Source organism: Marmota marmota, unplaced genomic scaffold (assembly GCF_001458135.2).
Source record: "Marmota marmota marmota unplaced genomic scaffold, marMar, whole genome shotgun sequence".
NCBI lineage: Eukaryota > Metazoa > Chordata > Mammalia > Rodentia > Sciuridae > Marmota > Marmota marmota.
This window is the reverse complement of record NW_026000020.1, coordinates 1518708-1582676: the sequence shown is the minus strand read 5'-3', so window position 1 is coordinate 1582676 and position 63969 is coordinate 1518708. Positions and strand designations below refer to the sequence as shown.

Genomic DNA, 63969 nt, shown 5'->3' with positions numbered 1-63969 from the left:
TCTCCCCCTCTCTCTCTCTCTCTCTCTCTCTCTCTCTCTCTCTCTCTCTCTCTTTCCCTCCCTCCCTCTCTGCCTACCTCTCTCTCTTCCCTCTCTTTCCCTGCCTCTCATTCTCATCCTTCCCCCTCCTCCTCTTCCACCCCTTCCCCAAGTGGTGAGAGCCTCAGGCCACATGAAGAGGCCAGCAATTCCAGCCAGCAGCCCAGGAAAAAGTCTCAGCAATCAGCTGCTAATGATCACTAGGTGAGTGAGTGGCCCTCCCATGACACCAACCTATACTTCAAACTCCCTCAGGAACTGGATGGAGCCAAGACAAGCCTTCCCTGGTTAGCCTCCTCAAATTGCAGATTCTTGGGTAAAATATGTGCTGCTGTTGTTTGAGGCCACCAAGTCCTAGGGAGGTTTGTTATGTAACAACAGATGACCAAAACATCAGCCCTAACAAAGAATAGCACTATATTTAATAAAAATAAATGTTTGATGTCCCAAATAGCTTTTTCCTACAACAGATGGGTATAATATTTATTTAAATATGCCCATCTGTATTTAAATTTTAAAATATAGACATTACAATGAAAAGTGTGCTTTTCTAAATTTATAAAATATTTATTTAAACATGCCCATCTGTATTAAAATTTTAAAATATAGACATTACAATGAAAAGTGTGCTTTTCTAAATTTACAGGCATTTGCCTTAGACACTTAAGATATTTATTGTGCAGCTTATAGTCAAAAAAATCACAGAATCTCAGAATTGAAAATTATATTACAGTTTACGGGAGGCAGCCCTTATTGCACAATGTAGAAACTGAAAGTCAGCACTCTGTTTATCTTGCATAACCTAGAAAATAAAGATATATATATATATATTCCTGTTCTGCCACCCTCTAAATAACTTCTCCATTTAGGATGAATTATACTAAATTTGGTAAGAAAATATCATTTCCTTCCTTATATAAGAAAGCACTTCTGCTTAGGAAGCTAACTATGTCTCCAAAGAGATTAAAATTCCAGCTTGCTTGGTGCCTGATAAGATCCTAAGTGCCTCTCAGAAGCAAGGGAGGTTGGTAAAGGCTACAGCGGTCACTGGGTCTGGGCTCCAAACCCAGCTCTGCCACCTACAGTCTGTGTGACTTGGATTGCATACAATTCACTTGATCCTTTCTCAACTTCCTCATCTGTAAAATGAGGACAGTAACGTAGTATGAGTTAGGCCTCATAAGATAATTATGAGAAATAAATGAAATACTATACATAAAAACATTTGAAACATAGGTGATATTAAAAAAAGAAAGAAAGAAAAGAAAGAAAGCTGGAAGCAAGTTTTCCAACTATGCCTTTCACTACAACAGGTGCCTGAGAATTCCATTCATGAGTCTTTCTTACTGTGAAGCCACAGTTAACCACCTTTTTCAACTCCCTTAGTAAGCTTTTCAAAAAGTCTGGTAACCCTCATCATGAGTCATCAAAAAGGGCTTTATCCTCATGAAGATTAGAAAGCACTGAAGTGGTTTAAGCAGATAAAAGCATACTCAGAAGTTGCCTGTGATGGTGATAACTTTGAATATAGAGTGAGACAGAGACCCGGCCAGTTGACTGGAAGAGAAGTCTGTTGGAAGATTGCCCATATTTGTGGCAAAGAACGTCAGTGGCCCCAACTTCAGTAATGAGAGTGGAAAATGAATAATAATAATAAAGCTAGCATTTGTTGGCAATCTACATGTAAAGAATGATTGCAGGAAGAGGACTTCGTTAAGCAGACAAGAGTAGCAAAAGAAAATGGTATTGTCACAGGAGTAAAGAAGAAAGTACTTAAGGGAAATATGAACAATATAGAATTGTTTGGGATCAATAAAGAGAGGCCTGAAATAGTTACTACTTACACTGATGACCACTGAAAAGCCATCTCAGCATATATAGATGTAGATATATAGATATAGGTATAGATATAGATATTTATACCTATCTGATTAGTGTGCCTTTCAACTCAAAGAATCTTAGTTTCATGTTGTAAAAGACCTGACTCCAGCCAGACTAGCAGGGCACAGCTCGCACTCAGCTTCCACTGGAGAATGGACTCAGCCCTGCAAGGCTGTCTTCTCAGGATGCTGAGTCTAGTCCAATCTATTCCCTTACCTGTGACCCCAAGCAAGCCACTCTAGCTTTTCTGTTTCCACAACCTCATCCACCAAATGAGGGATTGACTGGACAATCTTCATCCAAATCTCAGATTGTGGATCCTAAATTGCAAAGCTCAGGAAAGTTAGGGAGTCCGAAGTAAACTGGGAAAATATCGTGGATGGGAAGGAGCATTTCTCAGGCTCTCTGAGGGTCAATAAGGGCCAGGATGGAGAGCTGTAGGAGTTGCTTCACCTCCTGGGAGATTTTCTGAATGTTGACTATATATTGGAGGCATCTTGAGAGTGGACCTCACTAGTTCTAGACCTTGGGAAGCTGGTCCCTCCATGAACATTAAGTACTTGTACATGTTAGTACTAAACCATGGCCTCCCACATTCAAAGGAGGAGGATACCAGAGTGTCTGCACAAGAGACGGTAAAGACTTCCATACACCTGCTGACATCCTAGCTCTACATGACTAGAAAGCCATACCATTTGGGGACACTTTGCTGTGGCATCCTGTACATGTAATAACCACTTCTGCATGTAGCTACTAAATACCAGCCAGAGGCTGACAATCACTAGGAGCTATTAAAGAAATGTTTGATCTGGATTCCAAATCTGCTGCTATCTCCCATTTCTTTATATCAACACAGCAATGCCCGATGAGTGAAGTACACACTAGAGATCTTGAATGGACCACTGGAATCATTAAACATCACCTTTTAAATAAGAATGGCAATGAGCCCTACTTCTGTGGGTTATTCACACTCCCCACACTCTTGACCTCACTGTTCAGTGTGCAAGTCTCCCTGAGTTGAAAGGCTGTCCCCTAATGGGGAAGCACTCTAACCACCCATTAGTAGTGGTCAGAGCTATAGCTATAATCAGCACAACTGTGCTGAAAATAGCAAGGTTCATTGAATCAACACGACATTTATGTCTGCATCTCCTACCCACATTCCAAATCCATTAAAAATAATTTAAAACGTATTGGAAGTTTTGTTACAGCTCCTGTGTGGTTTGGGGATGGCAACCGGAAACATGTTTAGTTGAACTGAGCCCCTGTTCAAGGGTTCTCTGCCAAATCCTGGAAACAAATCAGTAAGGCAGCAAGAGTAAACCACAAAGTCATCACAGCTGATTAGGCAGGAGGAGCTACCGGCCAGGCACTCACTGAGAAGTCTGGAAATGCTTCACAGGAAGTTGGGCTTGAAGGAAAATAGGCTGTTGATGGGTGGAGAAAGAACATTCTACAGTAATCAGATTGAAGAGATGGGCAAGCAATGTGCACCTCAACACTTCCAGTGTGCAAGTACCAGTCTGCAGACATTTATCCAAATTCAGGGACACTGAAACTGAAAGACAAGCCTGAAGTATGGACAGTCCAACCAACACAGACCTTGTTCCACTTCATAGGAGTAATTTCACTAAATTCTCCATCTTCCAGGCCAACTGGAATCCAGAATACAGACAAAACAGTGATTGACAGGCTTCAGACATTTTTTTTTTTTTCAAATACAAAAGCTATGCTGGGTGTGGTGGCACATTCCTGCAATCCCAGTGGTTCTGGAGGCTGAGGCAGAAGAATTGCAAGTTCAAGGCCAGCCTCAGCATCTAACTGAAGCCATAAGCAACTCAAAGAAACCCTAAGCAACTTACAGAAATCCTGTCTCAAAATAAAAAACAATTTTTAAAAAGGGGCTGGGAGACCAAAGGCCAAATGTTCTCTCTGATAAGTGGATGCTGATCCATAATGGGGAGGGAGGGGGCATGGAGAAAATGGAGGAACTTTGATTGAGCAAAGGGGAGGAAGGGTGGGGAGGGCACATGGGGGCAGGAAAGATAGTGGAATGAGATGGACATTACTACCCTATGTACATGTAAGACTGTACATAGGGTGTGATGCTACATCTTGTACAACCCGAGAAATGAAAAGTTGTGCAACAATTGTGTACAATGAATCAAAATGTATTCTGCTGTCATATATACCGAATTAAAATAAATAAGTTTTTAAAGGGGTGGGGGCTGGAAGTGTGGTTCAGTGGTTAAGCACCCCTGGGTTCAATGTCTAGTATCAAAAATAAAAAAGGATAGATAGAAAGAAAGAAAGAAAGAAAGGCTGTGTTCCAGAAGAGAAGTCAGCATATAAAGAGAAACACAAAAATCGCTCTTCCTGGTTCTAAAAGAGATCTTTAATTTTATTCATTCATTCATTCATTCATTCATTCATTCATTCAACTAGGGATGGAACCCAGGGCCCATGCACCTGCTAGACGAGAACTCTACCCCAGCCAAAGGAATCTTTGATTCTTGCCCCACTGAAGCTATGATTTACCCACTGAAGCTACTTCTTAAGAGAGAACTTTCATTCCTTCACAATGTTAACCGTCTACAAAGCTGGTAGCAGTCATAATCTGACACAGCTGACAACAGGGCTAGGTGTGTGGCTCAGGGGTAGAGGGTTTGCCTAGCATAGGAAGCCCTGGGTTCCACGGCAGCACACCAAGACAAACAAAAATGACAATAATGCAGACCTCTAGGACCTGCCAGGCTTCACCAAGCAATACTGACTCTATAGTTCTGCTGTGGAAACATGGAAGCAGCATAGTCTAACCTACCCCTGAGCGAGGGTGTCTCATCACAGCAGGAATTTAAGGCAAGCTGGTAAGCTGGGAAAGTAAATAGGGTGAGGCAAAACTCTGCCAATGTTGAACACAGAAGAAGATGCAGTGATGAGCTCAGAAGCAGCCATAATGACATTGCCCTGCACACTGAGCTACAGAGAAAGATAATGAATAAATGGATGATAGGGAGGTAGACAGACAAACAGATAGAAATAATGCATGTACTTAAATATTTGCATATACTTTTATATATAATGCATAGACCTACGTATTTCATTTTGCAATCTATTTTATATATTCCAAATATATATTATTTAGAGTGGAAGGCTTTTTTGTTTTGTTTTGTTTTGTACCAGGGGTTTAACCTAGGGGCGTTTAACTACTAAGCCACATCCCCTGCCTTTTTTTTATTTTTATTTTGAGACAGGATAGGTCCTCAGTGAGTTGCTGAGGCTGGCTTTGAACTTGCAATCCTCCTGCCTCAGCTTCCTGAGCTGCTCAGATTATAGGCTTGAGCCATCACACACGGTCTGAAGTGGAGGGCTTCTTTACATCTTTGTATTCTATCCAAAATTGTCTTCAGTGGGCATGTATTTGTTAAATAGAAAAAATAACAGAATCAACAGACTTAAAAACAAGAGAAGTTCCATACTATATGGAAATCCAGTATATATAATATAGAAATCCAGTATATATAGTAAGAAAGGTTATTTTTCTCTCACACAAAAAGATATTTCCTTGTACAAAATAATTAACATAAAAGTATCAATCTCTGTTCATGGATTCATTGGACAGATATCTTTGAGAACCTCGTAAGTGGACAAGCCATTCTTACAGGTCTGAAGACAGCCCGGGGAGTCAGACGCAGTTATCGGCCCCAGTGAGCTCACAGCTGGGTGACCACGAAACACAGATGGTGACAGTTACAGTGGAGACAACAGAGATGAAGGGCCTGAATTCTACAAGGGGTGAAGTACAGTGGAGATCCCCACAAGAGGTGGGACTTGAGATGTGGCTTCAGAGGTTAGGTGAGAAGTAAGCAGTTATGGTGACAAGTGGAGAGTTAGACAGAGGGAGATGTCAAGACAAAGCTCACGGAGAGCTGGGAGTTCTGAAATGCTGGCTGGAGTTAGAATGAAGGGCAGCCGTGGGCAGGACTGTCAGAACAGATAAGGAGTAGCCTTGACCGCAGACTTGGACTCCTCCTCCTTCTCTCCACCTACAGACCTTGGAGATGCTGCCTAAGTAAAGAGGTCATCCCTGTTCCCCCAACTTAACAGAGCTCCCCTGTCAGACTCTCAGGACACCTACTGTTTGTCACTTTGAATACTTATTATAAAAGGCAGTGATAGGAGCATTGCTGTATGCTTGATTTGTTTGTTTGTTTGTTTTTCTTCATCTCTGAAGATTGTGAACTGCATGAGAATGGAGGTTTGCCTTTTTTGCTCACCCACTATCACTCTGCAACCAGGAAAGAGCTGTTAAATGATAACAGTAGGTACTGCCAGTTAACTTCAATATGGCTCCCATCTTTATCAGTTTAGAGACTGACAGTAATGAGCTGGTCTCCTAGGACTAATTATCATTTCTCTTAGGGAAGAAATATTAAAAAGCTTTTCAAATAAAATACTGAAAATATGAATTTCTCACAAAGGCCGTTTCTAATAAAAGAATTATTTCAACACTTAACTTCAGACTGTGCAATTAAGAAACAGTAATACTTGAGCTTTTTTTTTTTTTTTTAATTTGAGAAGTCTACTCAGACCCTTCTTTCTGTGCACAGTTTTTTTCTTTGATAATTAAAGCTGTCATTTTTCTTTTCATCATTAGAAGAGCATTCCGGGTAGCAAATTAAATTTCCTTTGAAGCATAAAATTATTAATATAGTCTCTTCAGTTTAATAACATCAAGTATATAATATTCACCCCAAATTAGTTCTCAAAATAAACAAATAAAACAATAAACCAAATTCACTTACATTCACCAAGAAATAGACTTTAAAAAATCAGGACGCCCTATGAGACAAAAAGGAGATTTAGAGGCTGGAATGGTAATTGAGTGGACCAGGATGTTCAGCAGTATGAGGATATACTCTTTATTTATTTTCTTCTGTGTGGCAGAGCTTAAGAGATATATATTAAGTGTCAGAGCCTATTCTTATTTTGTCAAATGAGTCCTGGTTCCCAAGCCTTGCATCTACTGAGAAATTGGAATTCAAGTCAACACATATTTTCAAGCATGACGCATTGGTCTAAGCACTAGATATACAATAATAAATAAGATACGGTTCATCTTTAAAGTATTTTTCAAGTTTTTTGGAAATATCCTGCAGATTGACCTAAGACAATAAGAAGCAACTGATAACTGATACCTAAAAGCCAAGGACCGTGTGGTTCTCCCAACTATACAATAATTCTCCCCCGCCCTTTTTTTTTTTTTTTTGGTCTCCAAAATAAAAGATGAGAGAGCGGTAAGAGCTGTGTACATGCATAAGATTGCCATGGATGTCAAAGTATCACATTGTAACTGACACAGAAATGGTCCATCTTTCAATTCCATAAAGTAGGTTGTTCAAATTTTAGTAATGTTTGCCTTTGAGACCAATATATACTTTTCCCTCGAACTTATTTATTTATCCATCTATTTAACAAAATTTTATAATGAAACTGCCCTGAGCTGGATGCTGTGATGTGCAGGAGGATCCAGCACATTAGGGAGTCCCAGGTAGCTGCAGAGGCACCAGGCACTCTTCTAAGCTTAACAAGGCTCTCTGGTCTCATGATCACAGCTCCTCTGGGGCTTGAACTACTGTGACCTTAAAGAAAGGGAAGCCACACTATGGAATCAGAATCAAACATGTGCTCTTGTACGCAGTGACAGTGCAGAGCCTGAAGTTGCGTTTGCATCAAGCTCTCGGGAACCCAGGTCTGAATTCTTCACGCTTCACCAGGTCATGCATGTGCAGGCACAAACTGGGAGGGTATGACTGGTGTCAGGTCAGTTCAGAAAGCAGAGATCCCAATCTGATAGCAGAGAGAACAGACAGGGCCCCTGGGGCTGCTCGGGAAAGTTGGGGGATGGAATAGAGATGGAAGGTCCCAGTTTACACAGAAAGCTGGCATTTTGAAAATATGTGGTTGAGACCAGGAATACCTGGATAGAAGTCAGTCATGTCCAGAGAGATAATATGCAAGTGAAATTTGGGGGTTGGAGTAGGAATGTTATTTATATACAAGAATTCCTACCAGCTACATAACTGAGCTCTGGAAAGTGAAATTTGCTCATGTAAAAGCACTTTATGAATTACCTAGCACCACTCTGATTCACACATCACTGTTATTAGTTCATGCATAAATTTTAATCCCCACAGCAGGTAGATGCTCAAATCGTAAGAACCTGTGAAACCAGTCTAGAAAGCTACTTCTGACCAATGTCCAGGAAAAAGAAAAGAGAAGGGAAAAGCAGAACATTTGCACACCTTTTAAAGCAAAAAGCAACAGCACGAATGTTTCCTCTATGCTTTACGGAGTCTGAAAGCTTCAGACTCAAACTTACCCCAGTCTCTGAGCCCCCTAGGCTGACCCTGTCTATACCATGTTTTCCTGATGTATAAATCACCCTAGCAATTGTTTTTAGAAACTGGATTATGCTGTTAGTTAGGAGCCACTATGAGGAAGCTTGCAAGGTCTCTGGAAGTCCCAGTGGTGATTTATACTTTGCTGGATCCAGAAGTGCTATTTGGATCACTCAGTCATGTCACAAATGCTTTGAGATCTGAAAGGTCTGCAGACCTCTGCAATCACTGAAGATTAGGGACTCCTCTGAGGCCATGAATCCATCAGCCCTTGGTGCAAATCAGAAAAAGGAGATTTCTCATCTATTTTACATTCATTTACCCTGTTAATTCCAACTGTGGTGCCTGAAGCTAACTTAGCAACCAGGCAAGCGTGACAGCTGTCCCAAGCTGACTCTGCTTTGTCACTGCTTGTTTTTCCTCCCCACTTGCTTTATTTTCAGAACCTGCTAAGTTTAATCCCAGCAGTGCTAATTAGAGGTGGCAGCAACAGAAATCCTCTGCAAGGCCTTCTAGAAATCCACCAGCACTTCAGCAAGGATAGCCACGCTCTTATTATTTCTTGTCATTTCCCCCGGCCTTCTGTAAAAAGCTAAAATCTGGTATTTTGAGAGCTGAAAGGCACTTCAAGAACTACGTGCTAAAATGTAAAAAGAAATTTTAAGCATATATGAATTCAAATGAGAAATCTGTGCCAATGTGCCAAGCACATCTTTTTCTCGTCCTCATTTGGGGATTTCTGTGCATACTTAAAAATAAAATTAAGTGAGATAAGCTGTTTTTAAAATGTTATGTCTTCCTGGCATTGAATAATTATTTTCTGCCTCTCTGTTGAAGTTCCAGCTTGCAGCCCCATACAAGGAAATATAAACCCTGCAATATCTGATCTCTACTAGGAAAATTAGGGAAGTGAAAGTTATTTCCAAAGTATGGCATTGTGTGATGTCTATGTGCTGAGCACATGGTTATTAGATGTGTTGGAGGAACAATGGGTGACAGATGGGCCAGGCTAACTAGCAGGACAGTGTGCAGGCTGAGGACCCGAGACCATGAGGATTGTGCAATGTTCATGTGGCACGTCCCTCTCTGTCCTGCATCCCCACTGATGCTATCTGAGGTTGGATCCGGGATCCCACAGATGGAAAGTACCTGGAGTCAATAGCACATACTTGTCCTACTGGAGAATAGCAGCTACTTGCTCTTTTGAGAGAGACACTAGCCTGGCTGTAGCTACAGCTCACCAGTAAGCCTGCTGGATACCCACATTTTTGGCATATTCTGGATCCATAAAGGGTGACAGAGCTGTCAGCCTAGAAAAGGGGTGATCATTGCCTTTGCCTCTCCATCCCTTTTAATCTATGGCTTGTTTGTGCCATCATATATTTTATTTAAGCTGCCTTTAATGCATCTTGCCAATTACTAATTTACCATCTACATCTCGTGCATTATGAATTCTGATTATGATTCACAAGCCAGTTGCTCACCCATTTCTAAACCTAATGTGCCCTTTGAGATTCACCTCCATCTCATGAACTACTACTAGCTCACTCACTGTCTGTACCCAATATTTCTTATGTATTTCACCTTTTCCTCTTGTTGTCTTGTTCTCTAAAACAACATTGAATATGTTCTATTGAGCAAAGTCACCTCACAGTAAGACTCTAAATTCATTTGGAAGCTCTCCTATTTGAACTCTGCCTAAACCATTACCTGAAATCTAATGAACTAAGGTCTAAGCCATAGAACGTTAGATAATGATGGCAATCAAATAATAACAGGGAAAAGGCCCATCTCCCCTTCTGAGTGGAGAAAAGCAGACTAGCTTTAAGCAACTAGGCAAAAAAAGTATATTTATGCATGGCAACAAAGGAACATAAGAATTCTTTAAATTGTGTAATAGTCATGAAAGGATGGGTGATGTTCCATTTTATAAACTTGTCTTAATGTTCTAATTTTTTAAAGTAAACATAAGTAGGAACTCATTCACCACCTAGTTAAGCACTTTCAACTTTCCACACAAAGACTTTCTTTGAAAGAGAATCTTTGTGTTTAGGCTTAACTCTGTATTTTTAATATCAGTCTTTCCTCTGGGGGTGATGACATCACTGGCCTTTGGCAGGGAAAAAAAAAATGAGTATGTGACCCCGGTCGTCTTAGTAAAATATGTGTCAGTGGCCTGAAAAACCTAAATTTTAAATATAGGTGTGTTATGTCATCTGACATGTCCCCTAAGTGACCGTCCTAGAGAAACACCAGTACACTGTGAGTAATAGTACAGATGGAAGGAGGAAAGAAAGAAGTAATGCATTTTTCTGGAAGGTACTATTAGGACATTATACCTCAGAAAAGCTTCTGGACTTTAAAAATGCATATTCTCATCAAATGCTCCTATACCCTCTGGGTGTTTTCAAATAGTGAAACCCCTGCCCCTGGTGCCAGCAGCCCTAGAGGTCAGCAGTGCCTCCAGGTGGACTTCCCCCTGCTGTTTGCTAAATGAGTTATCAAAAGTGCTAGTTCTGGGCCCTGGAAGGCTGGAGTTCCCCCGCTGTGGGCTACAATGGGGCCTTTTCCCTTTTCCTGTCAAACTCACCAATCAGCAATCAGATTAAACCCCTCTCCTGTAGTTGTAAGCAGTGGACAACAACCTAACATGCTTTCCCTCATTTGTTGTTGTTGTTTGTTTGCTTGTTTGTTTGTTACAATGAACAGAATTCTATTAAGCAGCCTTCAGTTAGAGGCAATTTATCCTCAAAACTGATCATATTTCTGTTTTTTTAATTTGTTTTAATTAGTTACACATGGCAGTACAATGACCTTGACATATCTAACATTTGAATCAGTTGGGATATAATATCTCATTTTTCTGAGTATACAGGTTGCAGAATCACATTGGTCATGCAGTCACCTATATACACACAGTAATAATAATGTCTGTTTCATTCTACTATCCTTCCTATCTCCCCAACCCCTCCCCTCAAAATACATGCATGAAGATGTGAGGAAAAAAAAAAAAAGAATAGCGTTACCCTAGATTAGGTAGAGAGAAGTGATGAGCTGATCATATTTCTGATGAGCAAAGAGAAAACTCGATGGATCCTTTTCAACTTTTCATGATTTTAGCATGCCACTTGTTCATCCTGCCACCCCACCCCACCCCTTACTTTGCTGGGCTAACCTGAACTCAGATCCCTGTTCTCAGGTATGCAATGACGAAACAGACATGGTTTTCAGATGCCAGGAACCCTCACTCCTCAGGCAGGAGACCCATGAAGGAAGGCGTTTACAAGAGTTGGGAGTTCACAATTCCACTCTTTCCTAAAGTAATGCTAATTTTGATACAAGGACTGGGTACAGCTGTGAACGCTCCTGGTCTTAAAGTTCAGAGTCATTCCCTGTGCTAGTTTTTAGTCTTAGCTCTCTAAGTACAGATAGTAAGAAATCCTTCCTACATGGTTACACGGAGCATGGTTACACTTCTCTGAAAAACATTTGCAATTTGAATCTCTTCATGATGCTGTATCAAGGGCTGCTCAGGTGACCCCAGCCCTATTCAGTGGAACTAGAATCACAGGCTCCACAAAGTTTTACCTCCTGTGGGCTCCACAGGAGACCACAGCTGAGTGCCTAATTGGCTGTACTGACACCACACCCCATGTGGGCTGGCTCTACAACTTGGAGAACAATTGAGAGTAACAAGGTTCTAATTCCAAATGAGCCCAATAATTGGTTCCAAGTAACCATTGTTTTTCTAAGTCTATGATTGGCAGTTTATTCTGGCGTCAAGTTGTGCGTTCATTAGGATTCTAGTTGTCTTCAATCGAAAAGAATGTATAAGGAAGATACCTTGCAGTTTACAGGACTGAACTACTGGCTTCAGAAAAATCAGGAACCAAGAGTTTGAAAGACATTCAAGGTCATGGCCCCAGATTCTTCAGTCCTAGCTGTTAGCACAAAAGGACCAGACTGGATGCAAACTTTATGGATCAGTTCAGCACAGCTTTTACTGGGAACAGAGCAACACCTTTGATGTTCCCATTAGCCACTTTTCTCAGGGGAAAATGAGACACTGGCCAAAGTGGGAAGGTTAGGCTTATATAGTTTACACTGAGGGGTGACTCAATTAATGAGCATGTCAATTTGGGCTGTCTTTATTCTGCCAGATAGAGGGTGTGGGGTCAATTTAGGATGGGATCAATGATTTGGTCTCTTCCCAGAAACTGTCATTTCAGACTTGAAGGATATCTCCTCCCTGGGGCCACATTATTTTGAGGTTTGTCATTTTCCATATCCAACACTAGCAACCTGTCCTTCCAAGCTTCTTTTCAAGTCTCAGATTCCAGGGACAGAATGTCTAAAAGGAGATGTAGAAATGTGCTTTTAGACTCTGGAGAATATTTGTGGAAGTGGATTTTGAGAGTACTCAACCAAATAAGATAAAACATGATTTTAGATTCCACCCAGTGAATGTTATGGCTGCATGCACTGAACAGGGTGTTTCTTCTAGAGCACCCTTAGCTAGCTGCAGATCCAAGAGTTGCTGAAGGTCAACACAGACCTGGCCTAAAAGCTGGCCCCAGGGGCAAATGGCATCAAAAGTTCATGCATTCCTTGCTAAAATGGAAAAAAGGAAATCAAAGACCTGGGGGGGCAGGAGTGCTGGGCTGGACTTGACTGGTCTGTTCTACCCACACACACCCACACTCTGGCTCCATAGAGCAGTGCTCTCTTCTAGTCTGTAAGGAAGAGAGACGGGTGAGGGACGTGCCAGATCTGTGCAGGCTGTTCTCAGGGGACTGCAATGTTTGGAGGAGGGTCAGCAATTGAATGGGCTTTAGAATCCTGATGAAGACAAGAGGATGCAGGGTGGTAGCAGTCACCACCAGGGCAAGTAGGTGGGGCTGTCTAATAGTGAATGGTGTCTCCTATCCCCCAGCCCCAACCCTAACTTGACCTCAGAGGCATGCACTGCCCTAGGGGCAGCCTGCAGGACACTGCACAGCACCTGCAGGACCTGGTTGTGAGGACCCTGAGAGCAGGAAGTGGCAGGTTCTGAATGTACCTTAGATACTTGTGTACTAGAGGAGTGATAATAAATATGACAAAAGGAGAGGTGCCTGCCGGTTCAGTGTCTGATGGTCCAGAGTTTGGGAGTCTACTAGATTTTTTCCTCCAAAGGAAGAGCAAGTTACTGTACCTTGTTCTCTTCCAATCATTAAGAAGAAGACCCCAAAACTTCAGAGTTATCTCTTTGGATTTTGAAGGCAATATTACTATATTTGAATATATATAATGAATTAAATCACTTTTTGGGTATCTCCCCCAAATTCCCCTGGTTTGAGCAATAGTATAAATTCTGTTGTTCAACCCTTTTGTACTAGGCAGAATTTTCCAGTTCCTCAAATTTAAGTTAAAATAGCTCATTTCAGGGGCTGGGGTTGTGGCTTAGTGGTAGAGCGCTTGCCCAGCATGTGTGAGGCACTGGGTTCAATTCTCAGCACCACGTAAAAATACATAAATTAAATAAAGGTATGTGTCCATCTACAACCAAAATAAAATGTAAAAAACAATAGCTCATTTCAAAGCCTGTGAAATTTCAAAGCCCTCCCCCAGATTTCTGTCACAATTCAAGGCTGTGCATTCCAAGGTCTCCTCTGATTCTGGAATCTTCCATCAGAGTGGTGTCATTGAGTTGCAATACCAAAATGCACACGTAATACAATAAGGAGGGACAGAACTTCTGGTAACAGGCTTCAATATCAGCAAGACCATGGACATATTCATTACCTTCCTTTCCCAAAACCCATTCCAATTGTATTTGCTGTCCTGGCTGGTGAAACTTATCCATCTCTGGGGTGTCCTGACCCTTCATTCCCTAAAAGTAGGCATACTTAGTGGTTCCACTTAAATGACATTAGTATAGTTCCTTATTAACTTTGAGGGCAAAAATTAAAAGGCACAGTAAAAATCCTTGAGTTCCAGAAACGCTCATCCATGCCTGCACTGTGTCATGGCAGAGACAGCTCTGCCTTGGTAATCGTGACCAACCACCCTGGCCAGCATGGAAAACTCTTTAAAATTGTTCACCCAGTGACACATAGGTGACACACAGGTGACACATAGGTGGCAATCTTGACTTCCTTCCAGTGGCACCATTGCCATGTCCTTTATAGTAAGCATTTTTCCATTGAAAATAACAACCTACCATTGAAGACCAAAATTATAAACATAGGAAGCCAAAAATATGCAAGCATATTATTAGGTACAGCCAAGAGAGGCTCCACTTCCATAGCTACCATTGGTTCCAGGATGCTTGGACTTGGGCTATGGAGAAACAACACTATCTATGGACTACTGACTAAGAGTACATAGTACATCCTGGGGTACTGTGTCCAGTAGCCATCACTCCAAACTCTCAAGATGTTGGATCCCAATTGGTGCCATAACTGAGTCTTCAGTAGTCTATTTTGCCATTTTAAAAGGTCAATATTATATGAATGATGAGTTTTCCTTTTGAATATCAGTGAATCCTCTGAGCCTTGCAAGAAAGAGAGTGTGAATTAATTGACCAATTAATTAATTAATTGGTCAGAATTAATGCTTTGTGGCACAGCACTACCATGAATAAGGCATTCAGTGAGTTGCCTCTTGGCGTAACAGGAGCACCATATCCAGCATTCATGTCCTTTGCAGTAAGCATGAATCACTCCATAATGGAAACGTGAAAACCTACCCTCATGACCTCTAAGTGGCTTACTGGTTTCACCCCAGGGTAAAGCACTGTATCAAGGGTCACGAGTGCTGCACATTGGCCAGTAGCATCTTGTGGTAGATGTCAGCCTTACTGGAGGATTGCTCATGCTGTTGTAATCATGCATTTCAGTCTTTGGTCCACTTTGTCCTCCATTGCTTACTGGAAAACCATGAGGGTGGCTGAAGAAAGAAACCAATTGATACTAACAGGGCACATCATTTGTCTACTTGATTAGAAGGAACCTCCTGAAAAGTGGGAACTCTCTTGTGCAAAATTACAAGGACCACAAATATTCTCACATTCCAGGCTCATGACAGACCTACCCACGCATTCTCCACCCCAGATCTTTTCAGCCCTTGTTCTCTGGTTTTGTTCTTTTCAAATCTTTGTCTGTCTTGTCAAAGAATAACTCATGATCCATGGATGAGTGTGAATTTCTCCTCAGGCCATATTTCCTTCTGGGAAAATAGACACTTTTACCACTTGAAACTCAGCTTAGTGAGAGAAATCATCTCTGCTCTCCTCTGATGCTGTACCTGAAGTAAAGATATAACTGCATGGTAGACTAGTTCTCACTGGAACGAACTATCTACAGCCCCATTTGTAAACCATGTTCAAAGTTTTATTCCTTGATCAGACTAATCACAGAGAAATCCCCATTGAGACTGTCGGGATTAGGAATAAGATGGTACATGGGGGGTGAGTATACTGGGAGTGTGAGCCACATGTTCAGCTTATTTATCCCTATGGGACCCACTTGCAACCAATCCCATATCCATACCACCTCCAAATTATGATGCATACAGTTGTATACCCAACTTGATGGCTTTATGGTTCAGATATTGAGGCAGGAGATAGATAGGCAGATAGAAACAGGAACCTTGGAGAATGGGATCCCACCCCTCCAGATTAAAACCCTAGGCTAAAACTTGTTTTGTTGTTATGTTTTGGTCTTCCTGACTGGAAGGCCCCACTCATGCTTGGATGCCCATACATTCTGTTGTTGCCCCAGCTTCCTTGACTACCCCAACATTAGTCAAACCCATAGGGTTGTTTAGAACCCAAGAAATCCTTTTGTTTTAAGGAACAAGTACAGGACAAAGTCAGGTTAACACATTAGACCATTCCATTATAGGAATAAGAAATTTAAAATGTACACTTTCAATTGAGTCAGAAAAAGAAAACAATCAAGAGAGACCTTCCAATGTAAAGTTAGTTCCCCATCATAAAAGTATAAAAATCCCTAGAAAAAAGCCACCAATGATACCCTCTTTGGGATTTCCCCCCTGTGTTAGGAGAGCTTTCCTTGCTAGCTTCTAATAAATCCGCTACTGAATTCTCACCCCCTGTCATCTGCATACTTCATTCTTCAGGGGTGTGAGACAAGGACGCTCCAGAGCTCACACAGCCCTGTGTTACAATAATATCCAATCCACGGTAGGAGGTTTAGGGTAAACGTCAAATGATGCCCCAAAGTCACTCTTGGTCAGCAAAGAGGAGATACTGTCAAAAGAAATTCGTTACATTTCAAAGGAAGGTATGACTTTCTTCAAAATCCCGTCACTACCATCACATAACCTCATACAGCACCATCATGATGCGATCAGCGTGGATGAGCATGATATTCTGCAGGGTAGTGAGAGAACCAAGTCACCACACCTCCAGATTAAAGAGGACAGCTGTTAGTGTTCCCCAGTTATTGGAATGCAAGAATAAGAAGGAAGTGAGAGAAGAAGAGAAGGAAGAGGAGCGAAGAAGACAGGAAGGAAGGAAGAGGAGGAAGAGATAGTTTCCAATCAATAACTGTGTTGAGAGCCACAGCTGAAGGGGCCCCAGCAAACTTCCAGCTGCCAGCTGATGATTGGCTCACAGTGGCCCCAGCAAACTTCTAGCTGCCAACTGATTGGCTCCTCTGCAGTGATGCTCATTGGGCTGTTTCCCCGCCCTTTCAGACTGCCAGCTGATGATTGGCTCACAGCGGCCCCAGCAAACTTCTAGCTGCCAACTGATTGGCTCCTCTGCAGTGATGCTCATTGGGCTGTTTCCCTGCCCTTTCAGACCAGGAGCTGCTCATTGGGGGACTTTTTTTGGCTCCGCCCACGCGACCCAGCCAATCAGCCTCAAGAGCAGGAGGAGTGGGGGAGGTGGAGAGGCTTGTGGGAAGCCAGTGGTGGCAGTTGGGCTCTGAAGGTTTTTCCTGAGGAGCTGTGTGGTTTGGCGTGTGTGGTTCTAAACATAAAGTTCGTTTCTTTTGACAAGTGGCTCCTGAATTGTGCCCAGCCAGACTGTGGCATTTGGTGGCCCTTACGGGGAAGGAAACCGCAACCTTGGCGTTATCAGCGTTATCAGCACCAAGCTCTGAAGCCATGCTGATTTTTTTTTTTCAGATAAAATAAGCACACTGGCTCAGATGCTCCTGAAGTAGGATTAGGCTTCTGATAATTCACTATCATTTTCCAAGATCCATGTATCCTCTGCCCAGACAAAACTGCCATGGTCAATGGGCTTGTAAGAGAAATCACTGCCCCTGAACCTCCCAAGACATCAAATCTTTTTTGATGTATGTGCCCCTCCCAGCAATTTTTTTTGGTCTACAGTTTGGGTGGGGATGGGGCATGTCAGTGACTTGTCCTAGACCCTTACCACTATGCTAGCCTCCATTGTCTCGGTCAGTATGCTAGTGTGGGGATTCTACTCCCAGCTGGGTTGCCTATTCCATCTCTATACTCAGGAAATAAAGGAGGGGTGAAAGGCACATTGGAAATTCTCTTTACTGCAGGACCCTCCTAAGAAACCTTGTTCTGACCAGTGGGCCTCAATCCTACTTCAGAGGAAGCCACTGAGTCATGTGACTAATTTACATGTGTAAATCAGCATGGCCCCTAGTGTGGTATGCAATAATTAATCCAGAAATTGTCTGCTACTCCCTTGAATCTCAATATGCAGGGAACACTAAAGCTGTCTTCTTTAATGTAGAGGTATGGTGACTTGGTTCTCTCTTGGTCAATGGGCTATCCCACAGAATATCATGTGGTCACCACCACACTGATAACATGATGATGGTGCTGTATGAGGTCGCATGGTGGTAGTGACAGGGTTTTGAACAAAGCCATACATACCTTCCTTTGGAGTGTAATCGTTGTCTTTTGAGAATATCACTTGGTTTGCTGATGAAGCCAGATTTAAAATTAGGTAGTCAGTGTAGTTAGGTACATCGGGTCTAATATCGAGTGAAATCTAAATCCCGAAACACAGGACAACTCATGGAATGTTAATGAAGTCCCGAGAAAAGCCCTAGGCCCAAAGTCCATCCCAAAGAAATGTTAATGAACAGCCCCAGCAGATTTGAAGATAGCCCATCCCAAAGAAATGTTAATGAAGTCCTTCCTGCCCAGATTACTTCTTTGACCCACCTGTGTCCCACCCCTGGGCCTTCCAACCTACATTCCATCACTGAAAGAACTATAAAAAGGGGAGACAACTGCACTTCCACGGATTCCACCTCTTGGGTCCCCTTCTTCCTCCGGAAGAAGTCTTTTTCTGCTGTCCTTTAATAAACTTCTAATTTTCCACTCTGACCTTGCCTCGGCGTGCTTCTCTGGTGTTATTCTTCAACATTGGGGAAGCACTGGTCAACAGCAGTAACACTGATAGAGGCTGACCACTGGGCAATTCCATCAGCCATTTAACCTGAACTTCCCATAATGGATTGTATATTATCTTAACTATAAAGCCATCAAGTTGGGTGTACAATGAGTACTAATGTAAGGGTCCCGCTCGAAGAAAGAGACCACCAAGTGACCACTCATGCAATTGGCAGAAGGGGGATTTATTGAACCAGCATGCTGGGGCTCCGTGCCCAATCAAGAAGGGAAAGCAGCCAGAGCCCCGAGCAGGGGCTGAGCACTGCTTAAGTACACTTCTTGGGGAGGGCGGAGGGCTTTGTATACATCAGAACAAATCATCATTAGGCACGGGAAAATTGAACAACAACTCCTAAACATGATTGGTTCATTCATTGGCGGGAACAGGTCAGGCTGGAGTGACAGGTCATTCCCAAGGAGGGGGTTACATTCAAACTGATTGGTCCAGGCCCTGCAATGCCTACGTGCGACCACACAGAGCCCTTATTAAACAACTGATAGTCAGGGGAAATATTTACTGGGCAGTTCCAAGCATTGTCTCAACAGCTACAGAAATTTCAGGTTTTGCAGGTAGCATAGAAACCTAACAATACCTAATCCTTTACATTTTAACTCAGACCTTGCAGCTTAGAAACTTTACAACACCCGGTCTTTTACCCTTTAACTTTTACGCTTTAACTTCAATTTCTTTTACCCTTACACTCCACCATCATTTGGAGGGTATGGGTATGGCACTGGCCCAAGTTGTAGGAATAAATAAGTTGAAGATATGGTGTTCTGATTCTGTTGACTCCACTCCAGCATTCAGCTCTTCCAGAAATTTCTGTGTATTTCTCTTCCATGTGGAAAATGACTAAAGATTTCTTTTTGAAAAGATAGAGGAAAGATCTACAATTTGGACTTGTCTTCTTACCAGGGGACCTTCTTCAAAGGTACTTGGATTTCCTTCGTTCACTTAAGGATCTTAGGTCTGTGAACTGTGAACAATTCAGGCCTGTCCTTATTAGTAATACAAGTCAGATTTTGGAAAAACTCTGAGTGTGCATTTTTAAGGCCTAAGACTCAAGATTTTAGATCTGGCACTTGAGCTTAGCATGCAGAGGGATTGTCTGTAATAAGTCTGTCATAATGAAGTGTGTTTGCAGTGCTTAGAGTTAACTTAGAATTGTTTGCTTTTAATTGATTATGTTTATTAAAGTGCCCAGCATTAAGAGTCGTAATTTCCTTGATCAAGAACCTATACAGTGAAATTGTATTGAGTGATTTGAGTAAATAAAACATTGAAAAGGGCAGAAGCGCCATAGACATTCTTTATTTCTCCCCCTTGACTGCAAAAGTTGCACTTTTGCCCATCGCAACACCAACCTGATAAATTCCTTTTTATCATTATATTTCTTGTTGATTTCTGTTCCTCTAGAGAACCCTGACTACTATACCTTCACAGCTCTTCCTCTCCTAGATTCTTCATAAGAGCACACAAGAACAGTATTCTTACACATTTAAAACTACATTTCTATTAACCTTAAAGATTTCAGAAAATTTGAATGTTTTGCATAGACAGCCTTGAAAAATGAAATGGACAGAAACCATCACCTAGAACTATATAAGAGGAAGCTCTAAAATAAATAGCCTCAAAATGCTGTACCCCAGGATGCTATCAACCAGAATCAGAACAACCTCCATTCTGAATGTCAGCCTGCATTTGAATCATCCCAGGAACCTCCAGCCTTGGACTTGGTTTAAGGTGGACAAGTAATGCTCTCAGAGCCTGCTGGAGATGCAAATTCCCCATAAAGAATGGTTTCTTGAAGACATGAATTGATGTGAACATATTTTATATACAGAGATATGAAAAATCATTCTATATGTGTAATAAGAATTGTGATGCATTCTGTTGTCATGTATTTTAAAAAAAATAAAACCAATAAAAAAAAAAGAATGACTCCCAATAGGAAAAAAAAAAAAAAAAAAAAAAGAATGGTTTCTTTATCCTGGGTCTCAAATTATTTCTAAAAATAAGTTTGAAAATTCAATTAATTATATACAAATGTAAGACACAAAGACACAGAAACCATGAGTAAGAACCAGAAAAGGAGGTGAGTATGATGGTATAAGCCTGTAACCCAGCAACAGAGGAGGCTGAGGCAGAAGGATTGCAAGTTCAAGTCCAGCCTCAGTACTTAGTAAGACCATGTCTCAAATAATGAAAAATAAAAAGGATTAGGGATGTAGCTCAATGGCAGAGTGTCCCTGGGTTCAATTCCCAGTACTGGAAGAAGAAGGAGAAGGAGGAGAAGAAGAAAGGAAAGGAGAAAGGGAAGCAAAACAGAGAAAGAGAGGAGGGGGACACAGAGGAGTGAAGGAAAGAGATCAGAAGGAAGTAAGCGAGAGAGGAAGGAAGTGCTACTTAGAATGCAAACAGGGTCACTTCTAAGGAGAGAGCCTTGGTTTGGAGGACGCTGGGGAAATTTTGAGCAGAATTAGGAAAAGACTGTACAACTAAGGAGATGGGGCTAAATAGACAATCTTTCCAGTTTGGAGTTGGGCCAGTCACATTCACACAGTGTGACAGAAATGATCACAATTATGGCAAGAAGAGTGAAAAACAGAAGGATGAAATTTAACTGAAACATGTTCCCTCAGATTTTCTCCATTTGGAAGGGGAATGGCATGCTGGAAAGCAAATAGGTTTTACCAGAACAGAAAAAAAAAAAAATTGTGAAATCAAAAAGCCTTATCAGTTGTACCTAATAATATTATTAATGTGTGGAGGGGAAAGGCTGCTTAACACTACAAATTCTACAAGACTAACCTTAGCTGGTGTGATAAGTAATGTACCCAAGGGTTGGGGCTTTTTTGTTTGGTTGGGTTTTTTTTTTGTTTTTGTTTTTTGGGGGGCGTGGGGGAGGTTGTTTGTTTTTCTGTCCAGTCCTCGTCTCTTCTCTGCACTCCTGTACAGCAAAGGACAATTTATCAATCACTCTGCATTCTCATCACCAAACCGTGCTGCAGGCAACACAACCAGTTTTCCTTTGATGATAAAGCATGAATGACAGAAACTTCCTTGTTCCTGCCCTCTCCCATCCTTCTTCCTCCCACTGAGGGTCCTGACACTGATGTCTCCTGCCCCCTGTTGAGCCCACAAAGCCAAGGAAAGGAGAGGACATCTCCTGCCCTGCATCCTCAGGTCCTGTCCAGCTCCTGAGAGGATCTAAAAGTGTGGCTTCACTTTCTCAAACTCTTTCCCACTCCCTCCAGATCTAGTCCACTGAATTCTTTAGAAATTTGTTCAAATATGGTTTTTTGCATGGTAGTCAGGAGCACCCCTCATTTTTTCTCCCTTTACTCATTCCTACATGTTCTTCAACGCCAAAGCAATTATCACAGATAATTATTACAGACTCTGATTGTTTTTTAAAAATATTTGTTCCTCTTTCTGAGCTCCCCAGGGTACCAATTAACAACCATACTCTTTTAATCTTTGTAAACAAAATTTATATGAGTTAAGCCTAAACCTAGTATCTATTGGCATATACCTCTTCCTAATGAGACTGTACCTGAGTGGTATAGTGCCTGCCTTGCACGTGTGAAGCACTGGGTTTGATCCTTAGCACCACAAAAAAAATAAAATAAAAAAACTGCAAGGGGAAAAGTCTACACTGCCCATCTGCCCATCAAGAAGCAGAAACAAGCAAGCAAGTGTTGGGAGTCCGCTTCTTGAAGATGGGGGACAGGCTGAAGAGCTACCCTGGTGTCCCTGAATGTGGAAGGTGGAATTAACATGTTTCTTTTAATATGTTGGAGCACCAATAATAAGAGTGTGCTCCAGGCCTGCAGCTGCCGGGTCTCCTGGAAACATGTTAGACATACAGACCCCTGGTCCCACCCAGACCCTCTGGTGTGTACCCACCATCATGTTTTCACAACAGACACAGATGCCTCCTGCCCTGCAGGCACTATACCACTCAGCTACAGGGGACCTGATGCAGCTAATATTTGAGAACCATTGTTAGAGAATTTAAATATAAAGGAAGTTGGAGCAGGGATGTCCTCTTCCCATTTCTGATGTTTCCCATCGTGTGGAGGGGACTCCACAACCAGGGTGACCAACTTGCCCCAATTTGCCTCAGACAGAGCTGAATGTTCTGTATCCTGAGAACTTTCTCTGTAGTGGTTGGAAAATAGTTTGTGCCCCCAAAATCATGCCGGAGCTTAGTCCCCAAAGACTTATTAATGTTATTAAGAGGGTACAAAGTTAATCTAACAATGGTGTTTAGAGGTGGGGTCTTTGGAAAGTGATAAGGTTTAGTTAAGGCCATCAGAGTGGAGACCCCATGACTGAATCTTGTGGTCTTATGAGGAGAGGGACAGAGACCAGACACACAGGCATAGACACATGCCTTCCCTATCTTGCCTTGTGATGCCATGTGCCATAGCAGGATGCCACCAGCTGCAAAGCCATCACCAGAACTGATCTGGAGCCAACATCATGCCTTCAAACCTTCAAAATGGTGTACTAAATAAACATTTTTTTTTCTTTCTAGTTACCTAACTCAAGTATTTTGTTATAGTATTAAAAAGCTGACTAATATACCCTATTTCCTGGGCAAGCCAGGAGATTGGTCACGCAATCTACACGGGCAAAACTCTAATCCTACCTCCAGGTTCTCTTTCAATTCCTTCCTGAGATTTATCCATTTAGGGATTGGAAAAATAGATCGTGTGCAATACCATATCCCCCTTTAACTTCTGAGAGTCACTAGCCCCTTGTCTCTCTGATCCTTTCCCACCTCAGTGATTTAGGGAAGTACCCACCTAGGGAGACCTGAGATGTCCTTAGGACTGGCGGGTAGAGGACCATTAGGAATCCTGTGGTTATGCACGTTCTCTAACCTTGGCCTTGGCTGTAGTGAATGCCTTGTTTTGGTTTCTATCTGCTGGATCCTTTGTTTCATCGATTTTTTTAATTGAGGAAAACAGATTTAATTTTGAGGGGTCCCATCTAATCCTGTCAAAACTCAGAAGAACTTTAACAAGTATTGAATATGTAAGCTTTCTTAAAAAATAAGGAGTGTGAATGGGAAGGCAAGGAAGACCTATAATTAAATGAGAGTAGCATATAATGGGGGGAGGGGGAGAATATTTTGGAGTCAAAATGTTCTGAGCCCATGCTGAAGTTGGTATATGCCATTCTGAAGTGATTTAATTGTCTAACTGGGGACATAGTCTAAAACCATATCCTAGCAGGTGGTAGTGTGTTTTCATGAGTGTAATGTCCCTGCTTAGCATCTGGATGGTCATCATAAGTGACAGTCGCCATTTTAAGAAAAATTTCACTTTCCCACCCAAGGGTATTTCTGAGAAAGGTACACCTTTCCCTCCAACCCCACCCTTAACCATAACATTAGGACCCACCCAGCTCTAATCTCCATAAAAGTCATGGAACCCAAGCCTGGGCTGCCTCTCTCTATGGAGAGATGTGCCTTTAGTTGTCAGCTCTGACAAATCAACTTTCTTGTGTATCTCTGCCTGGTCTCTGACTTTAATTTCTCATCTCCTGCCTATATCTCCCAGTTCCTCACTTTCCTTTCAACGAGGGAGGGAATATCCCTGCTGTCAAACATTCTGATGAGTTGACTGTGAATCAGAACAGAATGATACAGAAAGTATGCTTTAGCCTAAGAGGGGAGGCAGGGGAGGATCTTCCTGTCTAGGTGTCTGGAAGGAGTTACATCTTGGACACCTGGGTATGGCATTCAAAGCATGGTCTCTGCTACAAGGTGGAGTTCACCCTGCTGTTGGCACCAGGCTGGCAGTGAGTCTGGGAAGCTCCTCGTCAGGCCACATCTACCAGGAAGGTACTCTCTGTGATTTGATTCTCATATATGATACTTGAACTTTCAATGGTCCTGACAGACATTGCCTGGTTTTCTGTGTTATGGGGAATTAAGGAAACACCTGACTCAGCAGTCAAAGGGCAGGACTTGCTCCTTCTCCTGAGGCAGTAGATCTGGCAATGTTGGTCAGCAGGCAGAATACCCGGAAGTTACTCAGCAGTGACCACTGGCAGTAGCATGGCTGCCCACAAGGCAATCAAAGAGATGGACATCATGATGGATACTATTCAGAAATACCTTGGAAAACCTTTGAGAAAGATTCTTCCAGGAATTAAATTACAATGCTAAAGTCATATCAATATATGATGACTATTAAAAATACAATGATTTGTAGTCATCCTGAGGAGTCCTATATGGAATGAATGGATGGATGATGGATGGAGGGTGGGAGGAAGTAAAAGATGAATTAATTATTTTACCTTCTCAACTTTTTGAGAAAATGATGTTACTTCTGGTATTATTTATTATTCTTCTAATAAATCAATACATTGGTTGACATGTAACTATCTGACAAGAAATGCATGGGTTGGTTAATTAAAGAAAAAGAACTCTCCTCCCATGCTCAAAACCTACTACTCTTTCATCTAATGAGAACTTGGACTCCTAAATGGTATTATTGTTGTAGTTCTTGCTCCTACAATTGGATCTTCTCATCTTATACCCTATCTACCATGCAATTCACTGACAGAATGCTTTATAATTCCTAAATAAAGTCCTGTCAAAGTTGCCATAATTAATCTTCTTTTATTTTCTCTGACAGGGAGAAAATGTTTATATGTATAAATATAAATAAATAAATATATATATATATATATATATATATATATATATATATATATATATATAAAATTTTCACTTCCTAAAGAAACCCAAGTCAAGGAAACCCTGTAGCTCAAATGTACCTACTACTATGTAGGTACTATGTACCTACTACACATAAGACACTGCTCCAGGATGCGTGTGAAACAGGATGAAGAGAATCTCAGTCATACAGCCCAGAGATTTGAGAAACTCAGGGTATGATAAAATGTTACAACCTCCTTAAAAGAGATGGAAACAAAACATATTGTTATTTAAAAAAAATAGTCATAGGCATTTTGAATGCCTAGTTACGTATAAGCCTTGCCTGTAAATTCCCTGAGGACTTCGGAAGGGGCAGGTACAAGGAGGGGGTCTTTGTGGTGGGGGACACTCATCCCAGTGAGATTGAAATTTGGTTTTTAATGTTCGTGTTCATCAACTTTCCATTGCTGTGATAAAATACCTGAAGTAAACAACTTAAAAGGAAGAAAGATTTATTTTAGCTCACAGATTCCGGGGTCCATGGCTGCCTGGCCCTGCTGTCTTTGGATCTGGGGTGAGTCCGAAGATCATGGTACAGAGTGCAGGGAAAAGGAGGCCTGTTCACCTCATGGCAGCCAGGAAGCAAAGAGACAAAGTAAGGGGCCAGGGTCCCAATATCCCCTTTGAGAACATGCCAGTGATGACCCACCTTCCTCCCACTAGGCCCCAGCTCCCAGAAGTTCCACCTCTTCCCAATAGCACCACAGGCTGGGGACCATTCCTGAAACACATGGGCCTTTGGGGGACAATTAATGTCCCAACCTAACAATATTCAGATTATCTTCCCATCTGGACCCCAAAGCAGGTGAAGCCTGGGCACAGGACACACAACAGGCAGCTGAGTCAACACAGACTTTTCACATGGAAGGGACACAGCCAGTCAAGCACAAAGAAGGGAGAAATCAAGGCCATTCAGAGACTGAGAAATATCTAAAGGCTTTAGTAGATTGAAATGGGGTCTGCAGGCAGAGAGGGCATCAAAGGCTCCTAGACTTGTAGCATCAGCATGTGGCAAACTATGGGAGGGGAGAGCACGAGGTGAGCTAAAGAAAAAGAGGGCAGAAACCAGGAGATGAAACACTCTGAACAATGAGCCTTGAAAAGACCCGGCAGAGAAGGACCATTCAGAATGGGCATTTTAAGGTTCTGGTGAGCCATTTCTTAAATTTTTATGTTATTGTAAATATATACACATATTATATGTCGAGGTTCCCAGCTCTGGCATACAAATACTAAAAAAAAAAAAAAAAAAAAAAAAAACCCACGACAAAAACAGTGCCCAAAGCCCCCCCAAAAGCAAAGGCTTATGGAAGAACTCTGGATTTCATTAAGAAGTACCGGTAGGCAGGATAATATTGGTGTCAGAGAAGTTTCCAGGCATAGTGGCACACGCCTGTAATCCCAGCAGCTTGGGAGACTCAGGCAGGAGGATCACAGGTTCAAAGCCAGCCTGAGCAACTTAGCAAGACTATAAGCAACCTAGTGAGACCCTGTTTCAAAATTAAAAAATAAATAAAGAGGGCTAGGGATGTAGCTCAATGGTTAAGTGCTCTTGGGTTCAATTCCTGGTACCAAAAAGAAAGAAAGCAATCATTGCCATTCACAGGCATCCATATAGCAGTATTTACATTTATCTTCCCATTAATTTATTCGACAGCATCACTCACAATAAGCCATGAGGTATAAATACATTAAGAACCCCCACCAAGACACAAGCTATAAATCTACAAGTGCTTCTATCAAATTGGGGCTTAGTATTTCCAGAAATGATAGGCACATCAGGAGAGAAGTTATCATATCGACTTAGGCAGGGTATGGCATGACCTCTGAGAGGCAGAGGACACGTGGCCCTTCATATGCACCCTCCAGAGTGACACCTTTTTCTTTGCTGTGGGACTTGTAGCCACTTTGCTTGGTGAAATCAATAAAATGATTAGTGATGCCCAGTGGCTACTACAGTCAATGAGATACACAGGCAGACCTGAGCATGCTGTGAGAACAGGTGGGGCTCAGGCTCCTGTCACTCACACAGTCAGACCTTCAAAAGAGCAAGACCAAGTGCGTGATGCTCTCTAAGCTTCCAGGAAAACGTGTGCTCAGCCCTTGTCAACCTCCCCTCTAGACTTGAGGGTGGAGGGAGATTCCCAACAGTGTCTCCATCTGCCTGGGCTACTGTAACAAAAGTACCACAGGCTGGGCAGCTTAAATGACATTGATTCTCACAGTTCTGGAGGCTGAATGTTCCAGATGGAGGTGCCAGCAGACCCAGTGTCTGATGAGGGTCACTTCCTGGTTCACAGCAAGCATCTTCTCACTGTGTCCTCTCGGAGGCTGAGAACAGAGAAAGCTCTGGTCTCTTCCTCTTCTGGTACAAGCACAATCCCATCATTAGGACTCTAATTCTTATGACCTCATATAAACCTAACCTCCTACTAAGGGCTGGACCTCTAAACGCCATCACATTGGGGGTTAAGGGCTCGGCATATGTATGTTGGGTGGACATAAACACACAGTGTATGGCAGACAGAGACCAGCTCCTCATAATGGGCACCAGGAAATATTGTACACTTATGTTCATCACAGTGTCAGCTTGACAGTTACAAACCCAGCTCCATAAGGGCAGCCTCTATCTCAGAAAGGTAGTGTTTCATGTATATCATCTTGGGTTGTGGTGGGTAGAACCGAGGTGCCCAGAAAAAGGATGATGTTTGGGCTCACACTTTCCGATATCATAGGAGAACATAATAGCAAGTTTGCATTTTCCCCAAATTAAGCTTTCAATCAGTGAATGGCTTTTCAAAGCCATGAACATGAAACTGGGAATCAACAAAATAGTACTTAATGAGCACTGGCTTCTTGAATAATTTATCAAATGAATAATAATGCCATTTCCCTACTCTGCATGTGTTGAAGTAGCACCTTTCACGTTAATCAAAGCTTTTTGTGGGTATTCAGACTCGCAGAGTAAATTGTCACTCATGTTTTGCTGTAATTGTTGCTAATGAGGAAAGCTATGGCTTGCATTTATGTTATGTAATGGGTCAAACACCTTTCACACATACATGCTATTGTAATCTGGATTCTTTAAAAAGATCTCATGGGTCTTGTTGACCCTAGGAGTCCTTTACAAGTAATTGCTTAGAGGATTAATTACAAATGGCTGACAGAGGCACAATGCTTTCACCTCTTTCTGCTGTAAGAGAACAATAGCAGACCCTGGTGCCCTATCATCTTCACAGCCTGCCACTTACCCTTTTGGTGACATCAGCCTTACTCTGCTCCTGACTCAGAGGAAATAAAGGACCCAGTTAGTAGATTAGTAATGTGGGGTTCTCATGGCTCACCAGCCTGAGGAATCAAATCAAGTTATCCGGATTGTATCACCACTAAGTTCCAGATCCCTGCTGCCTCCTGCATTGTACCAGATCCCAGGAGTGTCTCTCCCCATCTCCCTCTGCAGAGACTGCAGTCTCTTCTGCCTAAGGATGAAACTTATCTTCTCCCCCATCAGGTGGCAGCAGAGTGACTCCTGGCAAACTTTCCCCCCTCTCGTGGATGGAAGTGTGGTCCCTAACACTGGGGGACCCATGCTGGAGGCTGGGGAGACTCCATGCCATTCCACCAAGGGGGAGGTAGGAGCATCCCCTCCCCAGCCACACACTGCTTTCTCCAGCACCAACAAGAGTCTCTGCTATGAGCACTTTCCTTCCTAATATTCTCTCTTCTAGATTCCTATCTCACAAATCCCCAAGTGCCCTGAAAATCTGGTTTGAGAAACAAGAACACTGACTGAGCCTTTCCCTGGTTCCTTAGTCAGGATCCCTGGGTCTAGGATATTTCTCCCGACCCAGCCTCACCTCCTCGCTCTCGATGACCAGCCTGTGTTCAAGGGTAGCCACAATGGATTACAACAGTGGTAACAGCCAGCCCTATGTATAAGTGTTTGTCTTAGTCCAGGCTGTAGTAACAGAATACCATAGACTGGGTGGCTTTCATAATTACTTCTCACAGGTCTCAAAAGTGGAAGTCCAGGGTCAGGCACAGTGGTGCACACATGCAATCCCAGCAGCTTGGGAGACTGAGACAAGAGAATCACAAGTTCAAAGCCAGCCTCAGCAACAGTGAGGCGCTAAGCAACTCAGTGAGATCCTGTCTCTAAATAAAATACAAAATAGGGCTGGGTACTCGAGTACCCATGAATTCAATCCCTGGTACAAAAAAAATTTTTTTTAAATGGAAGTCCAGGATCAAGATCCCAGTGTCATCTGGTATCTGGGGAGGGTCTACTTCCTGATTTGTAGATTTGCAGATTTGCAATTGACCTTCTTCAGTTATAGTCTCACTTGTCAGAAAGAGAGTGACAGGAAGCTTTTCAGTCTCTTCTGGTAAAGACACTAATCCCACTCATGAGGGCTCCACCCTCACAAGCTACTAATTACCTACCAAAGGCCTCACTCCCTAATACCATCACCTTGGGCTTTAGAATTTTGTGAGAACACATTCATCCATGTGCCCACATCTAAACACTTTGCATCTACCAACTTCTTTGATCCTCACAACTCCTATAAATCTCCACTTTGCAAATAAGGAGAAGTGACCTTTGCCTAAGTTACAAACCTGGAAGGGGTGCATAGGGATCAGTACAGAGGGAGACCACCTGCTGGACCATGTGCTCAACTCTACAGAATACAGCACTGAGTGCCGGGGGACCCCATGCATCCTGTTCCCACAGGCTCACAGAACTCATGCACATTGAACTTTATGGGGTCCAAACCCTATAGTAAGGGAGTACTTAGGTCCTCTCTGTGTGTGCAGGAGATAGTAAAGCGAATTCTGCAGCCTGTAATGTCTGTCCACACCCACGGCAAAGCTGCCTTGTTCTGCTTGGAGTAGGAATCCAGGTGGTGGTCCATGGCTGCTGCGGCCCTGTTTTCCTCCCTCCTTTCTTCTCCCAGAAATGTGGCTACACCATTCATGTTCCCAAACAGCAGCCCCTCTGACCTTTGCTGGTTCCCACCAAGGACTGTTCTGCTCACTAAGAACAACAGAGGTGGGACTTGAGGCAGACGGGCCCTCTGTTCTCTGTCTGGAGAGGGGCTCCTCCTAAGGAGCCTGAAGCCCAGGTGTGCTTGTCAGCAAGGCTGCTCAGTGTCACTTGGGCTCTCTGCTCAGGGTCAGGCCCCGCGTGAAGACTCCACCAGGGACAACACAGCCACTTCCTGCCTCTGTTCCTATTCCCGGGCTGGCACCCATGGAGGATGGGGGACACCCAAGATGGAGGAGGGTGCCTCTGTTTTATATCCTCTCCCAGGTGGACTCCAGAGCCCTGCCCTTGCCCAAGACCCCAGTGAAGGTACCTCTTAGTTTTGCCCTGGGCCCACCTCTCTTTCTTTCCGTTCCACTTCTCAGGAGGAAGGACCTGGGTGAGCTGCTGGGGCTGAGTAGGACAGGTCAGGTGGTGCTCAGGCAGCAACAGCTCTCTCCACACGAACCAGCAACAGCTGAGCCTCTGGTACCAGCAGGCCCTCTCTGCTCCTCCTTTTCTATTTCCACTTTTCTGTCAGCTGAATTATTTTCCAGGAAACATCTGGCCCTCTGTGCAGGCCGGTTTCTGGTGATTCTCTCCTAGTAGAACAAGGAGATGAACCCCTTTTGTTTGAAGGTAAGGACACCCCTAGCCTCAACCCCTTGCTTATAATATTCATAAGTGAGATAAGTAACAGAATCTAAGCAAAACAATTGGGAGTGTTTGCAAATTACACCGTGGTAATGATCGCACAGCACTGAATACACTGGGATTCACTGAATTGTACACTTTCAAGTGGTTCAGATAGTGAATTTTATGATCTGTAAATTTTACCTCATTTTTAAAAAGCCAATTAAAAAGGGCATTATTTGACCTGAAGTCACCGCCATACATGCATAATGAGACAAGCCATGTTCAAAAGGAAATCACCTTTCTCCTCTGACTAGGGCACCTCCAGATCACGTAGAAAGGAATACATAGAAACAGACACTCTGAACTTGACAGAGTCAAGGTTGACTCCTGCAATGATGGCTGGCCACATGCTGTTTGTATTGAGAGAGGCAGCTGATTTGCATGGAGTGGAGGGGGCTTGGGGAAGTGCTAAGCCCTCTATGCACATGATACACCCACAGAGGGGCCATCTGCTGGTGGTGTGTAAACCAGACTAGAAATAGAAATGCCAGCCTCAGAGAAAAGTAAAACTCGAATTTCTTGGGTGGAAACGAGGACAACAGATGAGCTCACTGCTTCCAGGGGAGAACTAAAAATGAAGGGGAAGCCCTGCAGGTCTGGCAAAGGAAAAATGCCTCCTGGATAAAAATGGTTACTTTTTCTGGACCCAAAACTTTACACCAACTTATAAACAAATCGCCCATGTTAGATGAGCTCATCTATCCTCAGATCAACTCACACGAGCATCTAAAAGGGGCCAAGTTCAGAAAGCAGTGCATTTTTTTTTTATGTGCAAAAAGTTGTGAAATGCAAACTTTCCCAAAAAGCCTTGGTAATTTGGGTGACAGCCATTCACACTTATTAGAGCTCAGCCCTAGGAAAATATCCTGAGGGAGAGTTGGTGCTGTTCCACCTGCGCGCTATGACTTTATTGCTGCACAGAGGGAGAAAACAGACCGCTGGTGCCTCTTCCTAGTTAAACCAGAACAAGCTGCTGGAAATAGCTGGCCAGGCTTGGAGCAGGTAAAAGACTTGCCTTTCTCTGGCCTCGTTTTCCAAATACTGAGCTTTGGTTTTTCACTCCCCACTTTTTAAAAATTTCTCACTAATTTTCCCATTACTTTAAATGTCTGTGTAGGTGTGGGTTGACTGAAACATGATGAAACATAACCCCTTAGCATGAGTGAGCTCCAGAGAATCCCCAGAGATTTAGAACCCAGGACAGTTAAGCTTTAGGGACCTGAGGTCTGAAAAGTGTTCCTTCAAGGCACCTAGGATCTTAAGCCCTAAGAACTACATGACCTAAATTTGTGTTCCAGTTTAATTTTTTATACCATGTCAATGTGCTAAAATGTTTATTTATAATTTACATTTCATATAAAAATTGAATACCTAAATTTTTGCCTTTATAATTTATTTCATCAATAAACAGCTATAAAGCTTACTTTCTTCTTTTCAGAACATTAGTTTCTGAGATACATATGTATATATATTAGAATCTGTATATATATTAGAACATATATATACAGATTATTATATATACAAAAATATATATTATATATCATACATATGAATATATGTACATATATATGTATATCAGGGAGCCTGTTAAAAATGCCAGTTCCTGGGCTGATCCCCAGCTTTACATTTTTGTTGCATGGGAACTGACATCTACACTTTTCATGAAGAGCACTGTGGAGAAGCACTGTGCTATGAAATGACCCAGTCAACAGAGGTTTGTCTCCTATTGAGGGAAAGATTTGTGACAGCTTACAAAGACAAGAGTGAGGCACTTTTGATGATGCCCTGTATTCATTTTAAGGGGCAATTATGCTGCTTTGCATTGAGTCAGTCCTCAGAAGACAACAGCTCTTTCAGCAAAACTAATGAATCATTTCTATCAGGTACCTTGCTATAGTTTGGATGTGGTTTGTCCCCCAGGGGTCCATGTTTCAGGCTGGATCCTCAGCATAGTGAGGTGGGAGCTGATGGAACTTTTGAGTGGTGGGGCCTAGTGGAAATTCCATAGGTAGTTGAGGGTGCTACTGCCCTTGGAGAAGATTAAGGTAGCTCTAAGGAAAGTGAATTGAGCAAGACCAATCCATGAATTTCTCTCTTGATTTTTATCTAGTAATATAATTATTTACTCTTACCCAAACTCCTGCCACTGCCATCTGCCATGGTGATAAGGATCCTCACTAAAACTGAGCCAATACAGATGACATGCCCTTGAACTCTTGAACCTCCAGAACAATAAGCTAAATGAACTTCTTTCCTTCATAAGTATTCTACCTCAGGCATTTTGTTATAGTAACAAAAAGCTGACTAATACATGTGAAGCAAGACTTCAGAGGTTGTGAAGGTCACACAGGATTATTTATATTATAAAAACTATTAAGCCCATATCCAGAGGATTTTTTTTCATCCATATTTTTTATTGGTGCATTATAGTTGTACATAATAATGATTTTTTTTTACATATTCATACATTCACACTGGAGTTTTTAATGCTTATATCTTATGTATTATCAATTAACAAATACCATTAAACTGAAGGATGTATATTTTTTAACTCAATTCAAACTGTTTTTGTCTGGCTGTGAAGTAGAGTCTTTGCTTAATTTTTAAATAATATCAGCTTGAAAAAGTTAGATGTACCATCTGTTATTACAGATATGGTTGTTAAAATCAAGTTTTCCATGACAGCTCCCTAGAGAAATGGCCAAATGCAAGGCTAAAACATAGGAAATGCAAGATGATCCTAGAATACCTTGTTCCAGAAAGTAAGACAGTGTTCAAAATAGGAGGGGGTATGGTACAAGACACAAGGCCAGCCGAAAGAGAGTTTCACTGGCCAGAGTAGGAAAAAGTAGAACAGCAAAATGAAAAGTGAGACAAATTATAATCTACTGAGAAATACAAGAATCAATGAGTGCAAATTGAGAGAAACAGAAGGAAAAGTTTATCCTCGCAACAGAAAGCCAGCTAAAAAGCATAGAAGGAATAATATAGTTGAAGATCATCAGTGAATGCTAAAACCAGTAGATGAAAGTTTAATGAGGAAACATATTGGCACAGTCTCAAAGTATCTTCCCAGAAATTTCTTGCAAATTCCAAATTTGAAAAAATAGGAACTTTATGGTGGAAAAAAACATGTTCATCAAGGGATCAGATGGAATGTCACCAGTCCTAGGACAAACTGGTGCTTCCTAATAAGATACTCTGAGAGTGATAAAGCAAATGTGGTGGATATACACAATGAAGTTTTCTTCATCCATTGAGAAGAATGAAATTATGGCATTTGCAAGAAAAGGGATGGAACTAGAGACCATCACGTTAAGTGAAATAAGTCAAACTCAGAAGGTTATAGTCCTGTGTTTTCTCTCATACATGGAAGCTAGAGAGGAAAAAGAAAAACAAAGGTGGGGGTGGATCTGCTAAAAATCAAAGGGAGGTCAGTAGAGAAACCAAGGGGCAGGGGAGGAGAGTACTGGGAGTGATACTGGCCAAATTATGTTGTATATTGTGTGCAAATATGTCACAACAAATCCCATCAATGTGTACAACTATAATGTGTCAATAAAAAATGTGGGGGGAAATGTAACATGCTGAAATAAAAAATAAATTGACAAAAAGATAATTTGAGAAGGTCACAGTATTCCTGCCCAAAACACACAACCTGAATCAAATTATGTGAATGTGTCAAACAAGCTCAAATTATGGAATATTTTACCAAATAACTACTCTGTACTCTAAAACAACATCACAGTCAAGAGAAACAGAAATGAAGACTCTTCCACATAAAAGAAAATTTAAAAGAGACATAATAACATAATGCAAAGCATAATTCTGGATTAGGATTTGGACTGACAAAAATAATACCTGTAAAGGACATTATTGGTACATGTGATAGAATTTGAATATGTGTTATGAATTAAATTGTGGTATTGTATGGTGTTAAATTTGTAATGTTGGGGCTGGGGCTGGGGCTCAGCGGTAGTGCACTTGCCTGGCATGTGTGAGGCACTGGGTTCAATTCTCAGCACCACATATAAATAAATAAAATTTAAAAGTCTACCAACAACTAAAAATATATGTATTTTTAAATGTGTTAAAAATTTTTGTAATGTTGATAGCTAGACTATGATTCGTTAGCTATTCTTTAGAAACAAAAAGGGAAAAATTACTCTCAAATGGTTCATAAAATAGCAGAAACACAAAAAATAATAAAGCAATTGCAGCAAAATGTTCAACAATTTATGAATGAAGGTGGGAAAGGAATACAAAAAGTTCTTAGTATTATTCCTGTAGTGTTTCTGCAAGTGAATTTATCTCAAAAGTGAATGTTTTAAAAACAAACTTTTAAAAAAATCCCTACCAAATAGCCAACTCTAAACAGATATTTTTGAGACAATTAGGAAAGATTAAAAATGGACCATGTGTTCCGAGATATCAAGGAAATGTTGTCAATTGTGTTGGGTGTGACCAATGTGATTATATTTAGAAAATAGTTCATATTTATTCACAATATTTTCCAAAGTATTTACAGGGAAAATGATATAACACCTGGGACTTGCTTTAAAATAGTTCAGCAAACAAACCAACAAAAAATCCATGAAGATAAATGAATTAAAGTCAGCAAACCGCAGGTCATTGTTGAAGCAAGATGGTTTGTACACAAGGGTTCATTACACTCTTTTCTTTTGTGCATGTTTGCCCACTTCCATAACAATAATTTTCAACTTGAATAAGAAGAAAAGGAAATATCTTTCCATGAATTTTTTGTTGTTGTTGTTGAATGAAAAATAATTATAAACCGGTTTCTGTCACCTTCTCTCTAACTTTGTTTTGCCATTGGAGACAATTTGAAGTGACTCATCTTAAAGAAAGCAGTGTTTCTCTGTTTTTTTGATTTTTTTAAAGTATGCATCTATTCATGTACTGTCATATTCCTAGAGACGTTTAATGATAGGAGACAAGTATTCAAATCACTTGTGTCTGCATTACCCATTCCTTAGTGATAAATCTCTGGATCATGTGCTTCAGATGACTTCACTAATCTCTCACGTGAAGGTGCATCATAATCCCCAGAGATGCAAGGAGAAGACATGATCCTGCTATGAGGAGAGACAGCCTGTCTGTCAGTGCAAGGAAGACTGCACAGAGAGGGATGGGCATGGAGGAGCTACAGGCATCAGCTAGCAGGGTGGATGGGAGAGGCCTGCAGACATAGAGCCAAACAGAAGAGTCCTCAGTTCTACCATTTGGAGTGCTATGAGTCAGGACTAGCCGTCTAGGAAACACAAAGCTTGGGATGAATCTTACAGATCGGTTGGCTGGGGTTATGTAGCTCAATGGTAGAGTGAGTGCTTAGCATACACAAGGTCCTGGGTTCAATCCCTGGCACCTCCACCCCCAAATATCAGCTGAAACCTTCTTGCCAGGCCCTATCATGAAGCAAAGTCATTCTTGAAAAAAGTACAAGCATGAGCAAGGACTTTAAAGTAAGAAACAACCCAGTAACGATAAAAAAGTGAGGGAGATAGAGAAGGGCTTAGGCAGCCAGGGCAAGATGGCAAGTGAGGAGGTGTGGGGCAGAGCCAGAGCAAAGGAGCATGGAGAGGGTCCTCTGATGAGGTCAACTCCCGGTTTGATGAAAAGCCAAAACTCCCCCCACTGGATTCCCAGCTCTGAGGCCCCTTCACTTTACAGAAGTCTCTCTTTGTTGCTTTTGCAATAAGCCCGTCGCTTGCTTGCTATCTCTGTGTCTTGTTCTTCGATTCTTTGCTGAATGGAGACAATGAACCCAGCACCCCTAGACAGGAACACACGTCTTCAAAGCTAGAAAGCAGGACGGGAGAGAAGCAGAAGAAAAGCAAGGCTAAACAGAAAGTTCCAAATTACAGTTAGGCTTGCACAGCAGAGCTGAAGGCTCTGCACAGGCTGTAAAACACAGCCCCGTGGAGAAGGGCGCGGAATGGGCAAAGCTGGTGGCAGATGTGCATGGGCACAGAAAAGAGTGAAGAAGGGCTCCAGGATGCTCCCAGTCTGGCTTGAATGACTGCCTGGGAAGTTCCTCCCTGAGCAGGGGAATACAAGAAAGGGGAAGATTTGATGGAAACTGGAACCCAGTGAGTTCTGGATAAGCTAAACTTGTCACAGAGGCAAGCAGAGATTTCCTGTGATATTAGGAAAGGACTGACCATGGAACAGAGATCACCTGAGCAGAATGTGAAGAGTAAGAAAAGAAGAAGAGAGAGCAGAGAAGGAAGACCAGAGGCAGAAAGGAAAATGAGAGATGGGAGGGAGAGAACCGGGAAGAAGGAAAGCTGCCCTGGGCTTCCGTTATTACCCCTGATCTCCAGTGCTCAGTAGGCTCTCAGACTTTGGGACCTAGTCTGTTTCCTACAAATGTCCAGTGCTATCACAGAAATTGAGCTGGACCATGTTCCATTAATGCAGCATTCTAAGTGATGAAGTTTAAAAATGCTGCCTGTGTTGGAGAGCCACTTATTCTGTCATTTGAGTTCTGCTTAATGATGCCTGCAATGCAATGGGTTCTGGCAACCTGGAATGGGACACTTCTTCAAAAATATTCCCCCATAGAGCCATCATTTCTGAGCTCAGTCATGAGTGACTAAATCACTTAATATTAAGTCATTGCAACATTGTTTCAAAACTTTACCTTCCTCCTACCACTAAGGGAATGATCCCTTTCCTAAGCCTCTTATTACAAAAGCACTTTCATCAGAATGCTGAGGCAGGAAGATCGTAAGTCCAAAGCCAGCTTATCAACTTAGAGAGGCCCTAAGCTACTCAACGAGACCCTGTCTCATGATAACAAATTTTTAAAAAAGGTCTGAGTATATGGCTTAGTGGTTATGTGCCCCTTGGTTCAATCCCCAGTACCAAAATAATAATAATAATAACAACAACAACAACAACAATCATAACAATAATAATAATAAAACACTTTCAATGGAGGTATAGTCTTAAACATCAAAAGCTTATTACTGATCTGATAATTGATTGCTTTCACTCTCAGGGAGCTGTGCAGCAAGGGGGATAACTGTGATCTTAGCTTACTGAGGTCCCTCAGCATGCTCTCTGTCACTCCTTCCCATGGGGTACATATTTCTACACTTGGAATTAGGAGCTCTAAGTGTGAACCTCAAGGACACTCCTTGCGCACTTGAAATTTGGTCAAGTTTCTTAACTTTGCAGAGTCTCGGTGCCCTTCTCTGTTTATCTTAGTTTCCTATGGCTGCTATCACAACATTTTACAAAACTTGTGGCTTAAAACAGTACAAATGTATTATCTGATATTTCTGGATGTCAGTAGTCAAGGTGGGTCTCAGTCAAGGTGTCAGCCAGACTGCATTCTTTCTGCATGAGAGAAGATTCTGCTTAGTAGTATTTTATTTTTAAATAAAAATAGAGAGATTTAATTTTTAAAAAATATTTTTAGTTGTCAATGTACCTTTATTTTATTTATTTACATGTGGTGCTGAGAATTGAACCCAGTGTCTCACACTTGCTTAGGCAAGCGCTCTACCACTGAGCCACAACCCCAGCCCAAGAGATTTAATTTTACATTCTGAAATGTTCTCTACTTTTTAAGTCTCTAAAGCAGCACTGTATATAGAAATACATTTGTGCCTCAGTATCCACAGGGAATTAGTTCAGGACCCCACTCCCCAAGGATATCAAAATCTATGGATGCTCAAGTACCTTGCACAAAATGATGTAGAATTTGCACATAACCTAATTCACATCCTCCTATGTGCTTTAAATCATCTCTAGAGTACTTATAATACTTAATCCAATGTAAGAGCTCTGCAAATTGTATTATGCTGCATTGTTTAGGGAATAATAACAAGAAAATGAGTTGAACATGTTCAGTACACATGCAACTTTATTTCTGAATATTTTCTATTCATAGTTGGTGTAATCTACAATGTGGAGGGCTGATTTTATAACATAAGCTAAGTTATATTTGCTGAGTATAGCTCAGTAATAGAGTGGGTGGTTATCATGCATGAAGCCCTGGGTTCAATCCACAGCACTGGCCAAAAAAAAAAAAAAATTTCTAGTAGCCAATTTAAAAACTAAAAAGAAAAAGGTCATATTAATTTTAATATTTTGTATATCATGTGTGTCAAATATAGCTTCAGCATTTTATTCATAATAAGAATAAGTACTTGAGATGCTTTAAATTATTTTTATTCATCCAATTTAAACCCATTGTGCATTTTATAGGTAGAAACCATCTCAATGCAGACCAGACACATGACAAATGCTCAGTAGTCACTTCCATGTGACAATTGGCTACTGTATCAGCACAGTTCTCAAGACTCCTTCTCTTTTTTAAATATTTATTTATTTTTTAGTTGTAGTTGCACACAATACCTTTATTTATATGTGGTGCTGAGGATCGAACCCAGGGCCTCGCACATGCCAGGCGAGCACTCTACCACTGAGCCACAACCCAGCCCAAGACTACTTGTCTTTTATTAAACACTTATCTACATAATTCAGAAAGTCTTAAAATTTAAAAATCATTAAGAATTTTTATATTTAATATACATTTGGAACCACTGCTGATCATTACCTTGTTTATAGTAGTTAAAGGAAAACCACATATAGCATGATTTGTCTCCCTTTAAACCAGTGTTGGGGGGATGCCACTTGAAGATTAGAGTGTTTCATTCACCAGAGTATAAATAAGCTTATTGACTCCCCTTCATTCTGTTAAGAAAACATGAAGTGCTCCCAAAGCTATTCAGGCTCCTATGCCTTGACTTAAGGTATCTGTTCCTTAACAACAGTTTAAACCATTTGAAATTGATCTTCACATCATCCATCATAAACAACTGATCTTTAACATTTCAATTCTTGCTAGTGATGGGAAAGCATTTGGTTTTCCATGAGCTGAGCCTGTTAGCTCAGAGGAAAAAAAGGTTTTGTTTGGCAACATATGATTGCTGGTTTAGGCCATAGAATCAGTGTATAACACAAGGACCTGTGCCATAAATTTAAGATTTGGGCCATCCTCTTTCAGACAAGAAAGGATAGGACAAATGGGTAGAGGTAAACCTATAATACTACTAAAAATAATCAAAGGTTCATACTTTAAAGTTGCTATCTGGTAACATTATACTGAAAAAAAAAAAAGCACATCATTATTTAGAAAATAGAGCTGCGATCTATGTCATCAGGTTCCTGTCAACAAAAACATAGCAACCAGCTGGTGTATGATTCATTTTTCACATGAGTATTTTTAGATACCTTTTGACTTGTGTTCCAACTGTTCCAGAGCACATTATGAGAAATAAAAGTAGGTCCATTGAAGTAAATAATGAGTAGAGTGCTTCGATGGACTTGCTATCCCATTTAATAGTTCAGCCATCACTACCTATCATGCTAGAGAGCAATGAGTAGTCTCCATTCCTTGACAAACATATTTTACTAATAAGTGGTATTTTTATTGTTTAGAATAGGTATTAAGATGAGAATTAAAGTTATACATACTCAGATCTATTTCCCAGAAACTGTTGATCTTGCACTAATAAGTAACAAGAGTACCAGCTTATCTCCTACTTTGGTTTACAATTTTTCAACTTTACAACTTACAATTTTTCAACTTTATGATGTTGTAAAAGAGATACACGTTAAAGAATGGCATAAGGAATAAAATCAGAAAGAAAATACAGGAAGTGAAAAATCACTTCAACAAAGAGAGATTCTGAAAAAAAAAAACAAGCAGAAATCCTCAAAATAAAAGAATCAATAAAACAAATTAAAAATGCAACTGAAACCATCACCAACAGACTAGATCACTTGGAAGACAGTTTCAGGCAATGAAGACAAAATATATAATACTGAAAACAAAATTGACTGTGGAGAAAAGATGTGAAGAGACCTTGAACAGAGCTTCCAAGAAATAAGAGATAACCGGAAAAGACCAAATTTAAGATTTATTGGGATAGATGAAGTCTTGGACATACAAATTAAAGAAATGCACAATCTTTTCAATGAAATAATATCAGAAAATTTTCCTGACCTAAAGAAAGAAATAGGCTGGGGTTGTAGCTCAGTGGTAGAGTGCTTACCTTGCATGCATGAGGCACTGGGTTTGATCCTCAGCACCTCATAAAAATAAATAAATAAAATAAAGATATCGTGTCCATTACAACTAAAAAACAAATTTTTTAAAAGAATTTTTAAAAAGAATGAAATGGAAAATCAAATACAGGAGGCTTACAGGACCCCAAATATTCAAAATTACAATAGACCCATACCAAGGCATATTATTATGAAAATATCTAACATACAGAATAAGGATAGAATTTTAAAGGCTGTTAGAAAAAAACAACAGGTAACATTTTTAGTGAAATGAATACAGATCTCAGCTGATCTCTCTGCCCAGATCCTCAAAGCCATGAGGTCTTAGAATAAGATATCAAGCTCTGAAAGAAAATGGATGCAAGCCAAGAATCTATATCCAGCAAAATTAAGCTTCAGAACTGATGATGAAATAAAAACCTTTCTTGATAAACAAAAGTTAAAAAAAAAATCATAAGTAGAAAGCCTGTACTTACAAAACATACTCAATAAGGTATTTCATGAAGAAATGAAAAATAAAAGTGAAAACCAGCAAAGGGCAGAAGCACACTAAAAGAAGAGTGAATCGATGGAGAAACTAATTCATATTAAAAACCAGAAATAAATCAAAATGACAGGGAATAAAAATCATATCTCAATAATAACATTGAATGTAAATGACCTAAATTCATCAATCAAAAGACATAGATTGCCAGATTAGATTTTTTAAAAAGACCTAATAATATGCTATCTCCAAGAGACTAATCTCATAGGCAAAGACATCCACAGACTGAAGGTAAAAGGATGGGAAAAAACATATCATTCACATGAATCTCGTAAACAAGCAGGGGTTTCTTTTCTCATATCAGAAAAAGTGGACTTCAAGCCTAAATTAATCAGAAGAGACAAAGAAGGACATTTCATACTGCTTAAGGGAATTATACATCAACAAGACATAACAATCATAAATATTTATGTCCCAAACAATGAAGCATCTATGTACATCAAATGAATGCTTCTCAATTTCAAGAACACAACACAATAATATTGGGTGACTTTAACACAGCTCTCTCACCACTGGATAGCTCCTCCAGACAAAAACTAAATAAAGAAGCTATAGAGCTAAAAAACACAATTAATATTTTAGACTTAACAGACATGTATAGACTGTTTCATCCATCAATGACTGAATACACTTTCTTCTCAGAAGCACATGGATCCTTCTTTAAAACAGACCACATCTTAGGCCACAAAGCAATCCTTAGAAAATACAAAAAAAAAAAAAAAAATAGAGATAATACCTTGCATCCTATCAGATCATAATGGAATGAAATTAGAAATTAATGATAAATAAAAATAGAGGCTACTCTAATACCTGGAGACTAAATAATATGCTATTGAATGATGAATAGATAGCAGAAGAACTCAGGGATGAAATAAAAAAATACTTAAATGTAAATGAGAATAGCAATACAACATATCAAAAGCTTGGGGACACTATGAAGACAGTGCTACAACAGTTCATTGCATTGAGTTCATTCATTAAAAGAATATAAAATCAACAAATAAGTAACCTAACATTACATCTCAAAGCCCTAGAAAAAGAAAAATAAATCAACACCAAAAGCAGAAGACAGGAAATAATTAAAATCAGAGCTGAAATCAATGATATTGAAACAAAAGAAAAAATCCCAAAACTCAACAAAACAAAAAGTTGGTTCTTTGAAAAATATCAATAAAATTGATAAACCCTTAGCCAAGCTAACAAAGAAGGAGGAAAACTCAAATTACAGAGACTCTGCACCTACTGGAAAAAAAAAGTAGGCCCCAAATCTCCATCATGTTGACTTATGAACTGAATTCCTCGGCAAGACTCCTAAAGTTCAAGAAGTAAAAGCAAGAATCAATAAATGGGATGGTATCAAACTAAAAACCTTCTTCACAGCAAAGGAAACAATCAAAAACATGAACAATAGCACCATTGGTCTACCTTCTCATTTGAAAAATGAAGAATCTGGGCTCTACATTTGTAGAGCAGGAATGAAGAAAACTTCTTCCTTTAAGAAGAAGGAATGAAATTTTACTCAAAAGCCCTGTCTTTTTGATTCTAGTCTTCAAAGAATTGTAGAATTCTTTCTCCAAACACCATAATACTTGACCACGAGTGTGCGCTGATGGAGGACCGGTTTCCATTCACTGCAGAAATACCTATGCGAGGCGCCCGGGAAGTCCTAAAATAAGTGAAGGGGGCAGAACACATGTTCTGGCTCTTTGGGCCAAAACCTGAAATCAATGCCTAGGACACCATTTAATGCCATAATTCTCTATCACCTTGTTACTATGAAACCCCAGACAGGCATTCCCCCATCTGTGTGCATCTGCAATAGGACAACTGGATTATCTCCACAGGGAAAAGCTAAGAAAAATAAATATTTTTACTTTATGCCATTAAATCCTCAGAAGAGCTCTAAAAATCCAATTTTATAGATGAAGACATAGACTCTCTCCAGCTCTGTAGGTTGACCAAGTTCACACACTAGCTGCTGTACTCAGACTCGGGCTTTCTGATGCCATTGCTCCACTTCACCACACCTGTCATCCTCCACATTTGGTCCTTGGAGCTGTAGTATCTGCCTCAGCTGGGAACTGGTTACAAATTCAAGTTCTCAAGGCCACCTCAGACCTCCTGCACAGAAACTCAGGCATTGGGGCCACCCAGCCAATGTTTTAACAAGGCACCTAGAGGGTTCTGATGACCACTCAAGTGTAAGGTCCCTACACCACACACACTTTCTCCCAAAGGAAAGTCATTTTTATTTTTAAAGTCCTAAAAAATGGCAATTCTAACAGTCTACGTGAATAATATCTTCATGTCATACTCTGAATTTACTTTCATTCACCCTTACTTTATTAAATGCAAAATAAGCACTCACCATGCAGAACTGGATTCTATCATGGGCTTGGGACCCTGTTCTAGGAGATCCAGGTCTGGCTCAGATGAAAGATTTTTTATTAAAGTAATTTTTTGTAACCTTTGTGTCGCAATTTATACCAAGGAAAAAATCATACCAAATTTCATAACATTGTTATGAAGCACAGTGCTCAATAACTATGTGTCGAATGAATACACAAATTTCATGGCTTGGAGCCAAGCTCAGGCTCTTTATTGAATTCCTCAGTTCTTCTATAAAAGCCTCAAACTAAGAGACATGAAATGCTTAGAACAGCAGCTCACATAAATAGATTATTGCAATGCAGCATCGATGTAAGTCTATCACAGAGATTAAGTATGGGCTCAGAGCTTGGATGGCTTGAGTTCAAATTCCAGCACAGCCATTTACTAGTTAAGTATCCTTGGAAAGGTTACTTAACCTCCAACTCTCAGTATCCCTATCTGAGGAATGGAAAAATAGTGGCAGCTATTATAAGAGCAATGAGTTAATACATACTATTTGAATGTCACTGAGAAAATTTCCCTGGCTCATTCAGCAGAGTGAACTTCTCTCTCCCTTGAACTTAGAGAACATTCTGTGCACAGAACCAGTATGGTGGGTTCCACTGTAGAACAGTAATAAAATACAAAATTTCTAGTTAAATTTGAATTACAGATAAACTAAGAATAATTATTTTTAATTACAAGTATGCCACATATATTGCATAGGATATATTTAAACAGATGTTCCTTGATTTATGATGGAATTATATCCTGATAAACCCGTGATTGAGTTAAAAATACTTTAAGTCAGAAATACACTGAATGCATCCAAACTACAGCACACTATAGCTTCATCTAACATATCAAAATGTGCTCAGAACAAATTATGGAATCAGCCTCGGTATCCATCAATGGATGGATGGAAATTGTGAAACTGTGGTATATTTACACAATGGGTTTTATGCAGCCATAGAGAACAAAATTGTGTCATTTGCAGGAAAATGCATGGAGCTTGAGAGCATTATGTTAAGAAAAATAAGCCATATTTAGAAAATGAAGGGTCATATGTTTTTCTCTCATATGTGGAAGCTAGAGAGAAAAATGGGGGGAAAGTGGAGTGAGGGAGATCTTATCAAAATACAAGGGAGATGAGTAAAATACACAAAGGGGACCAAGGGAGGGAGGGAGGAGAAGAGGGAAAACGTAGGTACTGGGGAATTAAATCGACCAAATTATATTTATTGTATGCATGTGAAAATATGAAACAACAAATCTCACTATTATAGATAAATGAAATATACCAATAAAAAGCAGTCATAATAGTCTACCTACTGTATGTTTTCCTAAAACCCAAAACTATAACGATAAGTAAACATATCAGTGGTTGTCAAAATCTGGGATGCAGAGAAAGGATTAACTGTAAATACACATGGTGAACTTTTATGGGTGGTGGAAATATATAAACGGGATTCCCAGTTAAATCTGAATTACAGATAAACTAAGTATCATCTTGTACACAATGCTACAACTTTGTCAAAACTCATTGAACCATGTACTTAAAATGGGTAAATTTTAGGGGTTGTGATTGTGGCTTAGTGATAGAGCACTTGCCTAGCATGTATGAGGCACTGGGTTCGATCCTCAGCACCACATAAGAATAAATAAAATAAAGGCAATGTGTCTATCTACAACTAAAAAAAAAATATTTTAAGTGGGCAAATTTTAGTGTATGTATACCTCAATAAAGAATGACTTTAAAAATAAAATAAACATGTTCAGAACATTTACATTAGTCTACAGTTGGGCAAAATCATCTAACAAACCCATTTTGTAATTAAAGTGTTGTATATGTCATGCAATTCATTAGTACTGCGCTGTACAAGCCGAAAGCTCACTGGACCTGAGGGATGTGTGAAGTATTGAACTAAAACAAATTGCTGGATGGGGATGCTATAGTGACAGGGTCATCAATCTCTCAGTGGGAACTGGGGCTCTTTGTCACTGCCCAGAATTTTAAGAACGTATTGTACAGCAAATGATCAACTCAAGAAAAGATCAAAATTCAAAGTATGGTTTTCTTTTGAATATGTATTAATTTCACACCATCATAGGGCCATCAAATAATTACAAATTGGGGAACATCTGTACTATAAAGATAATAAAAACATATTCTTAGTTTATCTAAAATACAAATCTTGTTGGGAATTCATTCATTCATTTCTTCCTTCCTTTCTTCCTTTATTTTAAATCATGCAACCCTAGCTTATCATCCACACTTTGTGGGAAAAGGACCATGCCTTAACTCAGTTGTATATCCCCGGAACCTCCAGGGGAGGGAGGGACACACGATCATAGGTCATTAATAAAACTTTGACTAATGGGGAAATATTTCCGTAAAAGACAGTTTCTCTATTATCAGGAAGCTCCAGAGCTTGAGGACTCGCTTTTCAAGCCAGCTCAATTTTTCTCTCATAGTTCAGTGATGTGTAGCTTTTGCTCTTTCGTTCATGCCTGAAAATTACCAGGAAGAGTAGAAATATGTCTAAATCCCACTCTTAAAAAGACCAGCATTTCTTTTAGGCATGACAAGGGCCACCATATTAGAAGTCAGAGCCAGGCATTCATTCAAAGTGTTTTTTGAGCTTTCTCAGTACTGCAGGCTGTACTATGAAGAAGGAACACAAAGACAGATAAGAGACTGTCCATATCCTTCACTAGAAATCTAAAATTGAGAGTTAGGAAAGACAGTGAACACAGGGGAAAAAAATGTTGGCATTGAAGTGAGGAAACTGGGGCCTCAAGAGTATCACACTTTAGTTCAGAAAACATTTTTCTCTTTCAAAGCCGAGAAAATTTCCCTTGACATCTGTTGGCCTCTGGGTCTGTCTCTTTCTTTCAAAGCACTGAGTGATGCATTTCAGGTCTATGGTGTTCTCTTCCCTCCCGAGACCTTGAAAGCTAACAGACTTGAGTTGATCCCTGGGAAACAACTTTCCTTGGATGAAACACTTCTTTTTCTTTTAAAGATGGTGCCGAGCCTATCTTTTGAAACTGATTTCTTTCTTGGGACGTATCAAATCAGAAGCCCTTTGCTGTCTTATGCTACTTCCTGAATCCATACACTATTTCAAAAAGAGTTGACCTTGGATTTTATCACTATGCTAAGAAGGGCAGAACTTGTTCCTATAAGGGTAGAACATCAAAGAGGAAAGGGGAGAGAAGAACCCTAAAGAACACAGATAACTTTCCTTGCTTCTGCATCAGAAATAATGAGCAGCCCAGTCCACAGCATCATGGTTGCTCACAGAACAGCAGTACCTTGTAAAAAAAAATGATTGAATTTATGGCATTAATAACTTTTAGCAGTCATGTCTTTGCGTGGAGGGACTCAGGCATGAAAAATTAATCAGTACCTCCAATGAAGCCATATGTTAAAATACATGTGAGTTACTGAGATTAGCAGAGAGGATTTGATGTGTCCTATTCAGAGGAGACTTAATTCTAAGAGAAAGAATCATGCATAGACGTAGATGTTCAAATTTCCCAAGGTGTTTGCTCTTCTCCCCTTTATCCGTGAAGTATCTCATTATTAATCTTTGGAGGAAGTGTAAAGTTTTGCAGGGCTTGAATCTGATTAAATCTCAAAGAATCTTTAAATTCAATTACCTAAAATTTTAATAGATACATAAAGGAGAAGCAAGGAGCTATTTGTTTAGCTAATTAAAATTACAGATAATTCAAGCTTGAAAAGATCTTAAAGAACATATTTCCTAACTTAATCATTTTAAAAACAAAGAAACTGGACCCCCAGAAAAGGCAAAGAACTGTGTAGTCTGACATCCCATGATCACTGCAGACCCCACACCAATCCTGGCATATGGACAAATGAAAATTTGTGGAATGAATATATAAATCTTGTTGGTTGAAGTCGAGCTTAGATGTATTATAAGAGTTTCTCTGTCCCGCTATGTATCATGCTTTGCTTCTTAACAAATACAATTTATTGCTTAGAGAATGCAGGCCACAGTGAATGGTGTTTTAGATTCATCCTGACTCAACTTGGAAATAAAAGCCCTTACCAGGGCAAATGCATAACTCTTGTGCCTTAGCATTTCAGATAAACAAGAGGACAAAATATTTGTCTGTCTGACTGTTCTATATCCAAAGAATATTTGTTCATCTAATTGTCTGTACATAGTGGAAAGGGGAAGCTCTCGTGGTCCTGAAAGCACGCAGCTGGTCACAGGCAGATCCTGGAGCAGACGCCCAGTCTTCTAACTCCAAGACCAGGGCTTGATCATCAATTCTCAGCTGTTTCTTGGCTGGTGGAATACTAAAATGCCCAAAGCAGCTGGCCCCAAGAGGAAGGAAACAGCAAAAACAGAAGGAGTTGAGTAACCCACTGAGAATTTTCATCTTCATAAGTGGCATTACGTATCTTTATTTATTTATTTATTCAACAGACACACCCTGATGGTCCACTGAGGGCCAGAATGGATGCTGAGAGTGACTATGCCTGGATCTGGTCAAGCAGGCTTGGTGTCTATCAGGCAGAAGCTGACATTCAAAGGGGGAGAGAAAACAAAAGGGCACTAGAAAACCCCACAATCATCCAACAAGTGTGTCTTAGACTGTTCTCTGTTGCTATAACAAATTACCAGAGACCATGTAATTTATGAAGAATAGAGGTGGACTGGGTTTGTGGCTCAATGCTAGAGCATTTGCCTAGCATATGTGAGGCACTGGGTTTGATTCTCAGCACCACATATAAATAAATGAATAGAAATGAAGGTTTATCAACAACTAAATATATATATATACATATATATATACATATATATATATATATATATANACACAGCTTATCTAATTAGCATAAACTAGATACATCAGTCAACCAATAAGGAATCTCCACACTTAATGGCTCTCTTTTGTTACTTCTCAAACCACTCCCTCTGGCATTTTGCCAGGCACCATCCAGACTTGTTTACGAACACTAACATTCCCCTGGCAAAATGCCAGGTGTTATTTTGACTTGTTTACAGACTCTAACATATATATATATTTTTTTTTTAAAAGAATAGAGAATTATGTAGCTTATGGTTCTAGAGACTAGGAAGTTCAAGAGCATGGAGCCAGCATTTGCTGAACTTCTGGTAAAGTCCTCTTGGTGTTTCAATTCATGGCAGAAAGTGAAAGGGGAAGTGTATGTGTATGTACAAAAGAGAAAAAAAAAAGGGGGGTGGGGAACCAAACTCTCATAATAGCTATTCCTTCAAGAAAGAGATTAGTTCCTTCATAAAGACTTCACACCCAGGACCCACATGCCTCTCACTAAGCTCTATCTCCCAACACTCTGCAGGGAGGAGTCTAAGTTCCATGATGTGAGCTTTCGGGGTGGAGGGGCGGGAGACACTTCAACCACAGCAAAGAGAGACTTTGAGTGAGATATATTGTCTGTGAAGCACAAAACTGCAAGGGCCTTTAATAATCAGGAGAGGCAGAAGAGAACCCCATGGGAAACCAGGTGGAACCTTCTCTTAGTTCTCCAGAGAGAAACTCGCGAAGGCGCATTTGAATTGTGTTGGTGACTGACAGCACGTGAGAGAAGAGGAGTGCTCTCAAGCCCATTTCCACTCAGAACTTCAAGACTTTCTTGGGCCAATTAAAACACGTACAACTCTCCAAGGTAAATTTGTTCCTGTCCATAATGACTGTCACTGAATTAGCATGTCTCCTCGAAATCACCACCCCGCCCCAAGAAAGGGGACACAGACACTTCCTGTTCCCACCATCACTGCATCCACGACAGCAGTTCTCAAATGTCTTCATCTTAGAAACCCTTTCCACTCTTAAAATTATTGAGGTCTCCAGCCGGGAATAGTGGCACATGCCTGCAAAACCAGACTTGGGAGGCTGAGGCAGGAGGATCATGAATTCAAAGTCAGCCTCAGCAAAAGTGAGGGCACTAAGCAACCCAGTGAGACCCTGTCTCTAAATAAAAAATACAAAAGATGGCTGGGGATGTGGCTTGGTGGTCGAGTGCTCCTGAATTCAATCCCCAGTACTCCCTGCTCCAGAAAAAAACATGGAGGCCTCCAAAGAGATTTTATGTGGAATATATCTTTCAAAATCTTACCATATTGGGAAATCAAAACTGAGATATCTTTAATTCAGGTTTTATCAATTTTAAAAATAATAAGCCCATCACGTGTTAATATAAATGGTACAAATTTTATGAACATAACTACATTTTTTAAATTTAAAAAGGTAGTGAGAAGAGTAACATTGTTTTATATGTTGTAAATCTCTTTAATGGCCAAGCTGTCATATCTGCTGCTGCAGTCAATCTGTTGCAATATATTACTTGATTGGTATTGATGAATTCAATGCAGGATGACAAAGTATGTTGTTAGAAAATGCAGGATCACTTTATGCCCTAGGAAAGGATTGTGGGTATTCTCTGATAGTACACCAAAACTCAGCAAGTAATTTTTCAAATGTGCATTGCAGTGAGGAATCTGAACCTATATCAATGGACTTTTTGTATTCTATGACATTGAAATCTATGTACTATCATGTATTTTGAACACATCTTTCACCCATGAATGATTTTGTAGCATCAGGCATTGGTCATTTGGAAAATGTTGGTTCACTGAGTTATGCAGATATTCAAAACGTTGATTCATTTCATTTTACAATATAAAAAAAAAATCCCATTCGCTAATATTACCACTGATCTCATCAGAAAACTGTGTAAGTACTGGAGAGCTCTTCAAGTTTTCCAAGCTTCCAATTTTCACTGAAGACTTTGGATACTATTATTGGCAGCAAATACTGCCACTTGTTTTTCTTGAAATGACAGGCCTAACTTTATTTTTGAGAAAATGTCTTTCTGATACTCTATTTTGAATAACCATAGTTTGTCAGTTCTTTCAAGGAAAAATGATGTCCTATGAAGAAAATCAGCTTGTAAGTCAATCATGCAAAGGCTCTTCCCAATGACTTCCAGCGCAGGAGAGTGCCAATACGCTAACAAGTCCTAAGGCATCAGCAGTTTTACCTACAACTATTCCCACCAAAGTTCCCACCAAAAAGTTCCCACCAAAACTTACGTTGGGGCTTAGTCTCCAATGTAAGGATGTGGAAGAGTGGTGGGATCTTTAAGAAGTATTGGGCCATGGGGGTTCCACCCTCACTAAGGGTTTAATGTAGCTCCCTTAAGAGTCAGTTCATTGCCACAATGTAAAGCAAGTTGGGTTTCCTCAACTTTCTCTTTTTCTCTTAGAATGTGACCTCTTCTGCAAACACCTGTTTGCACTTCTGTCTTTTCCACCATGGCTGGAGCAGCAGGTAGTCCTCACCAGAAGCTGGCACCATGCTCTTGGACTTCCAGAACCATGAACTAAAATGAAACTTTTCTTCTTATAAATTATCCCATCTTAGGCATTTCTTTATAGCAACAGAAAACAGACTAAAACACCCATCATTGTTTTTGCAAAAAGGCAAATAATTGCTTAGTGTTATTGTGAAGATGCTTTTCATTTCCTAGACCTATTGAAAGGGGTTCATATACCCTTTTTAAGAATGACTAACCCATCATGACCAGAAGGGAGCCGGAGCCCAGCATACTGGAGTTCACTTCATCTCTTGGGAGAGCCCTCTCACACAGTGGATGTCACAAGAATAATATTCTATTTATCAATCAGGGCTAGATTTGTGTTCCTTTAGACCTAAACTTGGCTTCTATTGAATAAAACTGCCTTTAAAAATACTTACATCAGAAGGAAAGCTTAAATCACCACCACATAAATATATCCACGTTTAATGCTTCCTATTACAGTACATTGTTCCAGGGAAGAGCATGAAGAGATTAGTCCCTGTCTTGTGCTATCTTTGAGTGGGCAGAATTAAATAGAGATAAAAGTGTAGAAAATAATTCAATGCATGTATATTTTAAAAATGCAGCAGCTCTCTAGGGAAAGGAGAGATCACTCATGTCTGAAACCTTTACACATTCACTTCACAAATATCCCGAGGATCTGCTAAGCACCAGACTCTGTTCTGGGTGCAAGGATTCAGAGATGACAAGATAAGATCCTTGACTTACCAAATGTACTTTCTGTGGCAGCACATAGGTGTATCATATAATAACAGGTGTAGAAGCAGCAGAGAAAACAGGATGAGAGGAAAGAACTGTCTTCAAAGGGGTGGAGGGACGTGGAATTTCAGTATGGGTAGCTAGTAAGCTCCTTAAGCAGGTAACGCAGGAGATAATAAGCTAGTAAAGTGAGGGAGTGAATACCTATGAAGAAAGTGTAGATATCTTGAGACCTGATAAAGTCTGGTTTGTTGGAGAAATTACAAAAAAAAAAAAAACCTTGTGTGGCTAGAGCAGAGAGTGGGAGGGCAAGAGTTTATTTAACTCTGGATATACCATGAAGCTTGCAGGTGTGAATGATTTCATCACATAATCTAACTGATGCTGTTTATAACATACTGGAGCTGTGGAGAACTAAATATAGATGCTTTTAAAAAAAATGCAAGTTGCAGGGCTGGGATTGTGGCTCAGTGGCAGAGCGCTTGCCTAGCAGGTGTGGAGGCAGTATGTTCGATGCTCAGCACCACGTATCAATGAATAAAATAAAGGTCCATTGACAACTAAAAAATATTATTTAAAAAATGCAAGTTGCAAACATTGTAAGTAGAAAATGCACTGTACTCACTCACTGCTGCCCAGCATTGCCAGAGAGGATTGTAGATTGCTAGTGGAGGCAAAGATCTAAACTCAAATTTAGTTTGGTTTCTATTAAATATGTACCATTTTCCCATGATAAAGTTGAAAAATCATAAATAAACTTAGGGTCTATCTATATGTGAATCTGGACCTGGGCAGTGGGGGTGAGGCAGAGGGACAGAGTCAGAGATAAACACTGGAGCCTCATCAGAATTTACATGGTGTTCTATGTGTCCACAGGACAGCATAAGGTTAGAAAAGCCCAGGACGCTACACTATAGAGAAGTCATGGATAAGAGGAGGAATCAGCCAAAGCCCTTAGAAAAGAAAAGATGAGGGAAAATCAGGAAAGCGTGGTGTCCACGATGCCAAGGGAAAAGAATGACAAGAAGGAAGCCCCTGATTTACAGGGTCCAACACCACTGGAGTGAGGTAGGAGAAGGCCTGGGAGCTCAGCACAGACTCGAGAAGAGGGTAGTCTGGAGTGTCACAGCCTGACTATAGTGTGCAAGCAGAGAACCAGAGGGAAAATGGGAGGCCAGGGGCAGAGACGACTATTACTATGTGGTGTCGCCCTAAAGGTCAGCAGGGAAATGGGACCAGAGTTTAAGGGGGTTGTGAGTCCAGAGAGTTTTGCTTTCACTTTGTTTTTTTTTTTGTTTTGTTTTGTTTTGTTTTTCACTATAAGTTATTACAGTACATTTGACTATTTGGATGATAAATTAGCAGAAATTTAAATGGCATTTTTCATGAGAGGAAGGGGGTCATTACCATTACACCAGAGACAGGTGTCTACTGGCAGGGTTCATCCAAATGCAGGGATTTTAGCAGACTTGAGATGGAAAGAACAAGTTGCCTCTCCTTGTTTCTGTTTTCTCTGTGATGAGACAGATGAGATTATTGGCTGAAAAACAGAAGTCTGAGGAAGGAGAATGTGTGGGTGTGAATTATCAGAGAAATGCAGGCTTGAGGTTGAGAGTTGATAGAAATTTGTACTCATGCATTTAAAGTGAAATGGTCCAGGGATACCTCACAAACAGTGAATTTTGAGTTGAACTTAGAAGAAAGAATAACACCCAAGTTGAGAGACTTGAGACAGTAAGCGAGAAGAGAGAAAGAGAGCGATGTAAGTCCATTAAATCTGGTACTACATGCTATTCAGAAAACAGTCTCTGGAGGACATTAGAGGTACAAGTTGAAAAACAGATAGGGACTAAATCAAGTTTGTCCTCAAACCTACAGTCCAATAGAAAGGTATTGTCAATAACTGGTACCAATAACTCAAAGGAAGTACAAACTTGATTATAGCGGCTTATTGTTTTATTTAGCTTTTTCACTGCTGGGACCAAAAGACCTGACAAGAACAATTTTAGAGGAGGAAAAGTTTCTTTGGGGGACCACAGAAGTCTCAGTCCTCAAATGGCCAACTCCATTGCTCTGTGCCTGTGATGAGGGAGAGCATCATGGCGGAAGGGCAGGTAGAAGAAAGCAACTCAGGACGTGGCCACCAGGAAGCAGACAGAGCTCTGCTCACCAAGGACAAAATATATACCCCAAAAGCACACCCTCAATGACCTATCTCCTCCAGACACACCCTACCTGCCTACAGCCACCACCCAGCTAACCCATTCAAGTAGATTAATACATTGATTAGGTAAAGGCTCTCACAACTCAATCATCTCACCTCTAAACCTTCTTGCATTGTCTCACACTTGAGCTTTTGGGGAACTCCTCATATCTAAATCACAACACCTGTATTCCATAGAATCAGGACTGAAACCAGTTCCAGATCATTCAGTTCCATATTCCACGCATAATACTCAATTATAAGCATTTCTTTCTCTTACTTGTAAAAATCTTTTATTTATTTTGCATTTCTTTCTATAATATAGAAATGTTTTAATGTAATCACATTTTTAACATTTACTTTTTATGATGTCTTGGTTTCATAAGGAGCTTCCACCTCTTAATGTTCTCTTCATATTCTTATTTTTAAAAGTGTTCTCCTGTACTGACACTCATTTTTTTACATTTAAAGTTCTAAGTCATTTGGAATGGGATGTCAAAAGAGTTATATATTATTTTCATTTGTCTCAACTATTTATTAAACAGACAAAGTCCTCTACTGCTGCTCTGAAACTATCATATATTAAATTTCCTTAGTATTTGTGGCTACTTCAGGATTTTCTGTACTATTCCAGTAATGTATCTATTGTTTTTGCCAGTCTGACCTGTTATAATTATTGTGGTTTTGTGACATAGTATCAAGATGTAGATACTGAAAACGGTAGCTCTGATCCTTAATCTATATTATTTAGAGATAGATAGATACTACTTTTCTCCTTCTGCGTCTCCTTCTCCTTCTTTATTTTTGCACTGCACGAGATAGAGTGCAGGGCCTTACATATGCTAGGCAAGCTCTCTACTACTGAGATACATCCCCAGCCCTAATCAATATTAATTGAACAAATGTTGTCTTGACTTGAAGAAAGACACAAAGCTTAGACCCCCTTCCCTGGCTAGCTGAAGACAAGAAAGAGGCTGCTATCCTGGTAAATGTTATGAGTTTCCTCTACCCTAGAGCTCTACCAATGTTTCTTGCTGTTGATCCCTGGCACTCGGTGAACACTGCTTAAGGAGGTGGAGGGTCTGTTGGCAGTAGAGAGTGAGACATGGTATGTGGCCCTGGGGAACCTCAGGTCCCAGATCCTTTCCTCTCCGGTATGTATTACATCTCAATAAAGATTGCTAGCATATTTATTAGTCTGCTCTAGGCAAAATTTTTTGTAAAGTTTCTGAAATAAAGGTCACTATTTGACATTTCTTGTTTTGGGTCTGGCAGCAGTATATCCTAACCTGCACATTTAATCTCCAGATCTTGTGCCCCAGATATATGCAGCCTGTGCAAATATTCTATCTAAGCAGCCAAGTCACCAAATTACCCTGCTCATGTTGTTTATTTGAATACAGGGAAAAATTAAACATTTGGGGGCTGGGGTTATAGCTCAGCGGTAGAGTACTTGCCTCCCATGCATGAGGCACTGAATTCAATCCTCAGCACCACGCATAAATAAATAAATATATTGTGTCCATCTACAGCTAAATTTTTTTAAAATTAAACATTTTGTTCACTCTTTAAAATAGGAGTGTCAATTCACTCTCCCTAGATAATTGCCTTTAATAAGCCTTAAAGAGAGAGCAAGATTAAGCTGGGCGCAGTGGCACACACCTGTAATCCCAGTGATTTGGGAGGCTGAGGCAGGACTATTGCAAGTTCAAAGCCAGCCTCAGCAACTTAGCAAGACCTCATCTCAAAATAAAATGTGAAAAGGGCTGGGGATGTGGCTCAGTGGTTAAGCGCCCTGGGTTCACTCCCTGGTACATACATAAATACATAAACAAACAAACAGCGAGATGAAAACATGTAGCTGGGAAATGGGGGGAGGAGTGCTGCACGCTGTGTACTATTAATGTTTCTCCAATTTCCCCTGTATCTGTCTTCCGTCTCACTCTGAACATAAGGTGAGAGATGTAAGGGAAACAAAGAGCTGCTCGCAGTCAGAGGGCGGAAGGCGGACTGAAGCCTGGGAGGGAAACACCTCCATGAAGCTCTTGGAGGAAACACCAATCAGCAACAAATAGCAGCACAGGCCAGCACAGGCGAAGGCAGTCGTGACTCACCTTCAGCAACAGCAAAGGGATCACTCGCCGACCTCTGGCAGCCTCTCCTGCTTGGAACAGATCTCAAAGGCCAAGCAGATCTGAGGCACTACAAGTAACAGAGCTGATGCTCTCTGAAAGTCCCCAGGGAATTATGCTTCCCCCTCCTCTCCTTTTTGGGAGAGCTTTTCCCAGGAAAGCATTTTAGAAGTAGTTCTAACAGAAAGAGGGGTTGAATTCAAACCTCCAGTTAGCAGAAAAATTCAGTGTTTCTCATTATACAGACACAGGGAGGTGATAGATTATTGGGTGGATAGATGACAGAGAGAGAAATGGATAAATAGATTAGCTAAAGAGACAGGAAGATGGATGAGCTGAGAGGTGCATAGATAGTAGATAATGCATATAATTTTTCAGATGCATCATGAGCTATAGGGAAGGATGAAAGGTTGTGAAAGAAATCAGAACAGTAGGAAGGAGGCAAGAAAATAGCTAAGGGTGGGAGGTTCTATGTGCAGTTGAGCTGCTATGTGTTTTAGTAACAAATAATGAGGTAGACTTTAATCATTGGAGATCAAGTTTGACTCTATGACATAGCATTCTTTGATACTCCTAAATATTTCAATCCTACTAGATGTACAAAACAATTCAGATACAGTAGAATTTCCTCATTCTGCTTCTACCCAAATGTGTTCCTCCCCCACTCAGTCCCTCCTCCAGGGTCCCAGTGCCAGGGTTTGGAAATTGCTATCAATCATTGCTTGTCTTTACCCCCAAGTGCATTTCTATGTATCAATATACAATTTATAGTATTCCTTTGCAATGTTCTCTTTTTAATTCAACATATAATAGAAATGTATTTATATTTTATATATCTAGCTCGAGTTCATTATCTTCACTGAATTGCAATGTTACGTTATATGATCATACCACAGTTTATTACCTCTTCTTCCACTGAGACATTAGGTTGTTTCCACATTTTAGACAATTTTAAACAATGTTGAAATAAATACTCTTGGATATATGTGAACATTTCTGTAGGGCACATATGCAGGATTAGAATGGGAACAACAAATAGCTTAATCTTGTATTCTTCCCCTTACCATAGTTTTCCTTATTTGTTTAAAGTCATAAAGCCCACTGTTCATCTACCATTGTCCAGTTGTGTCTATGAGACAGTTCAACAATTTCTTCAACAACAACAAAAGACAAGGAAGAAATAAGAAGGAATATTATTAACCAAATGTAGGGTGTGGATTTTCCTTGGATCTTTTTTTTTTTTTTTGAGAATTTTAATATTTATTTTTTAGTTTTCGGTGGACACAACATCTTTGTTTGCATGTGGTGCTGAGGATCGAACCCGGGCCGCACGCATGCCAGGCGAGCGCGCTACTGCTTGAGCCACATCCCCAGCCCTTTCCTTGGATCTTGATTCAAGAAGTCTAAATGACATTTGTGAGAAAACTGGGGGAAATTTGGGCTTTAGACAGCAGAGAGGAATTGTTTTTAGGCATGATCATAGCATTAGGGGTTACAGATTTTTGTGTGTGTCATTTTAATGAATCCTCCTGTTGGACATTCTGAAGTGTTTGTGCATGAACTGATAAGATACATGGAATTTGCATGAAAATAGTCCAGCATGGAGAAGGAGAAAGGGAGAATAGGGATAAGCTTGGCACATGTTGAGAATTATGGAATATGGTGAAGTGCACATGGGTAGGGGGAGCCCTCATACATCTCTATTTTGTGTACATTTGGGAAAAAGGGGAGCAAGTTTCTGCCCTCCTTAGAGGGGTGGCAGAGTCTAGGAAAGGCAAACTTGTATACCTTGTTTTCCTCCTCTTTAAGATGAGGGCTCATATCACAGTTCTGTAGTAAAATCTGGGGATTTAGGATAAAGACAGAGAGAGGGAGACATGCTGAGTCTCAAAGGAGTCGTCTGTGAACCACTGAGGTGCATCAAGCACTTAGGAACAATTTTGACTCTTGAGTGACATGCCCTTGCCACCCCACCCCCTGCCCTGCTTGTTAAATGAAGGAACCACACAGTTGCAGGGAAAACAGGACAACTGAGAAGCTCCACCCTGGCTCCACCTCCAGTCTGACCCCCTAACAACTGCCCCTCTATAAATATTGGACCCCTAACCCAAGGTGGCTTCTCACTCTCAATAGGCCTCATTCTCCCCTGAATGTGGATCTGCTTCCTAAATAAATCTCTGTCTATGCCTTTGTCTGCAGTGTGCTGAAATTCTTTTTCATCATGTATGCCCAGACGCCACTGGTCTTGAGTTTCTCCTCCTCCCTGGGAACTCCTCAAACCCTTCTCGAGAGATATCTCTTTTCCCTTGATAGTAATGAAAGAGAATATCTTTACTAGGAAATATACACTGAAGTAAAAAATAACACAGGGCCTTGTGTGTGTCATCCACTCTCAAAATGAAAAGAAAAAAATAAATGTTATTATTTATACATGGAGAAAGAATCATAAGGCAAATGTGATGAAATGTTAACCGTCTCATTTCTCTCTATATTATATTTGTGGCTCTTCTATGAATAGGAAATTATTTTGAAATAACAATTTTTAAAAAAACTGGTGAACATATAGAAAAACAAGATAGAATTTTTATATCAAAATTAGTGCAGCCAGGTACAGAGGCACATGCCTATAATCCTAGTGTCTCTGGAGGCTGAGGCAGGAGGATCAAGAGTTCAAAGCCAGTCTCAGCAACTTAATGAGGCCCCAAACAATTTTGTGAGACCCTGTCTCAAAATACAAAGGGTTGGGAATACAGCTCAATCGTTAAGCCCCCCTGAATTCAATCCCTGGTTAAAAAAATATAGTGCAAACCTACTTCTTTGAAGATACAAAAAATAAAAATATAAAATTATGCTCACTCATGAATGCACATCTTAGCTAGAGAATGCTTAAATACTTGAGCACCAAACAGTGCTAGCTGCTTCCTCTCAATCAACAACATTAGAGATTATTATGATTAAGGGTTGTTTGCTTTTTTAAAAACTTGTTCTGAGATGGGAATTATGTTGCATGAGCATTCATTCTGTACCAAACAGGATTTAATATAAATATTCCTTCAATCTAATGGAACGTCATTTCTCATTTTAGAGATGGGGATTCTGAGACACAAAGGCTGAACTGATGACTCCCAGAGTCATGCAATCAGTGTGATGGTCAATGTTTCAACTTGGCTAGGCTACAGTGACCTGTTGTTGGTCAAGCACTAGTCTAGACTTTGCTGGGAATGGTATTTATAACCTGACCTGAGTTCCCAGCCTGTTGGCCTGCCTTGTGGATTTAGACTCCAGACCACAAGATTAACTCTTACCTGAATTTCAAGGCACTGGCCTGCTTTATATTGCTATTCCCCACAATTGCATGAGCCAATTCCTTCAAATCTCTTGATAGATGATAAATAGGTAGGTAGGTGGGCAGGTAGTTAGATGAGAGAATGAGAATGAGATAGAGATCCTCTTAGTTCTGTGTCTATTAAAAATGCTGCTTAATACAGTGAGCATTACAAATATAAATGAAACCCAAATGTCTCTGCTTCAAAGTCGTCTACATCCAACTTCACTCATTCATTTGACCAAGCACCTCCAGCTTGAAATCTCAGCTCCATCACATCCTCACTGTTAACTTGGGGGAAAAGACTGTTCCTCTTTAGACCTGCCTTGTCTGTAAGCAGGGAACAAAAATAAATATTCTGTGGGGTTTTGTAAAGACTTAATCCAAAGTAATAGGTCACTCTGGGCCTTATATCTATTCCTACCATGTAATTGTGCTGGCTTCAGAAATAAATTAGACAGTGAAGGGGTGGGGGGGTTGGGAATAGGAAAGACAATTAAATGAATGAGATATTACTTTCCTATGTTCATATATGAATACATAAGCAGTGTGACTCCATATCATGTAAAACCACAAGAATGGGAAGTAATACTCTCATGTATGTGTAATATGTCAAAACACAGTCTACTGTCATGTATAACTAAAAAGAACAAATAAAAAAAGTTAAGTAAATAAATTGAGATACTATAAAAAAGAAAGAAAGAAATTAGACATACTAACAGATGTTTACAGAAGCATTATTAAGCATTATTCATACTAATGAAAATTTAAGGCATCTAAATATCAGGAAATTGATTAAAACAAGATAGATCTGCAACATGCAAACATTACATCATTTTAGGACACTAATAATATATATGGTATTTTTAAGAACAGAAATGTTTCCTGTTTGACCCCAATATTTAAAGGTATGTGTACAGAGGAGGTTCTGGTTCTGGTAAAAGTGGAGGAATTATGCTTTACTGATTATAATGATGACAACCACAAAACTTGCATGTAAGACATAAAGCAACTCTCAGAGGTTTCTGAAAACTACAGACAAATGAACAGGGTAAAGAATCAAACATCAGAGAATAGTCATCCCACCATGGGGTCTCTGTGTAATTGTTTTGGTTTAGTTTGATTTTTCTCAATTCCTATATTTTCCTAAAAGTAAAAGTAAGACCAGTTAAATTTAATGACATTTACTTGAGCAAGAAAAATGTTCTGCTTCAATGAACCAGGATACGGTTTTCCTGATCTACCTTTTGCCCATCCTATAAATATAGAAGCATGTTGAGATGTTGCTTCTGTTTGCCTAAGACCCTGAGTGAAAATGATGAACAAAGCCTCTTTGCCAACCCATGGTAGACACGCAGTAAGCGAGAAATATAATGTCAAAATTTAAAGCCAAAAAATAGAAAGAAAGAAAATATATGTTCTAGGATTAAGAGCCACAGACCAAAGACAGTTCAGAATACCCTCATCACACCATAGGTGCAGGACATATTTATAGCCAGAGAAAAGAAGCAACCTCATTGGCTGCTGTTGACATTTGCCCAATATGGGCGTGGCCTAATCTGTTGGCAGCTTGTGATTGGCTGAAGCCCTACAGATGTGATCTACCAAGACTCAGTCTCTTGGTTACAAGGTTATAGTTTTAGGTTACAATTTGTTTACACATCAAGCTAGAATACAGTTCAGGGTTTATGAGGCCATTTTGGGCTAAACTTTATCACCTAAGTACAAAAACAGGTTTCGGACCAACTTTATTCAGTTTAACAATATCCTACCTGAAACTGCTATATATTACTAAACATAAGTTCAAGTACCGCCAGGAAAATCTACTCTCGAGTTAGAGGACTAGAAAGGGGAACTTATGCCGGACAGAGTTCTTCTCATAGTCAGGTCTCCCCTTTGTAAGCCTCAGTGGAGGCGTTACAGTGCCATAGTGATGGTGGCTCCCACAGGCTCCTTTGTCTCCCTGCTTTGTCATATAGCTGCACAACAGCACAGAGGAGTTTCAAAGCATCGGATTTAGACCCGGAGTTGGAGGAAAGGGCCCCCCTGGGAGTCAGAAAACCTGGAGAGGAAGAAACTGGTGAACCAAACCCTTTAGGTCTATGTAAGTGATTCTGGACATAACTGATAGCACAGGCTTTGACAGCTGAACTGCAGCCCAGACCACTGTTAACAATAAACATTCCTGGACTGTAGTTAAAGCAGTAAAAGAGGATTTTTTTTTTTTCAGGAACGAATGATAGTTGAAGAGAGCAGAGTGCTGATCAATCTGTGTAGAGCAGTCTGAGTGTTTTAAAGGAAGAGTAAGGGAGAGGAAAGCAGGTGAGTGCAGACTCAGTAGACTCAGGGAAGTGGAAAATTACAAAGGGCGGTCAGCATAAGTGCAACTAGGCCGCTGTGTCTGTTTGCTGGCAATTATCAGTTAGTATTCTGTCCTCCCACGAGAGAGTGGGAGATGGAGAGCTTGTCCTTCTCTGATGATTACATTTCCAAGGGATGACTTTCAGGTTCTTGAGAACATTTTTGAGTTGTAGGAGATATTATTCACAGTTGTAAGCCCTTTCTGGTAAATGCTTTCAGAAAGAGAGGACAGGAAGCTATATAGTCAAGTGTCAGCTAGAACAAACAGCAGATTCTCCAGGTGGTGTGGAACTTTCTAAGCGGTCATCATAGAGACACAGTCTTATGCTGCTAGAAGCTATGCTAAAGTTTGATTGTCTCTATGTGGAGGTTGGGATGGAGTCTTTATGTGCTATGAGTTCGGCAGTTCTCACCACCTTCCAAGACCCACACAGACAAGGAAGATACTACTGCAAGGGTTTGCAATTCTAAATCAACATTAGGGCCACACCTCCCAGAAAGGGGTCAGGACAATGCAGGGAGTGGGGTAGTCATGATGACTAGCTGCCTACCAGAAAAAAAAGTTAACATTCTTTAAAAGATTCTAGTAGGACCTGAAGTTTCATCTTATAATATTCAAAATATCCAGAATGCAATAAAAAAATTACTTAACAAACTGCTGTTTCAAGCAACATGGATAAATTGCACAGAAGTTATGCTGATCAAAAAGAAGCTACACACACACACACAAAGTGAGCACTATATCTTTCATTTAAATAAAGTTTAAAGTCAGGCAAAATGAATTCAGAGTGTTGAAAGCAGAATAATGGTTAACTTTGGGAAGGTGCTAATGACTAGGATATATAATAAGATGTTAGGAACCATGTCATTATTCTACATCTTGGTCTGGATATGCTATGCTACACAGGCATACTCATTTTGCAAAAAAAAAAAAATTTCAAAGGATGCTTAAGATTCATGATCTTTGCTTTTTATCATACTTTAAGAAAAGGTTTTATCCCAAAATGGTGCTTTTGTGGGCTACACTCCTAGAATTATTTTACTTCTACCTAATCCTTGTTCACATGAACAATAGTTTCCTTTGTATAATATTCTTGGGTCATAATTTATTTTCCTCAGAATTTGTGGACTTTGTTACATTGTCTTTTGGTTACATTGACTCTGTTTACATCTGAGACTCTCTTGGGATTTCTTTGCTCTTGAAGGGCCTTGATTTTTCTTCTTAGGTGCCTGAAATAATCTTTCTTCATACTAGAAGTTAAATAAGTATACCTTTATATTCATGGCTCTGCATTAATTTTTTCATGGCATATAATGTATATTTCTTTAACTGCAGAATCTTTTTTATTATTTCAGAGAAACTTTCCCTTATAAAGCCCTGGTAAGTTTTTTTTCTCTCTCTCTTTCTCTCTCATCCTCATCTTAGTTTGTCTTCTACCACTGTAATGTTTTCACTAATTACTTTGAGTTTTCTAATAATTTCAACTTATTTATATTTATAATGATGTTATCCTGGCTTTCTTGGCTCTGCAGTTATTCTCCTTTCTTATTCTCTGGTTAGATTTCATTTTATTTCTTTTTTAATCTTTTTTAAAGAGAGATGAGAGAGAGAGAGAGAGAGAGAGAGAGAGAGAGAGAGAGAGAGAGAATTTTA

General features: G+C 40.3%; 1 long non-coding RNA gene across 1 annotated transcript; it reads left to right on the top strand.

The window, feature by feature from the left end:
- The first annotated feature begins 17285 nt into the window (after positions 1-17285).
- LOC125618869 lies at positions 17286-46890 on the top strand. Its single transcript, XR_007350251.1, has 5 exons — positions 17286-17413; positions 27510-27514; positions 38460-38466; positions 41332-41336; positions 46867-46890. It is a non-coding gene; the product is annotated as an uncharacterized LOC125618869 (long non-coding RNA).
- The last annotated feature ends 17079 nt before the right edge of the window (positions 46891-63969 follow it).